The sequence below is a fragment of the Medicago truncatula genome, chromosome 7, assembly GCF_003473485.1.
Source record: "Medicago truncatula cultivar Jemalong A17 chromosome 7, MtrunA17r5.0-ANR, whole genome shotgun sequence".
In the NCBI taxonomy this organism is placed as follows: domain Eukaryota; kingdom Viridiplantae; phylum Streptophyta; class Magnoliopsida; order Fabales; family Fabaceae; genus Medicago; species Medicago truncatula.
The window spans coordinates 2,516,016-2,576,963 of NC_053048.1; the positions used below are offsets into that span (position 1 = coordinate 2,516,016).

At 31.4% G+C, this 60,948-nt stretch overlaps 7 protein-coding genes across 7 annotated transcripts; 5 read left to right on the forward strand and 2 right to left on the reverse strand.

Annotated features, from left to right (window-relative positions):
• Positions 1-10,942: 10,942 nt before the first annotated feature.
• Positions 10,943-16,026, forward strand: LOC11427981 (galactose mutarotase). The gene is made up of 5 exons (XM_003621114.4): positions 10,943-11,369; positions 11,473-11,522; positions 14,267-14,390; positions 14,482-14,589; positions 15,081-16,026. The coding sequence occupies exons 1-5, from the start codon at positions 11,195-11,197 to the stop codon at positions 15,710-15,712; spliced, it is 1,089 nt and encodes a 362-aa protein (XP_003621162.1). The 5' UTR covers positions 10,943-11,194; the 3' UTR covers positions 15,713-16,026.
• A 1,220-nt stretch (positions 16,027-17,246) lies between these two features.
• On the reverse strand, positions 17,247-20,570 carry LOC11427982 (MDIS1-interacting receptor like kinase 2). Its single transcript, XM_003621116.4, has 2 exons — positions 18,419-20,570; positions 17,247-17,807 (listed from the first exon to the last, which is right to left on the reverse strand). Exons 1-2 carry the CDS (start codon positions 20,508-20,510, stop codon positions 17,458-17,460), a joined length of 2,442 nt encoding a protein of 813 aa, XP_003621164.4. The 5' UTR covers positions 20,511-20,570; the 3' UTR covers positions 17,247-17,457.
• A 5,406-nt stretch (positions 20,571-25,976) lies between these two features.
• Positions 25,977-30,213, forward strand: LOC11417816 (O-acyltransferase WSD1). Its single transcript, XM_003621117.4, has 5 exons — positions 25,977-26,325; positions 27,172-27,744; positions 28,548-28,904; positions 29,397-29,534; positions 29,914-30,213. The coding sequence occupies exons 1-5, from the start codon at positions 26,137-26,139 to the stop codon at positions 30,070-30,072; spliced, it is 1,416 nt and encodes a 471-aa protein (XP_003621165.1). The 5' UTR covers positions 25,977-26,136; the 3' UTR covers positions 30,073-30,213.
• Positions 30,214-35,640: 5,427 nt separating this feature from the next.
• Positions 35,641-38,452, forward strand: LOC11418403 (probable leucine-rich repeat receptor-like protein kinase At1g35710). The gene is made up of 2 exons (XM_003621118.3): positions 35,641-37,585; positions 37,903-38,452. The coding sequence occupies exons 1-2, from the start codon at positions 35,641-35,643 to the stop codon at positions 38,286-38,288; spliced, it is 2,331 nt and encodes a 776-aa protein (XP_003621166.2). The 3' UTR covers positions 38,289-38,452.
• A 5,323-nt stretch (positions 38,453-43,775) lies between these two features.
• Positions 43,776-47,020, forward strand: LOC11422970 (MDIS1-interacting receptor like kinase 2). Its single transcript, XM_003621120.3, has 2 exons — positions 43,776-46,083; positions 46,517-47,020. The coding sequence occupies exons 1-2, from the start codon at positions 43,785-43,787 to the stop codon at positions 46,900-46,902; spliced, it is 2,685 nt and encodes an 894-aa protein (XP_003621168.2). The 5' UTR covers positions 43,776-43,784; the 3' UTR covers positions 46,903-47,020.
• A 5,947-nt stretch (positions 47,021-52,967) lies between these two features.
• LOC11406979 (MDIS1-interacting receptor like kinase 2) lies at positions 52,968-54,758 on the forward strand. The gene is given in 2 exon segments (XM_024770295.2): positions 52,968-53,982; positions 54,373-54,758. Coding segments are annotated over 2 exon segments (1,401 nt in total).
• Positions 54,759-56,769: 2,011 nt separating this feature from the next.
• LOC11408511 (homeobox-leucine zipper protein ATHB-20) lies at positions 56,770-59,856 on the reverse strand. Its single transcript, XM_003621122.4, has 3 exons — positions 59,512-59,856; positions 58,687-59,075; positions 56,770-57,369 (listed from the first exon to the last, which is right to left on the reverse strand). The coding sequence occupies exons 1-3, from the start codon at positions 59,624-59,626 to the stop codon at positions 57,055-57,057; spliced, it is 819 nt and encodes a 272-aa protein (XP_003621170.1). The 5' UTR covers positions 59,627-59,856; the 3' UTR covers positions 56,770-57,054.
• Positions 59,857-60,948: the final 1,092 nt, after the last annotated feature.

Consider the following 60,948-nt stretch of genomic DNA (forward strand, 5'->3'; position numbering starts at 1 on the left):
ACTTTGTTAACACCAATCTCATCCACTTTATTTTGGATGAACAAAGGCTTGAGGTGACTCTTCATCAAAGCATCAGGTTGTTCAAATATGGATTTCCGATTATCTTCAGAGCCATTATTCACAAAATAGCACATGGGTTTGTACTCCCTTGTGTATTTGGGATCGAACTCTTCCTCTAAATCATCAACTTCCGATATCATATCATACTTAGCTGGTAAAATGGAAACCAAATTCTATATGACATAGAAGTCTGGTTCAGAATTTGTAAACCCTGATCCTAACTCATTATCCCCATTAGGATCTTCTTCAGCAGGAAAAGACAACCTCTTTTTTGCTGGTCTTCTTTTTTATTCTATCATTCTCTGATCACCCTTTGGATCAACAGTCCCATCTTCAAGGCTTGTAGGAACTCCTTTCTTAGACCTCTGGAACCTTCTCCGTTATGTTCTTGTCATTGGATACTTTCCCATGTAGTTGTTGCTATAAGCAAACTTCTTCAACTCAAAGGTAGTACGATTTTTATTGTTATCCACAACACTGGTGTTTCTTTTCACCACATTGTTCTTCCCATGTTGCACATACTTATGGGTTGACTGAACCCAATTTTGGTTGGGTGCATAAGGGACTAAAACTTTTCCTTGACCACTTTGATTAACATAGTTGGTGGTGGAAGAGTTATTGATCAAAGGAATATAACTCTTTGTAAAGGAAAACTTAGGTCTATGATCACCATACCATTTCCCTCTTTTCTTAGGTTTTGGGATAGAACCTTCGAGACCTTTAGTTGCTTCTTTATCAAACACAACACTACATTTGTGGCAGAGCATTACCTCAGAATTCTTCAGCTTGCATCAATTGAAGAAATCAATCAATTAACGAGTTAAAATGGTAGAAGAGATGTGATCTGCAATGCTCTTTCAAATGTCATTTATATAGACATTTTTGCAAGGGTATCTTAGTATTTTTATTTTTTTTATACCAAGCACATCCAAAAAGGTGTCTTTATAACAAAATCCTTACAAATCTTTTTATTTAATTTGTAACCTCTCATTGTGCTAATTCCACCATGCCTTTACTTTTTTTTTTTAAGGAACCATCATGGCTTTAAATTGAATATCATCCATGACCCTTTTTAATAAACTTCTAAAGCAAACAATTTTTTTCTTCTCTATTTTGTTTTTTTTTTAAATTACAAAAAAAATTGAAATATAAGGATTCATATTTTTATAAGAAATGTATAGTAAAACAAATTCAGTAATTATTGTGTGTATATATACTTAATATCAAAAGGGTTAAGTAAGTTTTTAGTCCCTATAAATATTCACAGTTTTGTTTTTAGTCCCTACAAAATAAAATCACACTTTTTAGTCTCTGTGACATTTTCCTCAAGCATTTTAGTGATAAAAAATGTTGATGGAAATTTTTGACAGGGACTAAAATGCTGATGGAAAAATTTTATAGGGACTAAAAATGCTGATGGAAAATTTTATAGGGACTAAAAATTGTGATTTTATTTTTTAGGGACTAAAAACAAAACTGTGAATATTTATAGGGACTAAAAACTTAATTAACCCATATCAAAATAATGTTTATAACGATAAATCATACTTATTATTATTATTATTATTATTATTATTATTATTATTATTATTATTATTATTATTATTATTATTATTATTATTATTTCTATTCAAAATTACAAAAATAATATCAATGTCATACCTTAAAACAATTTAAATGAAATTAATTTTTTTTAATGGCATTGGAATTTCTCATTACCTATTTCACTAAGCATTGGAATTTGAATTTCAAATGGAATATCAAGTTGAAATTTGAATTTTGACTTGAAGTTCAAAATTAAATTTGAATTGTTTCCATTTTAAAAGAAGGGTTCAATACATCTAAACACATTTGAAGTTTGAAATTTGAATGTTTTTTTTATAATTTTTTAAATGATGTAATAGCTATTACTGAATATCTTGAATCATTCAAATTTGAATGACTTTGATTTTTTTTTTTTGGTAGATAGACGGAATGACAAAGTCATTATAAACTCACACACATAAGTGGAGGTAGCGGGGTTCGAACTCTGGTCATGGCATCCGGCCTAACAATTTTGGCATTTTGTCAGTTGAGCTAGGACTTTTGGATGATTTTGATTATAATATAAAAATAATTTTTTTTACTTTAAATAATTTTAATTCTAGCATATAATTATTATTCCCTAAAAAAAAAATCATTTTTAATGTTAAAGAATTTTTATAAATCTTATTTTTTTATTTTTTTTAATTTGAAATGTTATAATTTCAAAATTAGGCATCTATTAATTTAAAATTGAAAAACTACCATTTATAAATTTTTCTGTGTATTGTAGGAATATAAATATGAGTAGTGATACATGCACACCTATTGGTGGCATACACACTTAAACCTCCACACAAACATGTGACATGTGGCCTAGACCCCACAAACACTTTGTCTCTCTTCCTTTTCATCCATCTCTCTCCTCTCAAATATATGAGGGTGTATGGGTGGTATGAAATTATGAGTGGTCTACCAATCATTTTCCTATAAATATTCACATGTATTAGAGCATTAATGAGGATTAGCAAATTAGAGTGTGAAGTGTACTTTTAAAGTTTAGGAAGTCAAATGTTTATAATAGAGATGGAGATTATAACTGAGATAGAAATAGAAATAGAAATTTTCTTAAAGACTACAGTCACTTTCAACAACAAAATAAATGGAACAATACAGAAAGTAATAAAGTAAATTTAGTTTATTATTTAGTTTTATTTCATTCTCCTCTACCACGTGATTTTTGGCTCATTAGTTCCTTCCCTGTGTCATTTGATTGTGCTTCTGCTTTCATTGCCGCTTCCATTGCCCTAATTACAAAGACAAATTATATCATATTCTTTCAGAATGGAACAAGATTAATCAAGATGAATAAATATATAAATAAATAATATAGATGATAATATAACAATAGAAAAGTTATAGAAAGTACAAATGAACGTGAATATTGATCTCGGTTGTGATGTTTTCAGGATTGGGTACATAGGACTTGAAAGCAATTTGACGAGCCATCTCAGCTTGTGCTTTGAGGTAATCATCAAACTCACCAATACGACCCTCAAGGCATGGAATAGTTATGGCCAAAACCAACAAAATAAAGCTAATCTTCATTGCAATTGCAGCCATTATTATTCAAATAGCTGAATATATCTTGATAATGAAGGTTTTGTATAGGCTTCAACAACTTTTTTTTTTTTTTTTTTGTTCTTGGTTTGTAAGACAAGGATGGGTAAGGTCTAGAGATCTCAATAGAAAAATTACTTGACCTTAGCACCAATGCCAAATATTAAACCAAGATTGTTTTTATTGTGTTGAAGTCATATTGCTGGGTATATGAGTTATGGTAAACTCTCATGCTTTATATAATGTTAGAAATGAAAGTTTTAGTTCTATATTTAGAAGCTTATGTAGTGGATAACCGTTCTTTTTTCTTAGGCTACTCTTGATATCCATTGAAACTTGCTTAAGAAAGGGTCCTCATACGAATAATATTTGCTTGAAATAATCACTATGAATCTATCCACTTGGCCAACAAGATCCAAGGGTGCACAAGCTTCGTGAAATGATCGGGACATTTTTTGTCGCTGGAAATAGCACTACTCTTGATTAATTCGACTATGAGCCTCACCTCGGCTATTAATTCGACTATGAGCCTCACCTCGGCTATGAACGAGAAAATGTATGTTATCAATTCTACTATAAAAAATGGCCTCGTTACCTCCTTTGTTACAAATAAAGTGTATCTCAAAATTCACTCTCAAGAGTAAATCATAAATTTAATAATATTTATCCAATACAAATAAGAAGGAAATAACATTATTTAGAATCGACGCAAAAATACTTTATCAATTTATAAATTTTTTATTACATCCTTAAGGAGAAAATTTAAGAAAAATGTTTTTTCTCAGGACAAACTTTAGACGTTGCTGCAATCATTTGCTCTTTAGAAATTCCAACGTTGTACATGTTAGCAAAAGCTCTTGAGTATTTCAATCCATATGTTGATAAGATACCACATCGACGTTCATAAATATTTACCTACATAAAATTTAGTGCAAACAAAATGACTTAAAATGAAAATGTATATCACCAACCAACATTCATGCTAAAAAATATGCACATTTAAAAGTTAAATGATTTTTTTTTCTTACAAGCATTTTAAGACAATCCCAATCATCCACAAGAGCTTTAAAAATGAAATACGTTATATTTATAGGGACTATAAACATATTTAATCATAAATTATATAGGTAGAAATATGTAATTTTGACGCTCATTATTTTTTTATAATTTTTTTAATCTTTTCCTTTTGATTAATACTACAAGTTATCGATAGTGTAAGAGTGTAACTTGAATTTAGGAACAAGAGAAAAATACTATAACCGATAATTAACAAAGGGGAGTGACATAATTCTAGACATAATTCCTTTTCCATATTATACTTGTAAAATCTAAACATCAAATTAATACTAAATTTGATGTTGAGATTTTACAAGCATGGTAGAGAACTGGAATTATGATATATCCTTATAATTTGTTAATTGCCAATTTTAATTTCTTCTCTTTCTGTATTCGTATTTACACGGCCACAGCCACCATAACTTGCATTGTTGATTTAAGGAAACAATAACAATCGTATGAAAAAACAAGAGTAAATCGTTTTTGTGCGCAAAACAGGGATATATTGAAATTTAGAGAGGTTTAAAAGTGGGTGCATGAAGGCAAAATGTATAAAGAAAATGGGAACCAACCAAGAGATATAGGGAGAAAGCGAATGCAGAAGAAAAATAAAGGAATGCAGAGGGAGCATATAGGCAAGCGTAGTGCCATGGTCTCCCCATTGAAACTAGGTGAAGAATGTAAGTTAGGATTTTGTTTTCATTCTCTCTCTCTTGATATGTTATTCTGAATCAGTTTAATTTATTCAAATTTTCCTGAATTCTCATTACTGATTTTTGAATTTTGTAAGTGTATGTTGATTTAGTTTCTCTTTTCTCTCATTTTCAATATAAATTCTTCTACTTTATTTTCATTCACATTGTTCTAATTTTTTGGATTTCATAAAATTTCTTTTCACCTCTAAATTTTTTTTGATAATTTCTTTTCTACCGTTCATGTCTGCTGGGTTAAGACTATTATTCAATAATGGATTCAATAAAATAGTATTTTTTTAACAAGATTCAACGAAACTGTCCCCCTTCTCTTTTATATTTGCATTTCTCTTACTATTCAAGTTTCTTCATTTGAATTTCTCTTAGTGTTAAATTTTCTTGAGTTGCTATCTTTATATGGATATTAAACCGTTTAATTTATTTTATCACTTATTATTTTTTATGTTGGTTTGTATCATGTTTGCCATTACAGATTGATCTGCACAAACAATTGTGGTCATTTTACAATGACTATTAAATGTGAATTTGCATTTTTCTAACTACATTATCATTTTCTTCTCAATCATTGTATTAGGTGTCTCAAAAAATAATTAAACGCAACAATCAATCTAACAATTGTTGCGGTTTTTTGTTTTTCTTCTTGTTACATTTAGTTATTTCCTAAATTTTTATACGTTATAGTAATAGAAAAATCGGATGGTCGCATTAGTTATTACTACCTCCGTCCGTAATTATAGGACCCTTTTAAAAAAATAACGGGAATTAAGATAGTGGATATTTGTATTAAATATGTTTGTAATTACTATTATATTTACAATTTTATCTTTTAAGAGAGAGAGTTCGTTTATGTTTTCAACATGTTATTTATTGTTGATTGAATAAAAAGATGTATAATAAATAGGGGCATGTATGTAAAGAAATAATTAATGTAGTTGGAAATAGCAAAAGGGTCTTAGAAAAAGGGACAAAAAAAATTCTCAAAAGGGTCTTATAATTAGGGACGGAGGTAGTATAAAATTAACAAATGAAAAGAAAAAAAAAACAATGAGTAAATCAGAAAGTATAATTTTTTAGTCTAGTTGAAATGAGAAAAAGGAGAATTGTTGTTGTTGCATAAAGAGAAATGCAAAGGGAAAAAAATGAAAGAGAAGAAAGAAAGGAACCTACAATGGAGAAGCCTTGACTGATGCGCACGAAGAATCACGATTTGTGCGCACTGGCGACGGTGGTGGTTGCGATAGCATTTTGCAATTGCGGGAGTCGCTCGAGGTGGGTTTTAGGCGGTGGTAATAGGGTTTGCTGATTTTCTTCATTCTCATTTATTCTTCCTATATGGTTTCTTATAATCTCTCTTAAAAAACTATGTATTTCTGTATTGTGATGTGTGATGTAGTTTTAGACTGAAAATTGAAGACCTTAGCTTTCTAAAATATTTTCCCCTTCTCTTTTGCTCTAGTTTATTGCTCATATTTATACTCCTAAGTTAGGTTAAAGTGTGAGTGAAGATGCCAAAACTTAGAGTAAGGAGCAAGAGAAATTGTAGTACTATTTTGTTGCTCCTTGTGCATGGCTGTTGGGGATGATGCCAAAATGGTAAGGCTGGAGTTGGAAGAAAATGCAGAGATGCATGTGGTCTATGTATGTCTTGAGAGCACCAAAATGGAAAAATGTAAAAAAGCAAATGAGAAAGCATTAATTGGATGATGCTTGAAAACGGAAATAAAATAACCGTTTTATGTAAATTATATGGCCAATTCTATGGTACACCCAACATATTTGAGTGTACCGGTACACCAAACACTTAAATTTATAGTTAAATGAGTTGTTTTTTGAAGAAAAATATTATTTTTTTATCATTTATAATTATAACTATAAACTCTTATTCACCAAAAGCGTCAACGAAATAAAATTGAATTTTTATCGATTATAATAGAGAACTTTGATTATTTTATACGATAATATGTAAAAAATTTACTATGATTCTTATAAACAATGATTAATGTATTTTTCTTATGAAATAATATTTTCTAAAATATAAATACCGACAAATAACTATTTATTTCATAAAATTGATCATTAATTTATAAATTTGGGATGAAAGAGTACCGGTACACCTCATTTTACGAGTGTACCGTAGAAGCTCCCAAATTATATAGTATGAAATGTTTTGATAAGAAAAAAAGAATTAAACGAGTGTCAAATGTGTACAAATCAACATGATACTTCCATTGGTATCTATGCAAACCAATTTTTCGAAATGCAGCAACCAATAATCAATACATAACCTGCTGGACAAAAATTACAATCAAAAGAATAAAGTAGTCTATGTTTTTTTATTTGTTCTATTACTTCCCATTAGTTGTTGCAACCAATTTTTGATTTGTTATACTTGACCATTGGTATCGGTTGATTTTATTATAGTCTATTTTTATTTTTTGGTCAAGTAATCTAGTGGCTAAAGCTCACATAATGTAATTGTGGAGAAGTGGAGTGTCCAGTGTTCGAACCCCGACCCCTGCATATAATATGTAATATCCCTAATTTAAATACAGATCAGTAGAACCTACACAAAAAATTTGTCAAAAAATTCTGAAAATGCAACAGCTGAAAGAGAAGAATTAATTAATTAGCCTTCTTGAGGGCCTTTGAAAGAGAAGAGTTAAATAATGAAAAATTATGTCACTAAGTTATTTCTATTTCAATTTTTTTTTTCTTTCATTAGTGTATATATGCACGCATATTTTTCATTTGGGGTTATGACCAAATAAGATTTCTTCCTATATAGAAATGACATGTTAATAATTCATGGGAAGAGGAATGCTAGCAATACTCTCTCAAAAAAAAAAAAAAATGTTGACAACACTCTCTCTAGCAACCAATAAGAGAGTCAGTATCGGAGAGAGTGTTCAAAAGAGAATGTTTTTAGCATAACTCTCGTGAGAAAGCATAAATATCAAAACTTAATTGCTTCAAGGAAAAAAAAGTTCAAAAATGATTTCGACAACAAGGTCAATTGTGTATTCACCTTTAAAAAAGGTTCAAATGTGAACATTTACTGCTTTTAAGAAGTCAATTAGTCCATTAAAATTGACATAAGGAAGAATCGAATATAAAATTTTGAAAGGGACACAATAAAGATTTAAAATCAAAATCATCAAATCAATCCAAATAAGTTATTTCTTTTCTATTTTTATTATTAATTTTTATATTTTTACTAAAAATAGTGAGACTTTTAAGCCTTTTGTAAGAGGTCCACAAATAGAATTTTGTTGAGAAGCCCATATTATATGAACTCCGATCATTTCATAAAAAAATAAGATATTAATTTTCCAGTGTGACATAAATCAAAGAGTGCAACTAGCAATTTAAAGATGTAATTCAATGCAAGTCCAACGAAGTCAATGCTAGCAACTATAGATGAAAATTGTTATTTAGGTACCTATGATTGCTCACAATTCCCTCAAAATTACGAAAATACCTTCAACAGTAGTTAAATATAGTTCGTTGTTGAACAAGAATTACAAGTCATTCCAAAGTTATCATATATTTGACAAACCTCAGTTTTGTTACCTTTATCTATCGCCACCCTACTACCCTATAATTTCACCCATTCATCCAAAATTTCAAAACTTTTTTCCAAAACGTGTGTCAAAATCAGCACATATGGACTGCTAAGGGGTTTTACACCCATTTAACCTTAAGAAACAGCATAATAATATTCAATAACGTATCGAAAAAGTAGATTAGAAAATGAAACTACATATCAAGGAGGAAATGTGTCAAGTAGCATTTTCACAAACGACAACATTGACTCCTCCTCTTTAAATAGTGCACTGACAATTTATGAGGATAATATTATGTAGTCAGAGAATCTACACTTCATTTTATCATTTCTTTCATTTCATTGTTTTATGATATCTTCTCTTGTATTTACCTCTCTCAAGTGAATCATGTTTCATATGGATAAAGTAGAAGATCATGTCAAATGCTAAACTTTGAAGAAGACCGACAACTTTGATGAGTTGAAGACTCAAGAAAATATATTATTTCATCATGTTGGTGAAAATTTTACCACATCTGGTGTTGATGCTCATTTACCACACAGATCTACATATGATAATTTCAAATGAACTATTGTTTACCATCCTAAGATTCTTATGGATGAAAGTGATGTAAAATTCAAGTTTTTCCGATGTCTTATCCCGATGACATGCCATATCTTTTGGTTCGTTCGAACTACAAGTGTACACATATCAGTAGAGATTTGACGTAATTTTAAATTGTGGCAAACATTTTTTCGTAATGTTTAATTATTGTCGATTTTTAATCTTTGGTGTATTGTTGTTGAATTTTAAGTTAGGGTGTATTAGTGTTGAGTTATGAATGATGATGTACTGTTGAATTATGGCAAATTAATTGTTGTTGGAAAATTTATTAGTTGATTGTATCTAGATAGGTCGTTTTGTGTCTTGGTTTTGTATTATGATTTTATAATACTGCATATCTTTCAGCAATAACATTCTAACTACCGTTCTTAAGAATGATTTTAAAGTATTGTTCTTGGGGACGGATGGCTTCGAATTTTCATTTGGCGGTGAATGACAACTAACTATCGTTGAAGGTGTTTTTGAAAATTCAAGATGCTTTTGAGCAATTCTAGAGGCTTAAAGAGCAATTTTCCTACATATTTGAATGCATTTCTTAATCAAACTGGGCCCAACATCTCTCCGCCCCCCACCACAAGTCACAATATAAGTTTGATTGCTTTGTAGTTTTTCGTTGATTTTTTTTATAAGTATATACCCCACAAATTTATTTTATTTTCAAATTAGCATTATCATTCACTATCCCATTTTCATCGGTTACCTACAATACACTTTCATTTCTTCACCTGAATACATAGTTTACGATTTACATGTTTTTTTAATAAAAATTATAAACTACACTTTGTGGTTAACATTGGTTGTCACTTTGTTCAATGTGTATATTTAAAAAGTGGGGAATTTTTAAGTTTAATGCCAATTAAATTTTAAAGGTAATTAGTACTCGATAATATTGTAATTTGTAAGCTAATTCATATTATAATTTTTTTTCTTCAGAAATAGAATAATTTTGGTCCTCAAATAGTCCCTATAGAATACAAGTAGAAACTGCATAAATTTGAAACTTTGTGATTTTATAGAGAATTTTTTGAAGCAGAAGGGAGCAAATGGTAAACCATCTGTTAACAAACCACTGCCGAAAGGACAGGGATGAGAGGGTAAAGGTGTTAGGGTAGAGCACTCCTAAAAAATTTAAACCAACATTTTTAAGATGAGTATTGATATCAAAATTTTAATGTGTCCTTTGATTATATAATATAATTTTGAAATACGTATAAGTTGTAAAAGCAAAAGAGAAATAGAGATAATATATATGATATTACATACAAATGTCTTGATTTTTTGAGGTTTGAGTAGCTCAACTTATTAAACTTAAAAGATAAGGAGTTGAAGGTTATAAATTCTAACTCAAATGATTGATTAAATATTAATTTAATAACTAACTACTAATATTTGACATTAAAAAAAGTGTATGGGTTTTAATGTTGAAATTAAACAACTCTTTTAATATTATTTTTTTATAAGAAAAAGTTTAGGTGAATTGAACTCCTTGGATTCACCAGACTTAGAACAAACCGACTTAAAGAACTTTTACCAATATACTTATAGACTAAACAGATGATGATATTGACAATAGAATTTAAATTCAAGACTTTACAAATGAATTAACTGTGTATCAATATTTTTTAATATTATTAATCAAGACAAGATTTGCTAACTCCTATAATTAAATTCCTGCGCAGGAACCACGTGATGATGATAATGTCAATGAGCAGATTTTAGATATCTATAAATATCATATGTTAGTCAAAATTTTAATATAAAATTAAACCCTTGAAAATGGAAATTAATTCATTGATTTAGGAGTAAGACCATGAGGGACCACATAAAGACAATTAAGAATCACCACCTAATATGCCGAGTCCGTTTTTGGCCAGCTAAGTACCTAGTCACAATATCATATAAACATTGACAATAAGCTCAAAATATAGAAGATAAATCATACATTTTTTTCCCACTGTTTCTCTCAATTTCCCTTTTTTATGATCCATCAACATATATTAATATACTATAACCCCTTCTTTATTTGATTCCAAATTACTACTACACACAAGAAAAAAAATGACCAAGATCTTTGTGCTTCTTCTATGTCTACTCATAGTAGCTTTTGGATTTGTCAATGGCTCTGATGAAAAAGAAAAGGTAGGAATATTTGAGCTGAAGAAAGGTGGTCTTTCTTTGAAAGTCACCAATTGGGGTGCATCAATTGTGTCTCTTGTTCTTCCTGATAAAAATGGTATGACCAATATTTTTTCTCTTCAAATTAATCTTCCTCAAATGTTGCTTCATTTATGATATGTTTCTAAATTTGTTTGGTTTTCTATTTTATTTGTGTTTAGGAAAATTGGCTGATATTGTTCTTGGATATGACTCAATTAAGGAATACACTGTGAGTGATCTAATCTAGTAGTGTTTTCCAAACCATTCTCTTGCATAGATGTATTGTGTTTTCAAACCTTGCTACTTTCTCTACTTTCTTTTCTTGTGCAAAGATTAACTTATGTGGAAATCTCCTAACAATTTAATTAGTATTACTTAGATTAAACAAACATGTCATAACTTTTGTATTTAGGTTTTTTTAATTTGTAAATGAAATCTCAAGGCTCATAGAATACTGACAAATATACGTAAGTTAATATCCGCCTATTAATATTAACTATTTACGTATTATCCATAAACAAAGTTTTTTTCTGACAACGAAAATTAAACTCACACTCTTAAAAGTATGAGTAAGCTCTTTGCAACTCTATTGGCTAAAAGCCAGAATCTAGGAGAATATAGTTTGTTGCTTGTGGACAAATTTCCTTCACATGTACTAACTCTTCCAAAAGTCCAGTCCTCCTATACCCCACAGGCATGAAATATCCATCAAATATTAGGCAAATGTAAACAAATTTTCTTAGGATATTTATTAGAATCAAATACAAAATACTATATAAAAATTAGTGTATTCAATTTTTTTAAAGTTCAAAAAGGGTTTATGTTGACTCAAAAATTATACTATAATTATTTTTTTATTTACTTTGATAGTTACATTTTGTATATTTGATTAGGATAGGTTTTATATTTATCTTGAAAAAAGGGTCCCCATTAGGTTCTGGTTTGAATATAAATAGATACTTTAGCGTATCCTAATTTTCATTTATCACAACTTCTTTCCAGTTTGACTTCCTATTCGTCATGCTTGGTTGGCTACATAGAAAATTCAATACTTTCCATTATTCTTTCTTTGCAACCAAAAACTACATTAAATGATTGAAAAAGAAACTCCAACCAATTACATCAATCAATATATTGTAATTTTGCCAAACTCCCTACTCTAAAAGTAAAACCAACGATATGACAATATCCCAACTTAAGCATTCACTACGTTATAATATGTCACACTCATTTATAAACTGATTTTATATCCAAACAAAAAGGTAATATTTTTCATGATTTAAATGTTAATACATATTTAAAATTATTAATTCATTTTCTAGATTTCAAACAAGTATTGATTTATCCAACTTTTTTATTATGAACAAAAGAGAAAAAGGTCCATTGTCTAGAAATAGCCTTGTGAATACCTTGGTATAGTATATCCCATTTTTTATTTCACTTATAAAAATATAATTAACAAACAATGAAATTTAATATATTTTTCCTCTAAAAAAACTTTTAAATTTAATATTATTTTTCATAATAATTTGAGTACAATTTTTTCTTTTATAAAAAAAAATAACTAGTATTATTTTTAAATAATTAAGTAAAATTTCTTTTGATTATCTATGATTAGATAGTATTTTACTCCTCCGTTTCAAAATGAGTGTCGCTTTAGCCAAAAAAAATTGTTTCAAAATGAATGTCACTTTCAGTTTTCAATGCAATAATATCTTTTTCTTTTAATTTCAACTGTACCATCCAATTAATACTCTGCACACTACTTCCAAAATATTATTTTTAAAACTAACCAATAGTTAATAAAGATAATTTGGTAAAATAATCATTCTCTTTCTTTTAATCATTGCATTTCTTAATATGTGTGTAAACACCTAAAACGACAATAATTTTGAAACAGAGGGAGTATAATTTTAACTAAGGAGACAACTAATTATAGCTAATAGCTAATTAATATATATACACCCTCCGGTCACTAATATAAGCAAAAATTTGATTTTTAGATTCATTCATTAAATGACGTATGCAGTCTTTATTATAGACTATATACATCGCTTAATGAATGAATCTAAAAATCAAACTTTTGTTTATATTAGTAACCGGAGAATATAGGTAAGATGAGTGGAGGTTTCCTAAAAAGAACATGAGTGTAGGTTGTAATTGGGTAACACACTATCCTGCAGAAAGAAAAAAGACTTGTGCGATCCCCGGGAATATTGGGGTTGCAATGATCTCGATAGTATAATGATGTCCATAGTATAACATTAGTGTAGTTGCATCATTCATTTTATGCATGTTTCATTTTTATATATATTTTTGGTTGAGGCCATGTTTCACATAATTATGAGACTGAAGAATGGAAAAGAAACTTTTGATTTTAGCTAGCTCACATGTAAAAGACTTGTAGACATATTGGGTGTTTGATGACATATGATTTTAGCACACTTATTCAAACATTTATAAAAAAAAAAAAGAAAAAAGAAAGAAAAATACTAGCAAATGCTTGGGAACATTAGTTAAAAAGATTAACATAGTAAAATAATTTTGGAATTTGTATAGTCAATCTTAAAAATATAAAGAATACTATTTAAAGTTAAAAACTCAACATGTATAAATGGAATATTTACATTCATATCTAAATTAAAATACTTGAACATGCATCCATTTTGTCATATCAAATTTCTTTTTAAGGTAGAACAAAAAAGAACAAGTTCATTCTTTAACAAAACCCACATAAATACACTCATTAGAGTTTTTTTTTTGAGGAAGTACTCTCATTAGAGATGTTGCAAGGACACATAAAATATCTTATTGCCCGTAAAATGGATTCAAGTATTTTCATGCATTCAAGTATTTTCATTTTGAAGATAACACTTTTAATTTCATAAAATTAATTCATTTCTTTCAAAATCAATTTTGCAAATATATATGAAACAATTCTTTCAACAACAATTATGCTCATTTTATATGCAGAATGATTCAACATACTTTGGAGCTACTGTTGGACGGGTTGCTAACAGAATAGGAGGAGCTCAATTTAATCTAAATGGAAAGCATTACAAATTAGTTGCTAATGAAGGAAACAATACACTTCATGGTATGTTTAATATTTACTTTGTGGTTATGGAAATAATTTGTTTATACCATAATTATAATGTCCATAAAAAAATTTCTCATTTGCTAATTAGGTGGGTCAAGAGGATTCAGTGATGTTATCTGGAAAGTTAAAAGGTATCAAAAAGAAGGTCCTAGTCCCAGTGTTACCTTCACTTACCATAGTTTTGATGGTGAAGAAGGTAAATGTTATGCTTCTATCTTTTTTTGGGGGTCAAATGTATGCTATTAATTTTTTTCACTCAATCACACTTAACTTAGAGAAGTGGAAAAATGTGGATTCAAACTCACACTCTAACATATATACTGTCTCTCTCTGGCATCACTAATAATTTGATCATATGTGTCGGTGTCGAACACCGACGCGTATCCAATACCAGAACACGTCTAATTCGAGGAGTGTATGTACTTTATTGCTCTACTTCCATTTACCATCTTAATTGTGCTTAAATGGACATTTGCATGTGTCAAAATGTATGCTTCAATTTTTTTTGGGGTTAAATTGTATGTTTTTAATTTTTCACTCACACACACTTGATGCAGAGAAGTGGAGAATTGTGGATTCAAATCCGTTCTCTAACGTATTAAATGTTTCTGCATCCTTTTATCATCTTAGTTGTACTTATACGGACATTTCCATGAGACTGCACGCCTTAATCCATTTGAATTTCAGGATTCCCTGGTGATCTCCTAGCAACAGTGAGCTACATTCTAACTGGAAAAAATCAATTGGTCATAATTATGAAAGCAAAAGCACTAAACAAGCCTACACCAGTGAATTTAGCAAACCATGCTTATTGGAACATTGGAGGCCAAAATAGTGGCAACATTCTAAATGAAGTGATACAAATATTTGGTTCCAAAACAACAATTGTTGATGACAAATTAATTCCTACAGGAAAATTTGCTTCTGTCAAAGGAACTGCTTATGATTTTCTCAAGCCACAAATTATAGGAAGCAGAATAAGCCAATTAGCTCAACATAAGGGTTATGACATTAATTATGTGTTGGATGGTGAAAAAGGAAAAAAGATTAAACTTGCAGCAAAAGTTCATGATAAGAAATCTGGTAGAATTTTGGAGCTTTACACAAATGCCCCAGGTTTGCAGTTTTATACTGGTAATTATATTAAGGATGTGAAGGGTAAAAGTGGATATGTATATAAAGCTCATGCAGGGCTGTGTTTGGAAAGTCAAGCTTTTCCTGATTCAGTTAATCATCCTAATTTTCCTTCAACAATCGTGACTCCAGAAAAACCTTATAAGCATTATATGCTTTTTAAGTTTTCAACAAAATCTCAGTAGCTATCGGTTATCTAACACCTACACTTCAGAATAAAGGCGTGTCTGATATCTCATAAGTGTTGATGTATTATGATATCAACTACATATATAGTTACATTTAATTACTAATGTTTTCTTCAACTTATTATTGAGTTTCTATCTCTCCGTATTGGTAGCGCGTTTGGTATCCGTGTGGACCGAGTCTGAGTCTATGTAAGGAAGGATAGCGGGGTTTCCCCAATTTACAATAGGATAATGTTCATTGTACCTCCAAATCATATTTGACACCTTGAAAAAGATAAGGAAATAATAAAAGACAAATGATATTTGAACAACTATTTTATGACAATTTTTGTTACAACTTTCTATCTCATACATACTCATATTGTGTTTTTATTTTCTCTCTCTATTGTTTTGAATTTTGTGTGAATACCTATATTTCTTTCTATATTTTAGTTGTCCCACAAATTATCAACAAAAGTGGTTGTTGACATAAGATTCCTTCTAAATTTACTAATCAGTGCATTTTTGCAAGATCATATTTTATAGACTAGTTATAATCTATGAATTCCAACATACATCCGAACACTAGATAAGACAATTATACATAGACATCATTGATAATTTAAATAAGGGTATCGCTAATAAGTGCCTTAAGTTCTCTTAGGGCACTTGTTAAGGAGTCAAAAATAGAATTTTGGGCACTTGTTTTTTTATGTTACAATGTGTTGATTAAACAAATTTTAAGATAAAATTTTCGCTTTAATTTTCTTATCAAGTGCTCTAAGGACTTTTGTTAGCATTTCTATTTAAATAAACGGAAGTGCTCAAATACAACCACGTGTATTTGTGTCGCAAGGTTTTGAAAACGGGTCCCATATCGAGAAAACAGCCCCGACATAAAGACATAGGTGGTGGTCGTTACTATTTTTCTTTATTTGAACATAATAAACAGAAATCACGGAAATGGATGCGACAAAACACCGTTACCACCGCGATAAAATGCCGTTATGGATGTGGCAAATATGGGGAACAAATGTATTGTATCATTTTTTTTTGGGTTAATAGTGTTCTACCCCCTGTAATATAGGTCATTTCCGGTTTTCCCCCTTGTAAAATTTTCTTTTTGGATTCCGTCCTTGTAATTTGAAGATTCTTGATTTTGGACCTTCATGAATTTTGACTGTACAAAATCGATGATATGGCGGGGGGGTTAAACCGAAATTTTCTTAAATTGACAGGGACTAAACCGAAATTTGCTCAAATTGCAGGGGGTAAATCGAAATTTCCTGAAATTACAGGGGGGCAAGTTTTTTCATAAAGGTCTAAAACCAAAAAACCTTTAAATTACTAGGACGGAATCAAAAAAAAAATATTTTACAGGGGGAAAACCGGAAATGACCTACATTACAGGGGGTAAAGCACTATTAATTTGATTTTTATAAGAAACAGATTCATTAAATTATGAACTAAATTTATTTTTATTAGAAACAGATTCATTAAATTATGAACATAAATACATTATGGAATTATGAAGAGTCAATGAGAAATTAAGTTATATCATATTATCAAATAGTATAAATGATTTTAACAAGATTTGTGCTATGTTACGATTAATTTACACCGCGACAATCACAATCCTTAACGTATAACCACCAAAATCTAGAAATCCTTAACGCGACCTCGACCGTGACCATTATTTAATAGAAGTCGAAAAACAAACACACTTTCAATATTATGTATTGGTACTACATAAGTTATAACTCCTAATTTAACATCATCCTTATTGAAACTTCTTCAAAAGGTTTAGTTAGTGAGGGCTTTCCTGTGACAAGTTTGTCACACACTATTTGCATTGTTGGTCTACACCTTGGCTGAGAATGAACACATTCAAAGGCTAGTGTTGCTATAAGGCTTAAACTCTGAGCAGATTGTTGATTTATAGTTGCTATTAGTCTCTTGTCTATTAAATCTTTAAGGAGAATGTTCCTAGTGGATGAAAATCTTAATGATGAAACAAGTTCTCCAGGATGCTTTCCCATTATAATTTCAAGAGCAACCACTCCAAAGCTGTATACATCACATTTCTCTGTGACACTGTCAGTATAAGCAAGTTCTGCATAAAAAACTGAATCAAGTTAGAAAACCAACACCATTTAATTAAGAATTATTGAAGTTGAACTTTATTCAACTGGTCTTAGAATTTAGAAAATTCTGTGTACAAAACCAAATTACAAAATCACGACTGATGAATTCATTTTTGGTGTGAATCGGGTATCATCTGCACGTAACTGCAGAGACCAATCCTTTGTAAGCACTATTTAGATTACACCATTTGTTCAACTAAAAGTGCTAATGCTTTCAATTTGTGATTAGGACAACCAAATGATAATCTACGACCAAATAGAACATTAGGACTATTTAAGAAACCAAAAACGGAAATGAACTGCACCGAAAAGAATTGAACACTACGAATATTTTAACGAACTGAACTGAATTGAACTAGTTTAGTTCAGTTGCTGAACTGTAAGTCACAATTTCATATTTTTAGTTCGACTCAATATAACAGTCCGACTTATGCTTTTCTTATCGGTCCTACTCTCAGTCCAACTCCAATGTGTTAAAGGTTTCGGAGGCTACAACAAAAGGCAGCCCTAATTTCCTGCAATCAAAGGCAGACTACATTTAAGAAGGAATTTCCAACAATTAACATATAAAAAAGATCACCTGGTGCAATATATCCATATGTGCCTGCAAGGACTGTCCGGTTCGACGAACTAGAATTTCGAAGTCTAGCTATGCCAAAATCAGAAAGACAAGCTTCCATTTCTGAGTTCAAGAGAACATTTTTGGTAGTCACATCTCTGTGAATAATTGCTGGCTCGCAATCATAATGAAGGTAAGATAAGCTATTTGCAATTCCTTTCACAATCTCAACCCTTTTACACCAATCCAATTCCACTGCTTCAACATCATTGCGTAGAACACAATACAAGCTTCCCTTTTCCATATATTCCAAAACCAAGAACATGCATCTATTGTGCAAGCAAAAACCATAAAGCTTCAAAATATTTCTATGCCTTATCTTTGTCAACATTCTCACCTCATTCTTGAAAATCTTTCTAATCAATGGTTCATTAGCTTCTAAATTGTGGAGTTTCTTCAATGCCACTACTCTACCACTAGGTAGATTTGCTTTATAAACACTACCATAACCACCAACGCCTATGCAATATTTGATGTCAAAATTCTCTGTTGCTTCAATTATATCTTCATAAGCAATTTTACCATCATAGTTCCATATTGAAAAAAAGTCACCATTCTTCGTAGTTTGTGTTCTTGAAATGAAACTACAAGCCTTACACCAACATAGGAACACATACAAAGAGCATAGAAGAGCAAGAAAAGATATGAGTGGAATGAAAATCTTCATATGAGTCTTGAGTCTAGTGTTTGTTTTGGTAGGAGAGGAGTAACAAGTAGTTGAATATCTAAATTGGTTGCACAAAAACTCATTTCCAATAAACGCGTTCGGCGCGACAGTATCTTGGAGACTAGAAGGAATCTTACCCTCAAGAGAATTATAGGACAAGTCAATGTTCCTCAACAATACTAATGAACTTGGAATGGTACCAATGAGGTGATTATGACTAAGATCCAATACTCTTGTGTATTTCACATTCCCAAGTTGATAAGGTATTTCACCACTTAATAAGTTATGACTTAGATCAATTAAATCAAGGTTAACAAGCTCACCAATATGAGAGGGAATGCTTCCTGTTATATTGTTATGGCTCAAATTTAACACTTTCAAGTTAGAGCAATTTGAAAGACTAGTTGGAATATCTCCATAAAACATGTTTCTAGAAAAGTCTAGAACCAACAGTTTGGACAATTTTCTTATCTCAGAAGGTATTACACCAAAAAATTTGTTGTCTGAAATTTTCATATGCTCCAATTGTGTCCATTTTACAAGCTCATGTGACATGATAGAAGAAATATTATTTCTGGACAAATTTAGCTCAATCAAATTTATCAAATTGTACAAAAAAGAAAGTGATTCACCACCAAGATTGTTATCACTAAGATCAAGATATAGAAGGTTGTTCAAATTCCCTATTTCTAATGGTATAGAGCCACTCAAATTGTTTATACTAAGAGATAAATACTTCAAACTTTTCAATGAACCAATCTCAATAGGTATTAGACCAAAAAAACTATTATGACTCAAATCCAAATGGATCAAATTTTGCAACCTTCCTATCTCTAGAGGAATAGACCCACTAAACATATTAGCATCAAGATGTAAAAAAGTCAACTTAGTCAACTGACCTATAGAAGATGGAATTGAACCATTAAGCTTGTTTCTAGAAAGGTTAAGGGTTATCAAATTTTTTAGACTCCAAATATTTGATGGTATATGACCCTCAATATCATTAGAAGAAACGTCAAGAAAAATGAGTTTGGAAAGAGTAGCTAGTTCAAATGGAATGTTACCAATGATTCCATGTGAAGCTAAATTAAGGTGAACAAGGTTTGTGAAAGATGAGAAATGGAATTTACCAAACTTGTCTCCTAATTGAATTTCAGGTGGCAATGAAATGTTTGTAATGCTTCCTTCATTGTTGCATGTTATACCTGGCCATTGACAACGAGTTGGAGCATGGTTGGTGAAGTCATTCCACCAACCACTGTTAACAAGAGCTTGTGCTTCTTTCTCTAGTTGTAGTGGTGATGATTTTGATGCTGCAACTGACATAATTGCAATGAAGAAATATGTCCATGCTCCTATCACCAAAGCCATTAAAGACAGAACCATAGAAGATTTTGTTTTTGTGTGGACATGTCACATATTTAACGTTTATCTTTAATATGAGTATTTCTTTTAACCAGAATTTAAACTTTAGCCAGCTTTAGTTTACCATGCTGTTGGAGTATGTTAGGAGTTCCACATCGGATAAATAAAAGTGGAATCATGCTATATAAAGCGAAAAAATACATCACGAGATTCCACGAATAGTGTATTTGAGTTAAACATGATTCCATTTTATTTCCGGTTTTTCTGGCATTCATGTAGGTAGTGGTGTGTGTGCAGTTAAACTAACGGTCCGGATGAATTCGTGGAAAAAAAAAATTCGCTATACAAAGCATTTGCCATAAAAGTGTTTGATGTGATATTTAAGTCATGAGGCTCTCCCACCAAATGGATCAGTCTTTTGGGTCGGTCTCCTCATGGGTAAAGTCCTAACAGTGTCTGACATCTTCCACTATATACGTCTTTGATGATTGATCTATGAAACGTGAACTCTTTTAAGATTAAGCGTGTCAAGGTGTTTGACCCATGTCGTTGTCCAACACTCATAAATGTGCAGAAGTGAAGAGTTTAGAGTTCGAATTTCGACCCTTACATACTATTATTTCTCTCTTTGCAATAACTATTTTTAATATTTTCTTTACGGTAAATATTTAAGGGTATCATTGTCAAAATACTAATAAATAGTGTATTAAATTTAAAAATTACAAAGTAAATAACAAGATATTTTTCCTTAAACAACAAGTATATAGGAAAGGAGAGTATAATCTAAGAAAATGTTTGTTAATCAAATGTTAAACTAATCTAAGACAAGATTGCTGTTATCTTTGACTACTCAAGTCCCATGATGCACACATGGTGCTATCTAGAGTATAGCACATCCATGTGCCTTCGTCTACCTTAGTAAATGATTTATTTATTTATTTATTTTTTATTCAATCAAAACGCTACTTGTGTTAGAAAAATAAATTTAAATCTAACCAAAACCTAGTCCAAAAAAAATACACCAACAGTTTACCCAGTAAAGAAACATTTTTCCTGCCATTTGTAAAAAAAGAAAAACCTTTTCCTCCCACATAGAAGAGAATAAGTTTTTTCAAAAAATAAAACAATGATTCTACTATCACCTATGAACCAAAAGAAATTATGCTTGGGAATCAATTATGACATATTAAAAATAAGAGTTGTGTTATTTGAACAACCATTTCAATAATAACTTATGCGACAATCATAATTTACGAAAAAAATGTGGTATTAACATAAGAACCATAGCAATAGAGAGAGAAAGTAAAAACATAATATTAATATTAGCGAAAAAATTGTTACAAAAATTGTTAAAAATAGTCTTATAGATATCATTTCTCAATTTAGTAACTATATTAAGGATGTACTGGGAAAAAGTGGTTAGGTATATAAGGCTCATGTAGGACAGTGCTTGCAGAGTTAGTTTTTTCCTTACTCCGTTGATCACACCCTAATTATGCTTCAAACATTTTTGACTCTATGACTTAATTAAATGGACCTAATCAAGGATATTTGGAAAACTCCCAAACCTGGATTCATTCCAATGAACAATCAACACACATGATTCATCTCATAAGAATATAAGGGAATAATTTTGTAGTAATACAGGGTACACAGTAAAGAATTCTTTAGTTAGAATATTTACTGCTTTACAAATTTAAATTTGATACTATATTTGGTCTTAAATATAAGAGAATTTTTTTTTTAAATTAATAAAATAAATGATGTATTTAGTTTATATTATACTGTATTATCTCTCTGATTTTTTATATAGCAAAGCAATAAATCTTTTTTACAAGATCAAGTATTGGGGTGTTTTTTGATTAGTTTTTCTTAGATTTAATTTATTATTTTAACATTAGATCTATTTGAAAAATGTGAACAACAAATATCTTTTTTAAAAGAAAAAACAATTTACCAAGTTGGACTAAGGCACATGGATGTGCGATAGCCTATATCTATAGACCAATCACAATATTGGAAAGATAGCACCATGTGCAATGATCAAACAAGAGGGAATTAAGTCAAACAAGAGAGAAATTATTGGCATTTGGTCTAATAGGACAACAATTTTGTCTTTGAATAGCTTTTACTCTTTTAAACTAGGACTAGGATTTAGCGGAATTTCTATTTTTTACCCTAATATGAAACAAAACTACCTGTCAAACTTAGTATGAGATTTATTTACATAAATAATTTATTTTAAGAGGCAAAAATGAAATTATATATAACAACGAGATCGCATCCTCAGCATAAGGTATGTGTACAGAAGCAATCAGAGTTTACAAACTGACAACACCAAACAAAAACAACATTATATGCCCAGATAATCAAGAGGGCAAGCAAGCCAACTATGAACACCTAACACATAAACCGCATTTGCTGCCTTCATCCACAAGTACGAGTGCATTTTTACTTTTTCTACCAACTGGTGGATGCTATTAACCTTGTTTTTAAGCAACCTATTATTTCTTTCGGACCACACAACCCAAACGCATAATAACCACAATAGCTGCATAAAGGAACGCCTTTTTGGCGACCCGCCTAATAGATAAATAAACTGTTGAAAACGGTCAGATAAAGCAATAGGATCAGCCACAGATACTCCAAGCCAATCACGAACATGTGAAATTAGACAAGGATTGCGAAACATGAGAATAGTCTAGCAAACCTTGAGACATATAAAGTTTCGTTCTTCAAGGATTCTAATAGCAATCAACCATGAGAATAGGCTTGATTGCTAGAGGAACACAGTCACTGAAACCGAAAGAAGATGTGATAGGCTTAAGATAAACTTTTCTTAGAAAGTAAATCCAATATAAAATTATGGTTTAGGGATTGTTTGTGAAGGGCTTGTTATTTAGATGAACCGGTAAATCCCAAAGCGCTTTTTATTAATTGTTATTTTAAATCTCTAAAAATCCAAACTTTGCAATTGAACTTTTCTCTAATCACCCATAAAATTTGATTGAGTTGAACAACTCTCTATCGAAACTATACTCTTTTTATTACTACTTCGATAAACCGTACACTTGTATTTACATTTCTTACATAATAATATTACTTTTTGTAAACGTTTTTTTATTTTTATCTTTGAGGAAGATTTTCATCGGCCTACTAATCCAATTCATCTGATTCTTGAGTTGGTTAGAGCCATTGAGAGGAACAAGCGTCCTCACCTAATAGGAGAGTCGAGAAATCTTAACACCGTCTACATTGGCTGGAAGAAACCACATGAAGATTGGGTCAAACTTAATTGTGATGGAGCTTATAAGGAGTCGTTAGACCTTGTAACTTGTGGAGGCCTTATTCGAGATTCCAATGGTCAAGGGCTAATTGGTTATGCTAGGAAGATTGGTACTTGTGATGATTTGAACAAAAAAAGAATTAAATTATCGTCCGAAATATTGCTAGAAATATGTTGTGTTATAACTTTTTAATTCGATTTTAATGTTGCAAACAAAAAATTGTATTGTTTTGAAAAAAAACTGAACTAACCGATCCAACTCAAACCACATTATTGGTTTGATTTGGTGTGGTTCAAATTTTATTTTAAAAATCAACCGAACCAAACCAAACCAAACCGCATAATTTTTATCTTCCGGTTCATATGACTTTTGGATTCAAGATTGAATTAAACTACATCGTGAACAGCTCTAATGGATACGATAACTCTGAATACTTATTTTTAATGGGTAAATACCTATAACAATATTTCTTTTTCTTGCACATCGCCTTTCCCCATTTTTTTTCACCTTCACGTACACATACATATTTGATGAATGTTATTCGGTATATCATCATATTGATATATATATATATATACACACACTTATTATTCATCCTGGATTTTAAAAATTGGTTTAACATTCTAAAAAGAATGTAGATCCAATGGAACTAACCATCCCGATGATTTTTGAATTCTTTATTTGAAGATATAATATCGTTACAATGAGACTACTTGCTTTGAAGATATAATATCTTTATTTGAAGATATATATATATATATATATATATATATATATATATATATATATATATATATATATATATATATATATATATATATATATATATATATATATATATATATCCTCCCTAAGAGAGAGTAATAAATTTGATTGATAATTCTGATTATTTGTAAATCTGCATGCTGAGAGTTATCATTTGTTTGTAACATGAACAGAATGTAAAATGTCCCGTACGTAGTGGTATGTCTATGAGTCTTAGAGAAAGAATACAAAAAGTCTAAGAGGATTAGAGAATACTTTTCGAAAAAATGTGAAAAATTTCTTTATTTTTTAGTTTTCACCGTCTAAAGTCCTCATCTTCCATCCTCTCTAAACTAGCAAACAAAACCTAGATAAAATGCTTAATTTAAGTGTCAACTAGGCACGCCAAACATGATGAGCCTTATCCATAATTTTCAACATCAAGAATTATTTTTCCTTCAAAAAACACATCTTTATTGAAGCCGACTCTATCATTCATCTTTATTGAATCTAGTATGAAATCATTTATTTATTTTTTTAATCTGAAAAGGAAAAAACGACCAATGAAATCGTTGAATTTATAAGTGCAAAATATGTCGTTTTTATATGATGTCTGCAGGGTACAAACAAAAATCATGTAAAATCTACGTATATACTAAGGTCAGCTTTCTCTAATTAATTTTCGGTGTTGTATAGTTAGCCAGCAATAATATAACTTCGGTGGAGATAGTTGAACCAATCATAACAGTTGTTTAGACCATAGCATGTTTCAATATGAATTGAAGCACTTTTGGAAATATACATCTTTAGTATTCGTTACATATGAAATGACTAAGTCTATACGAAATGTGTGAAAAGCAAGAGCTTATTTTGACTTTTTTTTTTTATTTAAAAAATTATTTTCCTCGTAACTTTAAAGATTTTATTTTAAATTATTGTCAATTAAAATAAGACTAATGTTTATTTTATAATGGACACATTAAAGATTAAATTCTAAACTATATGAAACTCAAGTTAGCAGTAACATTTTTCTAAGATTAATATCTAATGTTTGTATCGATTTTGTGACCATTCTAAACCGCTCACTATATACTACATTTTTGTCACTAAATATATACTTTTTTTAATATGATGGTTGTCATATGAAACACAACATTTAAAATTTTGGCTTTGCAAATATTATTAATTATTTGGAAGTACATAAAATTATTTTTTACTAAAAAAATGAAAAAGTCACATCCAACTAACTTGTTTGCATGCTCAAAATTATTTGACAGCCACCTAATTAATTAATTTATATTTTTTTCGTGATTCCTGTATAGTTGATCCGCCACTTTTGCTCGATCTTATCGAAGTAAAACTAGCTATAGGTTTTAAATATTTAAGGTAATTAAATTACACCATAGTTGTTACAATTTATTGCTAACACAGTATTTGGTTTTTTGGTCTCTTGCTAATGTATCTATCATGATCATTTGTGTTTTCGTCCACACTATCGTTTTTCCAAATTGTCTACATTTGATTTACCTATATATATACTTCAAATTCAATAATTCAATTTCATTCTCCCACCAACTATCATATCCTAAAGTTTGATTGATATTTTTCTTTGCAAAATGGAATACGAAAAAGAGGAGCAGTTACAAGAACCAGTTAGTCCTATTGGACAATATTTCAATAGCTCATCCCTATGTTTATATATTATTGCAGTTTTAGAATTTGAAGTTTCCATTGATGATTTACAAGCTTTTACTCTTCTTAGAGATGTTTTCCTTCCCATTAGTCCTCGTTTCTCTTCCATCATGGTTAGTTTCTCTCTCTAATTTCCATTTATCATTTTTTATAGATATGTTTATATAGATTATAGAGCATATGTTTTGCATTGATATGCGCTTTCTTTTGTTTTCAATAAGCCTAATAGTAAAACTAACATAAATTGTTGCGCAATTACAACTTGATGTTAAAAGATTGTAGAAATATTTGATATAGTAGTGAGGCATGGTTTCAAACTTGTAATTCCCACTTCAATATACCATGGCATGGTTTCGAACTTATAATTCCCACTTCTTGGTATTTAATGTGAGTTTCAACGATAAAAACTTGCATGTGCGCGAGCACACTAAGTTCTCCAACTTATATGAGTTATACTTACAAGAATCATGTAATTTATCGACAAATTATAAAAATTTCAGAGAAAAGTTATTAATGAAAAAAAATGTCTATAATTCGCTCATTTCAAACATCTATATACGAAATTGGATACATATTTAAATATTTTTCTGTTTCTATATATTTGTCACTTTCAAATTTCTTAGTAGATTTTTTTTAGGAAAGAGGAAATTTTGTCGGTAGTTGTATTTTTATTGCATCCATTTTTCTAATACTGAACTTAGCATCCAAATCGGTGAGATCTTTGAGTCATTTTTCATAATGCTTTAAACCACTTGAATGAAAAGAAAATGAAATCTAAATATTGCTCAAACCGAACCACAAACCGTTTCGGTTCACACATCAAACGGTTGAAATGTCCGATTCGGTTTAGTTTTTTAAATATCGATCACATCTTATTTTACTCTTGTTAAAATATATTAAACACCATCATTTATATGGTTTTTTTTCTTGACTAGCATTGTTCAAATATGTGTGAACAGGTACAAGATAAAAATGAAGATAAAAGATGGAAGCAAGTTGATGTGAACTTAAAAGACCATGTGAAAAAACCAATATTTTCAAAAGGAAAAAAAGTGGAATTCTATGACAAATCTTTTCAAGATTATTTGTCAACCATAGCAATTGAGCCATTACCTCAAGGGAAACCATTATGGGAAGTTCACATAGTAAACTACCCTACAAAAAATTCATTAGGCACAATAATATTCAAACTTCACCATGCACTTGGAGATGGTTATTCTCTAATGGGTGCACTTCTTTCTTGTCTACAACGTGCTGATGATCCATCTCTTCCTTTGTCTTTTCCTTCTCTTAAACCATCAAAATTAGAACCTTATAATAAAAGTTTTTGGAGAAAATTTTCTTGGACTATGTCTTCTGTTTTTAATACTGCCTCTGATTTTGGATGGAGTGTATTGAAGAGTAGCATTATTGTTGATGATAAAACTCCTATAAGATCTGGAGATGAAGGAGCTGATTTTCAACCTATTTCTATTTCAAATATTGCATTCTCTATTGATCATATCAAAGACATCAAATCCAAGCTTGGAGTGGTATGATATCCCCTCTTTTCCTTTTGATTAGCCACTTATTATATTATTTTTTTCTTCCTTATTTACTTTGTTTTTAAAATTTAGTGAAACATTTGTTATTATTTTATCAATAATACTCTTAAGTATTTATTGCAGATATAAACAAGTTGAATACAATAATAAATAGTTAAAAATATTATATGAATAAACAAATAATTCTATTAAAAATAAAAAAATCAATTAATTTTTTAGATGTATAAATTATAAACAACCCTTAAAACGAAAACTAAAAAAAAAATAAAAAATGGAATAATATTTTTGGATAATGAAAATTTGTTTTTGATTTTCATCTTTTAAATCAACCATAAGAATGTCTTATCTTTTTGTCACGATACATGTGTGAACATAGGTAAGAAACAATGAGACTATTTTTTTTTTTGGGGGTTGTGGGGTAGGGTCAACTACACATACATACTTTTTGGGTAGGATATGTCTAAACTACGACACGTACATACTTTTTGGGTTAATATTTTAAATTTTTAAAAAAATATATAAAAATTTGTGGTGAAATCTACACCATTCAATTTTGTGGTTAATAACTCTTTAAAAAAAAAAAATTGTGGTTAATAAGGTTCCCCTATAAACTAAGATAAGAAGTTTTGTTAATTTCAAGAAGGTAATTGACGAAACTTATAATTTCAGAGGAGAAATTGACTATTTACTCCTTACTTACGTAAAAATCTAAGTGGTATTCTTAATTATTCAGTGACATCATATATATTAACTTGATTTCCTTACATGAAATTCTATGTAATTAATTGCAGACTATGAACGATGTTGTGACTGGAATTGTGTTCTATGGAACAAGACTTTACATGCAAGAAATGGATTCAAAATCAAAGACATCAAATTCAACAGCATTAGTATTACTAAATACAAGAAATGTTGAAGGTTACCAATCAATTGATGACATGCTCAATACTAAAAAATCAAAGGGTCCTTGGGGGAATAAACTTTCCTTTTTGCATGTACCAATACCAAAATTGAATGAGAACAGAATTTCAAACCCTCTAGAATTTATTTATGATACACATAACATAATCAATAGGAAAAAACAATCCTTAGCTGTGGCTCTTACAGGGACACTTTTGGACATTGAAGGCAAACTCAGAGGACAAGAGGTTAGACACATACATTTTCCAAATTGCATTTGATAATCACTTTTTTTTTTTAATTAAGTGCGTAAATTCATTTATGAAAAAGAAAACAGAAGATTAAAAGGACATAAACCTAACCAAATTCATTTGATAATCATGTATATTGTAACCTTTTTTGACAAGCAATTGTGGTCCCCTCTTTAAAATCTTATTTTTCGGTACTTCACTCCGAATTTTAGATAAATAAAGATATGGTATGTTTTTTATTTATTTGATGTGGCCTTAAACTTTCGTGCACTGTTTTAAGCCACATCATTAAAAGTTTGTCATGTCATCATTTTTTTATTCTTGATTGAGAAACTCGAGTGAAGGGCCAAAACTATGGATTTTAAAAATGAGGAAAAATTTCAAGAGCGAGTAAAATAGCGGATCAAAACTGTAATTAAATATTTTTGATTAGAATGTTATAATCCAACTACAAAGATTATTGAAGTTAGTTATTGTTGTTGTATGCAGGCAGTAGCTCAACATATTAGGAGGACAATAACAATGTCAAGTACAGTAGTTACCAATTTGGTTGGACCAGTTCAACAAATGTCTTTGGCTAATCATCCTGTGAAAGGCTTGTACTTCACCTTAGCTGGTGGTCCTGAGGTATCATGAATTGTTATACTCATCCATTTTCATTAATCATTCTACATAAAATTTATTTTGTTTTGTATAAACTTAATATCTCTGCGTGTAACTTATTTGACTTATCTTTATATGTATCTCTGCGTGTAACTTCTTTGACTAATCTCAAATGATTTGCCGGCCCTAAGCCATAGGTCAGGAGTGCGACAGCCTAAGACCCATGTTGGTAGGGGGCTCAATTTTTTTTTTTTAATGTGCGGGGGTGTGTATAGAAATATTTGGGTTTTTGGGGGTATATGTAGCTACATGGAATATATATACCACTATAAGTTGAGTTCGAACTTACTTGTTATCTCTCTAACCTTGATATTCTTACATTGATTTATTTTATGTTTTGCAGAGTCTTGTCATTTCAATAATGAGCTACATGGGAGTTCTAAGAGTTACCTTCAAAACAGAAAAAGGCTTCATAGATGAACAAAGATTGGAGTCATGTATGCAAAGTGCATTTGAAATGATATACCAATCAGCCATGAAAATTCCTCATGAAACCAATTAATATTCTCACCAAACTAAAATGTTTAAAGTGTTGTATACCATTTGGTTAATTCGAAGTGCATTTTACTATTTGATTTTTTAAAATTATCTTTATCATTATAGTAAGGATTTATAAAGGCTTGATTGTTTGATTAATTTGTTATGTGTATAGTGTATTATCTATGCTTCGAAATTTACTAAAACAAGCCTAGTCAACTATTATAATTTGTCCATTTTGTTGTGTATATCATTTACGAAAGCTAGTTTGGTTGATAAGTTAAAAAATGCCATGTGAGTATTCCGAAACAACATACTCAAATTTCAATCGAAACGGATAACATTTTCCGAACACTTTTATCACGAGAACCCAAATCTTCTTCTATGTGCTTGCATCTAAAATCTGTTTTCACACCCTGCACTTTCAGAATTCAAAAGGGCGCGTGAAAAAATAGTAGAATGAAAAAAGAAACCGTCTGTATATATTATCACACAAATATTACACACATGAGTCAAAGGCAAACAACATATGAGCCTAATTGAGGACCGGAGGGACCACCCAACAATTAAAATTTTGAAACATAACTAGTATAAATTCAAGACCATGTACTCTAATCAAATCAATCAATACAATTTAATCCTTATTTACTAATCGTAGGATGATATTCTAGTAATAGTGTATGAAGAACTAATCTATGATTGATATAATTGACAGTGACATATTATTGTTGGACATTAGACACACCTTTAATCTAAAATGTAGTTGTTGTCTATGAGAAGAAATGTTCCCCGGTTAGTTAATTTTGGTGTGATTATCTTTTCTTGACTTCTAGCCCTTTGTAATAAACAAAAAAGTGTATGTCCAAGAAAAAGTTATCTATGAATCTTCATTTAATATTTATCATTGTTGTACATCAAACACACCTTCAATTGAAACGCCTTCAATTGAATGTGTTTTTCTAGCATAATGTTGAAATTTTGGGGCGTAACTCATCCTTACAAAATCGGCTTATGAGGTGAAGATTGCCTCGGCTTATGAGGTGAAAATTGCCCCCACTTCTAAACACATTGTCAGACATCAGCTATTCAATGTGGGAATCTTAATACACCCCCTCACGACCAACACTATTGGGCTTGGTTCGTGGACATAAATGGTGGGTGGTCCGATTGCGGAAATCTGATAGCAGGTGGCCCAATGGACCTTGGAGAAGCTATAATACCATTTTAGAAATATTAGAAATCGTGATTGAGTCTAAGACAACCCCACAAAACCGGCTTATGAGGTGAGAATTGCCTCCACATATAAATACATAGTCAGACCATCACATATTCGATGTGGGATTCTTAGCACAGGACCCCTTACGACCAGCATTATTGGACTCTTAACACATAAGTTATCTATGAATCGTGATTTAACATCTCCCTAATTGGGATTTCATCAAAAGGTTTGGCTAATGGGTGCTTTCCGTGCCTGATAATGAACACGTGCAAAGGCAAGTGTTGCAACATCGCATTGATGGCTGCCATTAGCCTTGGATCTAAAATCTTTAAGGATGATGTTTCTAGTGTGGTTGAAAATCATATTTATGTAACAAGTTTTATTTATCAAAGTACTAAAATATAGAAGATATGAGATGGTTGAACTGATACATCAGAGTATCAAAATGGATAACATGTGAAAATAAAATCCTAATCTATCCGTATTATGGAAAGGTCCTAAGAAAAGAGGTGGCTAAGTCAACCATTGATAAAACAAGTTTTCCCTTATGTTTACCCTTATAATACAAGAGAAACCACTCAAACGTTGTACACAACGCATTTCTTTGTAACACTATAAGAAAGTTCTGTATCAAAAAATGAACAAGATAAAAAGACACCATTTTAATTAAAGACTAGCAACCCTATTAGAAATAGGCAAATGCGGAATGGTGCAAAATACTTTCGCACAAATCACACGAAAGGCACAATTAAAAGTCTGTTTTTTACAAATTCACAATTTATCCCGTCAAAAATTATTGTTAATGTTATTATAATAATTAGGATTATTTTTTAGTCTTTAAAAAATTACAAGTTTTTAAACTAAAATTTTAATGATAATTTTAGTCCTCCATAATATTGCAATTTTAAGAATAGTTCCTATTTTAAAAACATTTTTTTTAAATGGATACTTTTAGTCCTCAATCAATATGGTCCCCCGTAAACTATAAATAGGGACTTAAAAATGAATAATTTTGTAAGGATATAACACCAAGTTACCATTATATTTTAGTTCTTTTCCCATTCCAAAGACACGAGCCAGCCCTTACTCCATTAATAGACTAAGAATGTTTTTCCAAAGTATTAAGTAATTGGCTTTTAATTGTGCTTTTTGGTGTGGTTTGTGTAAAAAAATTTTGCACCATTTAGCAATACTCTTAGAAATATTGAAATTTATTTTTATGTCATTTTCAATATCTTTTCTTCTTCAACCAAACAAAATATAAGTATGGTAGGAACTAAGTTGTTCCCGTTTATTTTTCTCAAAGACTAAAATGAATTTTTCAATTATTCTCAAGGACTAAAATGAATTTCTCTCTAAAGAAAAATATTCACCTTCAAAAAAAGTTATATTTTATTTGTTTAATTTTATGTGTAGGAACGTAAAAGACGGTGAGTTCATCGACTACTGACAGTACTATTAAGATATTATAAAAAAACTCATAATCTTTCTTATATTTACGACTAAAATAGTGAACTGATTAATGACGGTTCAATATAAATTACTTATTTATTTTTATGTTGTTTTAATCAAATTGATATATATCAATTAAGTCTTTGTTTGAATTGAAAAAGTGAAGAGGGCTATTAATGTCTATTACTAAGAAACAATGTCACTTATAGAAATTTTAGAAATAGAGAAAAAGAAGAACAACATCAAGATTCGGTTAAGTGATTGAAGGTAAAGTGATGATGTTGTGGAGTATATTAATAGTTTTGGTAATTTAGATGGCAATTTTGTTACTGTCCAAGGTGAAACATAAATTAGGCCACCGAATTCGTCGTTGTAGGAATGAAATTTTTTGGATTCCATGCTTTGTAGTGATAATCGGATAAAGAAATTGAAGCTTTTGTTGGCTAAAATTGGATTTGTACTATATGAATCATGTTTGTGAATTCATATGGTTATTGTGTTTCCATGCGGTTTAATGACATTTGAAGCACTTGATTTGAACAATGTTGATAAATTTAAACTTGAATAAAACAAGCTATTAAGGTTCAGAGAGGCCGTCGTTTTGTTTTGTTGTTAATTTTTTTTTATTTTTTTGGTTTCTAATGGAATGATGTTTTTTTTTTTTTTTTAACAAATAAAAATGGATTATATTAACACTACCATAGCAGTCTTCGCAGCACAAGGTGTACCGAAAAGACTACTAGAAAAGATACAAGCAGTTCTCAAGAATTACAAGAAGTGGCTAACCAATGCCTAAACACGACAAGAGACTCGACCACCACAATTGATCACCAAACATAAAAACAACCTTATGGGCTTTCATCCACCATAATGAATAATACTTTAATCAATAGAATTTTCTTTTTGCTGAAAAAAGTCGATGATTTCTTTCATTCCAGATAACCCACGTCGTGAGTAACCAAATAAGCTGAAGAAAGTTTTTTTATGGATTCAAAGTTTTTTTATGAACCGGTTCAAAATTGAAAGAAAGGAATTTTCCTGGAGTGGAGTTAGCAATGGATGATGAAGACATGGTTAGAATAAATAATGATATGGATAGAAGAATAGAGGAAGGTGTGAGATGAAGATGAAGATGGAAGAAGAGAGAAGAAGACGAAGATTTTGTCGATTTCAATTTTTTTTTGGAATTGGTCTCTTGTCAATTTCATTTTGTAGGTTATAGTCCCTCTCACTTATTGAATCATCATCTCTTTTGTCACTTGTCCTTCGCTTACCACGTCACCTAATGCCACGTCAACCTCCATTTGTTACATGTAATTTTTTAACGAACATTGATTTTAGGGACCAAAACCAAAAACATTTGATCTTTTAGTGTTTGTTTTCAAACAAAACAAAAAAGATACAAAGACAAAAACTAAAATTTGGCTAAATTACATGGACTAATTATATATGAAAATGTTACATAGACACACTTTATTTCCATACACCTTTGTACACTCCATGCATTAGAGAGAGAGAGAAGATGAGATGAAAGAGAAAGTATGCTTATGTCGGGTCCACGTGACCACACGTCAGATTTTTGTGTGGGTGTCAAGAGGTGTCTTGCCACCTATGGTTGTTAATGTATCATCACTAAATTATATATTTAAACCAAAGATTTTTTAAATACTAGTACATGATGCATCACTTATAGAAATGGTCTATATTAGACTTTCTCCGTAAAAGACACTGAAGTTGACCCGTTGGGGAAGAATTACTCACACACCAACGGAAGCTGATGCACAAGACTTCATAATTGATTCCGTCATAGTACGTAGTTATTGACTAGGAGCTGTTTATAGTTTTTGTTTTGTGCCTTAAACTGCAACTTTCTTCTCTGCATAATTTCATGAATTTGATTATGTAATTTCAATCTCAAGACCATCTTGTCATTGGGAATGCTATAATAAATTGTTTAAAAAATAAATGCTACAAAGTCTTATGCTCTCCATCCATATGCATATGATTTGGATCCATGAATCCTCTCATTACTATTAGGAGACATTAGATGCTGAGCAGTTGGTATCGAGCCACAGGCGCTGCTGTGTGGTTCGTTTCAACCATGTGGTTGCTGGAGCAGCCATATTTTGGTGGCAGTTCGGCAGCAAAAGCGAGAGAGGAATGCGGCTGTATCTCCTGCATATTTTAAGTTGCATTTTTTCTTAAAAATCGGTAGTAAATTTGCGATGTTTTTCTAAAATTACTATTCTCTTTATTTTATTTATAATTTCTTTAATATGTTTGAAATAATTTAATATGATGCTTATACTAAGATGAAAGGATGGTTAATGCATGATTGACAAAATTTTATACATGAAAGTTTTGAATTCAATGGATTTACACATTTATCTAATTTTTATTTTTAGAAATAAACAGACATAGAATCAATATACGTGTAGACTCTGGTGACAGTGGTGAGGCAGAGGTTGGATTTTGAAAAACTAAATTTGATAACGGAAAAATTTCCCCATAAAAACTTAATTACCCATGTGGAAAAAATGCTTTCTTTCTTCCTTAGGGCCAGCACATACCCAGTAGTACTACAAAGGGAATGAGAAAACTGTTGTGATTTTGCCTTCAAAGAATGATGCAAAGGAGAAAAACTTGTCTCCTTCATAAATGATGCTATTAAATATTTTCCATGTTCACACAAGACTTTTATATCTAATGTCATGATACATGTGTAGTACTATCAATGAGTCTAATCATTCAATCGTACCGAATATTGGTCTGTGAGAACTGAGAATGAGAGTGGCCGACGAACATGCTAGTCACACAACATTATAAATTTTTTAGGTATCATAGAATAATGTAAGCAATTCATTAGATCTAAAAAAAATGAACTTGATAAAATACTTAGTTTCCAATTTCTATGGTCAGAAAATGTGGATGGTCTTTCTTCTTATTTGGCCTTTCATTGTGGGTACTCAATCTGCCTCAGTGACATCTCAACCTCATATGGAAGCAAATGCGATATTAAATAGTGGATGGTGGAATACCTCTGATGCATATTTTAACATCACATTTCTTTGTACTTGGAAGGAGATAGTTTGCAACAAGGCTGGAAGCATAAAAAGAATCTTCATAGATTCTGCAACCACATCTGAGATTCACTTTGAAACGCTTAACTTGTCTGTTTTCCACAATTTAGAAATCCTTTTTGTCTATGGCATTGGACTACAAGGAACTATCCCAGAAGAAATTGGTCTTCTCACCAAGCTCACTGACATCGATCTATCCCATAATTCTCTTGAAGGTAAGATACCTCCTTCAATAGGAAATCTTAGACAGTTGAAGAACTTAGACATCTCATACAACAACCTTCAAGTTTCCATTCCTCACGAGTTGGGATTCATTAAAAATCTCACTTCATTAGATTTATCCCACAATAGAATCAAAGGTCAAATACCTTCTTCACTGGGAAATCTCAAACAATTAGACTACCTAGACATCTCTTGTAATAACATTCAAGGATCCATTCCACATGAGTTGGGTTTCCTGAAAAATATAACGACATTACATCTATCTGACAACAGACTCAATGGAAACTTTCCTATTTCTCTTACTGATCTCACCCAATTACTATACCTTGACATCTCAAACAATTTTCTCACTGGTGGTCTCCCATCTAACTTCGGTAAATTAAGTAACTTGAAAATCTTCCGGTTAAATAATAACTCCATTGGGGGGACCTTTCCGATTTCATTGAATTCTATCTCTCAATTAGGTTTCCTTAACATTTCAAACAATTTACTCCAAGGTAAGCTACCTTCAGATTTTTTCCCAATGATAAATTATGCAATTTCCATTGATCTCAGTGACAATCTCATAACTGGTGTAATCCCTACTCAGTTTGGAAACATTGAACAATTATTTTTAAGAAATAATAAAATCAGTGGAACGATTCCCCAATCTATTTGTAATGCCCGTTTTTTGGATTACGACATTTCCTACAATTATTTAAGGGGTCCCATTCCATTTTGTATAGATGATCCTTCTCCATTAATAGGGAATAACAATATATGTACTAACAAACTCTATGACAAAATCGAATTCCAACCTTGCCCGTCTCGCTATAATACAAAAATAGGGAAAAGTAATAAAGTAGAGCTTCACGTTGCCATTGTTCTTCCTATACTCATTATTCTAATCTTAACCTTCTCACTTATCATCTGCTTGAAACTTAATCATAATTCTATCAAGAACAAGCAAGCAGATAAATCAACAAAAAAGAATGGGGATTTCTTTTCTATATGGAATTACGATGGACAAATAGCATATGATGACATCATTAGAGCAACGGAAGATTTTGACATTAGATATTGCATTGGAACAGGAGCATATGGAAGTGTTTACAAGGCACAATTACCATGTGGAAAAGTTGTTGCCTTGAAGAAACTTCACGGCTATGAAGCAGAGCTGCCAGCTTTTGATGAAAGTTTTAGAAATGAAGTGAGAATATTATCAGAAATAAAGCACCGAAATATTGTGAAGCTTTATGGATTTTGCTTGCACAAAAGAATCATGTTTTTGATCTACCATTACATGGAGAGAGGAAGTTTGTTCTCCGTCTTGTATGATGATGCAGAGGCCATGGAATTCAATTGGAGAAAAAGGCTTAATGTTGTTAAAGGGGTTGCCTTTGGCCTATCATATCTTCATCATGATTGTACCCCTCCAATAGTGCACAGAGATGTATCTACCAGCAATATCTTGCTAAACTCTGAGTGGCATCCTAGTGTTTCTGACTTTGGAACAGCTCGACTCCTTCAATATGATTCATCAAACCGAACTATAGTTGCTGGAACCATTGGATATATAGCTCCTGGTAAATTTTTCATTGCTCTCTGTGTTCTTTTTATTCTTGTATTTATCCATTTATGTATGATGTATAGCATGAATATTTATCATCCACACAAACAAAAGATTTTATTACAAAGTTACTAATTAAAATTACTACTAACTTTATCACTAAACATGAGTTCTTGTTACGAAAAAAAAAATTATCCTTAAATATAAGCCTTATATTATATTCAGCCTTGAGATGCGAGATAAGAGTTGGAAAAATTTATAAATAAGGGTATAATACTTTTTTCAATTATTTTAGTTGCATCCTCTACTAATGGTGATTTGATCAATATGCAGAACTTGCCTATACTATGGTTGTGAGTGAAAAGTGCGATGTATATAGCTTTGGAGTTGTGGCACTTGAAACTTTAATGGGAAGACACCCTGGTGATATACTGTCATCACTTCAGTTAGCATCAACTCAAGGCATTAAGTTATGTGAAGTATTAGACCAACGTCTTCTACTTCCGAATAATGTGATGGTTTTACTTGACATAATTCGTGTTGCCACAATAGCATTTGCTTGCTTAAATCTCAATCCTTTCTCTCGACCAACAATGAAATGTGCGTCACAGAGTTTTTCCACTGAACTTACACCATTAAGCATTCCTTTGAGTGAAATTTCTGTGCAGCAACTGATGAGTCAAGAATTAAAAGCATTATTTCATATCGGGAACCTTTGAAGTAAACAATTGGGAATCAAGTTTGGTGACTTTCAAATTTGAATTCAATAAAGACATTGCAAAACTTTATTTTCATAAGTTGTTAGAAAATGTTGTAGAATTTTTTTGGTACGTTATCTCATAAGTTTGTAATGCAACTTTTCCATATCGATAATGTTCACAGTTTCCACCACCGTCCTACCTCCGTCTTTTTATTTTACTTTAATTTGCTTATTATATTTTTTTAAGACGGTTTTTATTATGAAATTAATCATACTATATGCAGTTGCAATTGTGAAATTGATGATGCTAAGTATTGAAGTTAAAATTGCCTGGACAACTTTTTTGCTAAATGTCTGCCGGAGGAAATTATTCTTTGTGGTGAATTAAGATTTTTAAATAAGTTTTTGGTCCCCAAATTAAATATTTTTTTCCTTTTTAGCCCTGGCTTGTTGGTGTTTTTGAAGCTAGATTTATTATTTAGGTTATCACTTAATGAGGTGAGATATAGATTAAGCTTTTTTTTGTTCCAAATTGTTTTTCCATTTTGTGGGAGTTATTTACTTGGAACAGTTTAGACTGGACATGGCTAGGATACCTCTTTCCCCTTTCAAGGTAATTATTGATATTTGAGGAGAATGAATTGTAAACATTTTTTTCCTAATAAACTAAAGAAATAGAGTTTAAGCTAGGATTCCTTTTTCTTTTTTTTTTGTTATCTATATAAATTTTAATTATCAAGAATTTGAATTACGACGCTATAGAATTTACTCAAAGTAAAAAAGGTTAGCTGGCCCTGTTCAACTTTAATTATTGATCAGTTATTGAATAATGCAAATATTATAAAATTACAATGCTACCTTCGGAGGACATGACGGGAAGTCATAGTTGTTCATTCACTAGGAGCTGTTTATAGTTTTTGCTTTGTGCCTTAAACTGCAACTTTCTGCTCTGCATAATTTGAATTTGACTATGTAATTCCAATCTCAAGCCCATCTTGTCATTGGGAATGTTCTAATAAATTGTTTAGATAACGGTTAAAAAAAGAGAAATGATATTTGTACAACAATTTTATGACAACTTTCTCTCTCATACTCACATGATGTACTTATCATCTCTCTTCATTTTTCTCTCTCTATTGTTTTTGACCAATGAAAAGAAAGAAAAATAAAATTCTCACAAATGTTGTCATTAAATGGTTGTCAAAATATCATACTCCTTAAAAAAAATGGTACATTCAAAGTCTTATGTTCTCCATCCATATGCATATCATTTGGATCCATGAATCCTCTCTATATTTTTCCTCTCACTCTCAACAAGCTCTAATCTTATTGTTGTGTTACTACTTGATGGGATGAGATGAGATGTGATGGGATAATGAAATTGTGAAAATGAGCTTGTTATTTATAAGAGAGGTAAGTCTTAGTTCCTTACATGCAACAACCACTTGTTTTCCATCCAAACTCCAAATGTGCAACTTGTTGCTTGCATCTCATGCATCTTGCAACATGTCAATGTATGCAACCATCCACTTTGCCACCATGCATTACGTCAGAAATGCAACTTGTCTTACATGCACCATGGACATTTGTCTTGCTACAAAAGTGGCTTTACTAATCACAATAGTGGGCTTGGATCATCACTTGGGCCAATTCCATTTATAGTCTTGGGCTTGGATAATAACTTGAGCCCATATCATTCACAATCTCCCACTTAAAGCCACTTTTGTGAGCTTCCAAAATCTCTCTACCTTGCCCATTCATGTTGCTACGTTTCCAATAGTCCATACGATGATCGACACCATATAAACTTGGTAGCATTGATTGGCTTTGTCATCACATCTGCTAGGGTATCATTGGTGTGGATCTTCTGCATATCCACACTTCCCTCCTTTACTACTTCTCGAACAAAATGATATGAACGTCAATGTTCTTTGTCTTTGAATGAAAAGATGGATTCCTTGCAATGTCCACCTGACTGCCACAATACAAAGTGATTTTCTCCTGCTTGTGCCCGAGTTCCTCCATTAACCTTTGCATCCAAATAGCTTCCTTGCATGCTTGGGTAGCTGCCATGTACTTAGCTTCTGTCGTTGACAAAGCTACAACAGTTTGTAACTTGGATAACTAACTTACAACTCCTCCTGCAAGTGTGAACACATAACTAGTAGTAGATTTTCTTTTATCATGATCACCTGCAAAATCTGACTCAAGAAATCCCCCAACGGTTAACTCTGATCCTCCGAAACATATTGCAACACCTGAGGTTCCTTTTATATACATCATGATTCTCTTAACAGCATTCCAATGCTCTTTACCAAGATCCGCCATAAACCGACCAACCATGGTCTTGTGCATACCATGACATACAAAAGGCTTCCCACCACCTATGCATACGGTACTCGAGATATTTCCATCCTCTCTGCTTCATTACTAGGACTCATACTTGAGGATAATTTAAAATTCAAAGGAAGTGGGGTAGAGGCTGGCTTACAGTCTTGCATGTTGAAGCGTTAGAAGACTTTCCTTAGATAAGTCTGACAACCGGAAAAATATCTCATCAAAGTCAATACCTTCTTTCTGAGTATATCCTTTTACCATCAATCTTGAACGATACCGTTCCACTTGATCATTTCCATCACGTTTGATCTTGTCTATCCATTTGTTTCCAATGGCTTTCCGTCCCTTTGGAAGTTCAACAAGTTCCCCTATCTTGTTTCTATGTAAGGCCTCCATTTCTTCAAGCATTGTTGTCATCCATTGAGAAACATCTGAACCGTTCAACGCCTCTTGAAAAGTTAAAGGTTCACCTTCTTCAGTTATAAGACCATATGCATCGAGGCTCGTCATAACATAGTCGGATTACCAAGATGGCGATGAGACAAAACCGCAAGTGCACGTTTTATCGAAGTAATAAAAATAGAGTATCGTTCTGACAGGGAGTTGTTCAATTTAATTAACTTTAGTTGATGATTAGAAGATAATCAAGTTGCAAAGTTAGGGTTTTCAATTGGTTGGAACAAAATATAATAATAAAAAGAGCCTCGGGATTATTGGTTCATCCTAATGACAAGTCCTTCACAAACCAAAACCTTAAACCTAGAACTTTATGTTAGACCTAATTTCTAAAGACCGATTTCCCTTTTGCCCCTCACTTTTCCTACCCAGTCTAGTGAGAGTTTTCTTCTAGCAATCAAACCTATTTCGCTGATTTGATTCCTAGAGGAAGCTTTTAAGGTTTGAAACATCCAATGTCTCAAGAATTGCAAAGACTATTTTACTGCCTTTGCAATCCTTGTCTAAATTCACTTGTTCGAATATCAAGACCCCACTTTCGTTTTATGAATTGATATTTGAGATGATGGATTAACAATTATCAAACCCTCCACTTTCGTTTCCACAATTTGATAATGGTTAATTCATGTTAAAACGGTGAATTTAGATTAGAAATTAGGGTTACATAAGATTAGGGTTAAAGCTTGGTTTGATTAGGATTATGTCGTTAGACTTATCCAACAATCCTAAGACAAGAGAAGTCTACTCACTCATGCTCATCGTAGACATAGAGAAGAAGAAGAACATAAATAAAATAACAAGAAAGTAAAAGAAAGAATTTTTATTAAGAAAGACAATTGTCACTTATTGAATTCCAAGAACAAAAGATGATTTATTGTGATGGCTAGCTACTCTATTTATATATAAATAGAGTAGCTAGCCATCACAACAAATCATCTTTATATTTGAAAAACAAAAATAAATTTGAAAAACTAAATTTGATAAAGGAAAGATTTCCCCATAATAACTTACTCATGTGGAATAAATGCTTTCTTCCTTAGGACCAGCACATTCCCCGTAGACACTACTACAAAGGAACGGGAAAATTGTTGTCATTTCCCTTTCAAAGAATGATGCATAGGAGAAATACATGTATCCTTCGTAAATGATGCTTTTACATTTTTTTCTATGTTCACATAAGACTTTTATTTCTAAATGTCGTGACACATGTGTAGCACCATCAATTAGTCTAATCATTATATCGTACAGAATATTGGTCTTTGAAGTTATGTGAAGTATTAGACCAACGTCTCCCACTTCTGAATAATATGATGGTTTTACTTGACATATAATTCGTGTTGCCTTAGTAGCATTTGCATACTTAAATCTCAATCCTTTCTCTCGACCAACAATGAAATGTGTGTCACAGAGTTTTGCCATTGAACCTACACCATCAAGTATTCTTTCGAGTGAAATTTCAGTGCAGCAACTCATGAGTCAAGAACTAAAAATATTATTTCATGTCGGGAACCGTTGAATGAAAACCATCACAATGAAGTTCAGTGTCTTTGATATTTGAATTCCATAAAGAGATTGTAAAAGTTTATTTTCCTTTCCTTGAATAAAATTGAATTACTTCTAGTTCCAATACTTACTAATATTTTAATTGAATTAAAATGAATATAGATGGTTATAATGCCTCTCTGCAAATACAATGCTTAAAACTTCACCAAAAAAAAAACACAATGCTTAAATTAATACAGTGCTTATAATGTCATAGCTGTTGAGTGATATTAGGCCCAATTTATTTTTAATCCTTATATGATATATAGAATTAAAAATCTAATTTAAGTCCTAATACTGAGCAACTCCAGAGATGTTTATTTCTCAAAAAAAAAATCCACAGTTGTTCATCCTTACGTATAACTTTTGGAGTTTGATCTTTTCCCTCTATTCTCAATTTTTAAATTATGATATGACGACTTTGTCAAATGCACAAATATAAATTAGTGGACACACTTCTATGGGTATTAATAACAAAATGTGTTAAATCTTTCTTTTAATGTATGCCATGATTATACTTTTTGTTGATGTTTGAGGCTGAAATCTATTTAGTTTATGTATTCATGAGTTGAGTTATTTATTTAACTTGGACCCTAAAAGGGACACTTATGCACAAGACTTTGTAATTGACTAAATCTATAGACGTAACCAATGGGGCAAAGCCTTTACATAAAAACAAACTAGACTTGGCTATATAGAAAAAGCAAAACAAGATGTTGAACTCAAACCGATAATTTTTTAGTTAAAATCAAATTTTTGAACTCCATATTAATCCAAGCTCCACCAAGGATTATCAAAATTTATTTTCCTTGAAACCGGAGGATTAACATCAATGAAATAATTTAATTCATCCTCCTTATTAATAAATTTGAATGATATACAAATTGTTAACGAAATATTCATGGAGGGGTCCCCTGCATAACCAATAATACCAGAAAGTCTTTGGAATTTTTTTTTTATCATGTCTCCATCAAAGCTTGCTGCTAAGGAATGTTACTTTCATTTTTTCATGTCCACACATACTAGGCTTATCTTATGCAGTGACTTATACGTAGCACAATACATGAATCAAAATATCAATTTAATTTGTAGTGAATTTTGGCGTGTGAGAATGAGTGAACAAACGAGCATGCTAGTCACATAGCATTATAAAGTTTCTTCATGCATCTTAGAACATTATATGCAACTCATTAAATCTCAACAACAACAAAAAATGAACTTGACAAAATATTTATTTCCTAATTTCAATATTCCAAAAATGTGGGTGGTCTTTCTTCTTACTTGGGGTTTGATCATGGGGACTCGATCTGGGGCAATGACATCTCAACTTCAAATGGAAGCAGATGTTATACAAAATAATGGATGGTGGTACACTTATGGTGGAGGCTTCAATATATCCAATCGTTGCAATTGGCCTGCCATATCTTGCAACAAGGTTGGAAGTATAAAAGCAATCAACATATCATTTGCATTGACATGGCAGACTCAATTTTCAACACTCAACATATCTGTTTTTCATAATTTAGAAAGTATTGTTTTCGCGTCAATTGAATTACAAGGGACTATCCCAAAAGAAATTGGTCTTCTCTCCAAGCTCACTCATCTCGATTTGTCCAATAATTTTCTTGGCGGTGAGTTACCTCCTTCACTGGGAAATCTCTCCAAGCTCATTCATCTCGATTTGTCCAATAATCGTCTTGGCGGTGAGGTACCTCCTTCACTGGGAAATCTCTCCAACCTCACTCATCTCGATTTGTCCAATAATTTTCTTGGCGGTGAGATACCTCCTTCAATAGGAAATCTTAAACAATTAGAGTACCTACACATCTCAGAAACCTACATTCAAGGTTCCATTCCACTTGAATTAGGGTTCCTGAAAAATCTCACTAGATTAGATTTATCTAAGAATAGAATCAAAGGTGAGATACCTCCTTCCCTAGGAAACCTCAAAAAATTAGAGTACCTAGACATCTCTTATAATAACATTCAAGGATCCATTCCTCACGAGTTGGGGATCATTAAGAATCTGGTTGGTTTATATCTATCCGACAATAGGCTGAATGGAAGTTTGCCTACTTCCATTACAAATCTTACACAGTTAGAAGAACTTGACATATCTGACAATTTTCTTACTGGTTCTCTCCCATATAACTTCCATCAATTAACCAAATTGCATGTGCTTCTATTAAGTAACAACTCCATTGGTGGGACCTTTCCAATTTCTTTAACAAATCTCTCTCAGTTACAAGTCCTTGACATATCTGACAATTTTCTTACTGGTTCTCTCCCATATAACTTCCATCAATTAACCAAATTGCATGTGCTTCTATTAAGTAACAACTCCATTGGTGGGACCTTTCCAATTTCTTTAACAAATCTCTCTCAGTTACAAGCCCTTGACATTTCCGACAATTTACTCCTTGGTACCCTTCCTTCTAAAATGGCCCTTTCTTCTACTAAAATGGCCCTTTCTTCTAAACAATTTTTATGGCCATATTATTATGATGAAAATTTCGTTGACCTCAGTTACAACCTCATTGGTGGTGAAATCCCTTCTCAACTTAGATATCTTTCGATCCTTAATTTAAGGAATAATAATCTTACAGGAGTGTTTCCCCAATCTCTTTGTAATGTCAATTATGTGGACATTTCCTTCAATCATTTAAAGGGTCCTCTTCCAAACTGTATTCATAATGGTTATAACACAATAATATGGAACGACGATCCATATATCAACAACAGAAGTAATAATATAAACTATGATGTTGTCATTGTTCTTCCTATCCTTTTGATTCTGATCTTAGCCTTCTCACTTCTAATATGCTTCAAACTTCGTCAAAATTCTACTAAGATCAAGCTTGCAAACACAACAATATCAACAAAGAATGGGGATTTGTTTTGTATATGGAATTTTGATGGAAAAATAGCACACGATGACATCATTAAAGCAACAGAAGACTTTGACATTAGATATTGTATTGGAACAGGAGCATATGGAAGTGTTTACAAGGCACAATTACCATGTGGAAAAGTTGTTGCAATAAAGAAACTTCACGGCTATGAAGCAGAGGTTCCATCTTTTGATGAGAGTTTCAGAAATGAAGTGAGAATATTATCAGATATAAAGCACCGGCATATCGTGAAGCTTTATGGATTCTGTCTCCACAGAAGAATCATGTTTTTGATCTACGAGTACATGGAGAAAGGTAGCTTGTTCTCTGTCTTGTATGATGAAGGTGAAGCCGTGGAATTCAATTGGAGAAAAAGGGTTAATGTTATTAAAGGTGTTGCATTTGGTCTATCATATCTTCATCATGATTGCACCCCTGCCATTGTGCATAGAGATGTATCTACGGGCAATATCTTGCTAAACTCTGAGTGGAAGCCTAGTGTTTCTGACTTTGGCACATCTCGACTCCTTCAATATGATTCATCGAATCGAACTATAGTTGTTGGAACAATTGGATATATAGCTCCAGGTAAATTTTTCATTGTTCTTTATTATCTTATTATTGCATTTTTCCATCAAATATGATACATAACATGAGCATTCATCATCTACCCAAATAACATACATGTTCATCAGTTTTTACTACGAATTTCTGAAAACTGTACTACTAACTTTGTCCCTTAATATAAATCTCATTTTAAATTATTAATTAAATATATTCACTTATTTTAGAGTTAAATTTTCTAATAATAAATTTAATCCGTTTCTCTTTCAAAGGTATTTTTAGAATATTTAGAACATTTATCACAAATTAGAATATTTATCGCAAAATAGACACATTAAATACATTGTTAGTATTTCTTTATATATGTGGAAATATAGTTATTGAGCAGCAAATTTCAATTATTATTTTTTTTTTTTGCATCATTTAATCTACATATGGTGACTTGATAAATTTGCAGAACTTGCATACACCATGGTTGTGAGTGAAAAGTGCGATGTATATAGTTTTGGAGTTGTGGCACTTGAAACTTTAATGGGAAGACACCCTGGTGATATACTGTCATCACTTCAGTTAGCATCGACTCAAGGGATGAAATTATGTGAAGTATTAGACCAACGTCTCCCACTTCCAAATAATGTAAAGGTTTTACTGGACATAATTCGTGTTGCCGTAGTAGCATTTGGATGCTTAAATCTCAACCCTTGCGCTCGACCATCAATGAAAAGTGTGTCACAGAGTTTTGTCATAGAGCTTGCACCACTAAACATTCCGTTGAGTGAAATTTCAGTGCAGCAACTCATGAGTCATGAACTCAAAGCATTATTGCATATTGTGAACCCTTGAAACTGTAACATTTGCATATGTGATAAAAAATGTTGTTGCTAATGTATTTCAAATGTATGTGTGTCTGTTTGCAAGTCTTCTGTATTTTGAATAAACTGTAACACGTTGATAGTAAAAACAATGCTAAACTTCACTTTTCGTCCTCTAAGTTTTAAAATGTTGCAATTTTGGCCCCTTATTAAAAAAATGGCAAAAGTGACCCCCTATGTTTAGGGAAATATGCTCTTTTGACCTCCTAACATAAGGGAAATATGCTTTTTGACTCCTTATCTTTACAAAAAGTTGCGATTATGGCCTATTTTTTGGGACAAGTGGCGTCTTCTCAGCAATTTTTGGATGAAAGGGGCCAAATTGCTATTTTTTTTAATAGGGGGCCAAAACCAAAATTGCAACATTTTAAAACATAGGGGGCGAAAAGTGCAGTTTAGCCTGAAAACAATTATATGTCACCAAAGCCGGTAAAACCAAAGAGTAAAGCAGATAGACAATAAAGGTAAAAGATAACACCCTATGCCTTAGTGATAATTACTTATCTTCAGAAGCAGTTACTCATCAAACAATTTTCTTCACATGAGGGGGAAATTCAATAATTAGTATTTTCCTCTCATTTGATGCAATTTCTATATCAGAACTATACCAAAAAGCTAAATTCAAAATAGCCAAAATGAAAACTACAAACAATACAATTTGAAGCAATAAGATTACAATTGAAAAATAGCCAGAATGATTACTACTCATCCTTTGAGATGCATTGTCAATAATATTAAGGGTTTCACCATAATATATATATATATATGCCTCTAAGTAGGTCTTTTTGAACACCAAAATTTATTTAATAACTATATTTCTGCTCAAGACGGACAGAGACTGGTGATTAAGAGGCTACAAACTCAAGATACCGTATATAGACGGAACATCCAAAATAAACACCATAAAAAACTCCTAACACGGCACCCCACACCTAACCAAGCCCTATCCTTTAAAACCAATGAGAACAACACCCACGAAAAAAACTTCACCACCTAATTCTGCCTCTAAGTAGGTTGCGTGATAATATAAAAAATTCAAGTTAGTAAGGCATATATATTATCAACTCCATCGATAATTGCATTGGTAAATATTATCGGGTTTTTTCTAAATTATCTTTGAAAAATGGTGAGTAATTTACCCACCAACCAATGAATATGAGCAATTTATTGGTGGGATCAAGATAGTTCATGAATATGTGCTTATGTGGTTACTGTGTATTGGTTGGGGTAAATTATCCACCATTTTTCCATGGGTACCCAAGTTGTCACCATATTATCCACACAAATAAGATAGAGACCAAATTATTTATATTTTCTTTCCAAGAACTTAAAGTTGTTTTTCCTTCTCGAGAACCAAATTAAATCACGCAACTTATTTCGGGGACTAAAATGTATTTCACTTAAAGAAAAATGTTTGTATTTTATTTGTTTAATTGAATGTTTAGGAACGTAAAAGACACTAAAGTTGACCGGTTGACGAACAAAACTTACATACACATCAAAGAAAAATAATTCCTAGACGTACCATTGGGGCAAAGGCTTTACAATTATATTATATTATATTAATTACAATAATTTGCTGTATATAAATAATTGTGAAAGTTTATGTCAACAATAATATGAAAATCGTGTATTTAAAAAGCAAAGAAGGTTGACAAAAAAAAAAAACAAGTTATTCACATATCCTAGCTCGACACATAAAAATGTCGAAATGGTTATGTCAAATGTCATAATCAGGATTTGAATCTAAAATTTTTCATTTGAGTGAGTTTCTGATGAAAAAAAAAGAAAGATGGTTGAATATTCACAATTGTTCTTGAACTCCGTATTAGTTCAAGCTCCTTTCTTAGGAATTGCGATGATAGAATTAATCTCGTTGAAATATATTTTTTTTTGGTACACAATCTCGTTGGAATATACTTTACTAAGCTTTTATTCTGATAGAATTAATCTCGTTGGATTTTTCTCATAACTTTAGTATGACTTCTTTCAAATTAAATTAAATTTGATAACTATCAATAAATATTACGAGATAAATTAATTCATCATCCCAATTGATAAATTAAAAATAAGGCATTCAAATTGATAACAAATTTGATAATATAATTAACTTTCTTATGTAAATAAATATATTCTCATGTGTCCTTCAAAGCTTGCTAATAAAGACATAAACTTTCATTCACTAGGAATGTTTCTTTCAATTTTTCATGTCCACACATACTATAGGCTTATCTTATGCAGTAACATATACGTAGCACAATAATGAAAGAAAATATTAAATTGTGCTGAATTGGCGCGTGAGAATGTGAGTGGCCAACGAGCATGTTAGTCTCATCCGTTTGGTGTGCATGATATGATAGAAATAGGATAGAATAACATACTGGATAAGGATAGGATACGATAGTAACAAGATAAACATTATCATATCATGTGTTTGGTGCAACACATGATAAGAAATAACATTATTTTTTAAACATTTTCCATTAATTCATGCATTACTCAAATCAAACCAGAAAAATTACAAAATTACAAACCACTGTTCGTGCATAAATGGAAATTGGAGAATCAATTGTTGTGTTCCATAAGAACAATTCTTGTATATGTAGAAATTACGAACCAAACGAATTACAAGAAGAAGGGTCAAATGTTTTTAGTGGAATTGAATCCTCCATGTGATTTAACGGAAAAATAAAATTGTGGTGAAAGCTTGAAAGTAATAGAATTGATATCGATTTGAAACAAGAAGCATGCCCATCTTTTTTAATCGATTTAAAACTGATATAATTGATATCCATTTGAAACAAGAAGCAGTTTCCTCCATGTGATAACGTTGAAACTGCTATTGATTAGGGAGATAATTGACATCGATTGGATATAATTAAATCAACGGATCGAAAAACTGGAATTGGAATTTAATTGAAGAAACAAGAAGTAGTGGAATTGGAATATAATCGATATTGATTGGGAAAATAATCGAAAAAAAATGAAAAAAGAAAAAAAACTAGAAGCAATGAGAGTCGAAGGAAGTTTTTGAGGAATATAGAATACGCGTGTTTGATAGTTATGCTATCGGTTGCTAACCAACCAAAAACCAGAGATAAAAATAACAAAAGGTGAATAGGATAGGATTAAAAATAGGTTTAAGTTATCCAATCCTATTGGTGCACCAAACACCGGATTGAATATTCAGGATATGATAGTGTTATCATATCATGTCTCCTTATCATGCGCATCAAACGGATCCTAAAGGTTATTCATACACCTTAGAACATTATCTGCAATTTATGAAGCACGGATACAGACACGGACACGTCCCCTGACACGGCGACAAAGTTAATAATTTGAAAAAAAATCACATAATTTAGTGTAATTACAAGTGTCGGTGTCGTGTCGTGTCGGACACGACACATGTCCGACACTGAAACACGTCTAATCCGAGGAGTGTCCGTGTTTCATAGTCTGCAATTCATTAGTTAAAAAAAAAAAAAAAAACACATGAACTTGCCAAAATATATAGTTTCTAATTTCTCTGGTCCAATAATGTGGAAGATCTTTCTTAATGACATCTCAAATTCAAATGGAAGCAAATGGTATGTAGTAGACACACTTCTATGGGTATTTATAGCAAAATGTGTTAAATCATTCGGTTAATGTCTGCCATGATTACACTTTTTGTTGGTGTTCTACTGTTCTTGAAGCTTGAGTTATTTGAGGCTAAAATCTATTTAGTTTATATCTTTACGAGTTGAGATATTAATTCAATTTTTTTTTATTCCATATTGTTTTTACTATATTAGTGATGCTGTGGGCTGAATTTGGCTTATTTGGAACAGGATTCCTCCTTCCCCTTTCAACGCAATTGATTTTGGAAATAAATAGACTAAATTGATATATAGACTCCGGTATATTAGAAAGAAACAGGTTAACCCTAGACGTAACCAATGTGGCAAAGCCTTTACATAGAAAGAAACGGGTTAACTCTAGACTTGTGGTATATTAATTAAAACAACCCCGCAATACTATTTTTCTTTGAAGTGTGTTAGATTAGTTTTATTTTTTAAATTATTAAAAAATTATTAAGGGAAAAAGTATAGATTTTAACATAAGAATGGACGGGAATATAATTCAAGTTTCTCTAAGTGGAGGAGAGGGAAATGTTTCCTAGTATAGTGTAGATATTTGGTTAGTCATGGTGATTTGATCAATATGTAAAACTTGGGATATATTGTCATCACTTCAATTTGCATCAACTCTCGGCATGAAATTATTATGTGAAGTATTAGAACAACATCCCCTATTTCCAAATAATGTGATGGTTTTACTTGACATAATTCGTGTTGTCATTGTAGCATTTGCATGCTTAAATCTCAATCCTTGCTCTTGACCAACAATGAAATGCGCGTCATGAGAGTTTTTCCATTGAACGTACACCATTAAGTATTCCTTTGAGTGATATTTCAATGTAGCAACTAATTAGTGAAGAACTAAAAGCATTATTTCACCCTTGCAAGAAACACTTCAGAAGCTTGAATTAATATTTAGTTTATCCATTCTAATAGGTTTTTTCTTAGGAATTTTTCGGGGATGTCCTGAGCTGACCTAGCTGTCTTTTTTTCTTTTTTTTTTTTTTTACTATTTCTAAGTTCTCGTAGGTGTTTTTCGTAGGAATTTGTCTTTGAAAATCATTGTATTTTAGAGATACCTGTTTTTCTCGGAAATCGTAGGAAATATCAAGATTTCTAATGTAAGTTTGGCAATAGCGTGTGGAAAGAATCTTACTTCTTTTGGTCCAGCATGTACCAAAAGAATGATGCAAAAGAGAAAAACATGTATCCTTCATAAATAATGCTATTAAATTTTTCCATCTTCACACTAGACTTTTATATCTAATTTCGTCAAACATGTGTAGCACAATCAATGAGTCTAATCATTAAATCGTACTGAATATTGGTCTGTGAGAATGACACCATTATAAATGTTCTATATACATATTAGAACAATGTATGAAATTCATTAGATCTCAAAAAATGAACTTAACAAAATATTTAGTTTCCAATTCCTATGGTCCAAAAATGAGGATGGTCTTTCTTCTTATCTGGATTTTCATTGTAGGTACTCAATCTGCCACAATGAAATCTCAACTTCAAATGGAAGCAAATGCTATAATGAATAGTGGATGGTGGAACACGTCTGATGCATATTTCAACATCTCCAATCTTTGTAAATGGCTTGAGATAATTTGCAACAAGGCTGGAAGCATAAAAGAAATCTACAAATATTCTGCAACGACGTCTGAGATTCACTTTACAACGCTCAACTTGTCTGTTTTCCAAAATTTGGAAAGGTTAGTTGTCCAGGGAGTTGGACTACAAGGGATTATCCCGAAAGAAATTGGTCTACTCTCGAAACTCACTTATATTGATATGTCTTATAATGATCTTGAAGGTGAGATACCTCATTCGCTTGGAAATCTTACAGTTAAAGAAACTATACATCTTTAACAACATAATCAGTGGTGAGATACCTTCTTCAATAGGAAGTCTAGAGCAATTAGAGTACCTAGACATGTCTTATAATAACATTCAAGGATCCATTCCTTATGGTTTGGGGTTCCTAAAAAATCTCACTAGATTATATCTATCTAAAAATAGAATCAAAGGTGAGATACCTCCTTTGATAGGAAATCTCAAACAATTAAAGTACCTAGACATCTCATATAATAAAATTCAAGGATCCATTCCTCATGGTTTGGGGCTCCTGCAAAATCTCAAAAGATTATATCTATCTCACAATAGGCTGAATGGAAGTTTGCCTACTTCCATTACAAATCTTACACAGTTAGAAGAACTTGACATATCTGACAATTTTCTTACTGGTTCTCTCCCATATAACTTCCATCAATTAACCAAATTGCATGTGCTTCTATTAAGTAACAACTCCATTGGTGGGACCTATCCAATTTCTTTAACAAATCTCTCTCAATTACAAACCCTTGACATTTCCCACAATTTACTTCTTGGTACCCTTCCATCTAAAATGGTCCTTTCTTCTGAACAATCATGGGCATATTATAATTATGAAAATTCCGTTGACCTTAGTTACAACCTCATTGGTGGTGAAATCCCTTCTCAACTTGAATATCTTTCACACCTTAATTTAAGGAATAATAATCTTACAGGAGTGTTTCCCCAATCTCTTTGTAATGTCAATTATGTGGACATTTCCTTCAATCATTTAAAGGGTCCTCTTCCAAACTGTATTCATAATGGTTATAACATAATAATATGGAACGACAATGCATATATCAACAAAAGAAGTAATAATATAAACTATGATGTTGTCATTGTTCTTCCTATCCTTTTGATTCTGATCTTAGCCTTCTCACTTCTAATATGCTTCAAACTTCGTCAAAATTCTACTAAGATCAAGCTTGCAAACACAACAATATCAACAAAGAATGGGGATTTGTTTTGTATATGGAATTTTGATGGAAAAATAGCACACGATGACATTATTAAAGCAACAGAAGACTTTGACATTAGATATTGCATTGGGACAGGAGCATATGGAAGTGTTTATAAGGCACAATTACCATGTGGAAAAGTTGTTGCAATAAAGAAACTTCACGGCTATGAAGCAGAGGTTCCATCTTTTGATGAGAGTTTCAGAAATGAAGTGAAAATATTATCAGATATAAAGCACCGACATATCGTGAAGCTTTATGGATTCTGTCTCCACAGAAGAATCATGTTTTTGATCTACGAGTACATGGAGAAAGGTAGCTTGTTCTCTGGCTTGTATGATGAAGTTGAAGCCGTGGAATTCAATTGGAGAAAAAGGGTTAATGTTATTAAAGGTGTTGCATTTGGTCTATCATATCTTCATCATGATTGCACCCCTGCCATTGTGCATAGAGATGTATCTACTGGCAATATCTTGCTAAACTCGGAGTGGAAGCCTAGTGTTTCTGACTTTGGCACATCTCGAATCCTTCAATATGATTCATCAAATCGAACTATAGTTGTTGGAACAATTGGATATATAGCTCCAGGTAAATTTTTCATTGTTCTTTATTATCTTATTATTGAATTTTTCCATTAAATATGATACATAACATGAGCATTCATCATCTACCCAAATAACATACATGTTCATTAGTTTTACTACGAATTTCTGAAAACTGTACTACTAACTTTGTCCCTTAATATAAGTCTCATTTTAAATTACTAATTAAATATATTCACTTATTTTAGAGTTAAATTTTTTAGAATATTTAGAACATTTATCACAAATTAGAATATTTATCGCAAAATAGACACATTAAATACATTGTTAGTATTTCTTTATATATGTGGAAATATAGTTATTGAGTAGTAAATTTCAATTTTTTTTTTTTTTTTGCATCCTTTAATCTACTTATGGTGACTTGATAAATTTGCAGAACTTGCATACACCATGGTTGTGAGTGAAAAGTGCGATGTATATAGTTTTGGAGTAGTGGCACTTGAAACTTTAATGGGAAGACACCCTGGTGATATACTATCATAGCTTCAGTTAGCATCGACTCAAGGCATGAAATTATGTGAAGTATTAGACCAGCGTCTCCCACTTCCAAATAATGTGAAGGTTTTACTTGACATAATTCGTGTTGCCGTAGTAGCATTTGGATGCTTAAATCTCAACCCTTGCGCTCGACCATCAATGAAAAGTGTGTCACAGAGTTTTGTCCCAGAGATTGCACCATTAAACTTTCTGTTGGGTGAAATTTCAGTGCAGCAACTCATGAGTCAAGAATTCAAAGCATTATTCCATATTGTGAACCCTTGAAACTGTAACATTTGCATATGTGATAAAATGTTGTTGGTAATGTATTTCAAATGTATGGGTGTCTGTTTGCAAGTCTTCTGTATTTTGAATAAACTATAACACGTTGATAGTAAAAAAAATGATATGTCACCAAAGCCGGTAAAACCAAAGAGTAAAGCAGATAGACAATAAAGGTAAAAGATAACGCCCTATGCCTTTGTGATAATTACTTATCTTCAGAAGCAGTTACTCATCAAACAATTTTCTTCACATGAGGGGGAAATTCAATAATTAGTATTTTCCTCTCGTTTGATGCAATTTCTATATCAGAACTATACCAAAAAGCTAAATTGAAAATAGCTTAAATGAAAACTACAAACAATACAATTTGAAGCAATAAGATTACAATTGAAAATAGCCAGAATGATTACTACTCATCCTTTAAGATGCATTGTCAATAATATTAAGGGTTTCACCATAATATATATATATCTGCCTCTAAGTAGGTTTTTTTGAACACCAAAATTTAATTAATAACCATATTTCTGCTAAAGATGAATAGAGACTGGTGATTAAGAGGCTACAAACTCAAGACGCCGTATATAGACGGAACATCCAAAATAAACACCATAAAAAACCCTAACATCCCACACCTAACCAAACCCTATCCTTTAAAACCAATGAGAACAACACCCACAAAAAAACTTCACCACCTAATTCTGCCTCTAAGTAGGTTGCATGATAATATAAAAAATTCAAGTTAGTAAGGCATATATATTATCAACTCCATCGATAATTGCATTGGTAAATATTATCCACACAAATAAGATAGAGACCTTTTGTCAAAAAAAAAAAAAAAAAAAAGATAGAGACAAAATTATTTATATTTTCTTTCCCAAGAACTAAAAGTTGTTTTTCCTTCACGAGAACCAAATTAAATCACGCAACTTGTTTCGGGGACTAAAATGTATATTACCTTAAAGAAAAATGTTTGTATTTTATTTGTTTAATTGAATGTTTAGGAACGTAAAAGACACTAAAGTTGACCGGTTGACGAACAAAACTTACACTTAATGAAAAATAATTCCTAGATGTACCATTGGGGCAAAGGCTTTACAAACATAAACAATTCCTAGATGTATTTCAAATGTATGGGTGTCTGTTTTCCAGCTCCCTTTAAAAGTGGCGTTGTATTAGACCGGAAATGTTGTAGTGGAAAATAAATAACACTTCTATGTATTGACCTCAACCATGAGTTTAAATAATAGTTACCATAACACTTGCAGTCGTTTCATTATCATCAAATTGTGGTGACATATATTTATCTTAAACAATGATCTCTATTTAAGAATGTTAATTTTTTTGTACACATGCATCAAAATCTTGACCCCACCTTCTTTGCTGTTGGCCGGTAGTGGTACTGCTTTATAAACTATCAGCCAAATTTTGCTCATTTTCAGCCAATAATCGAGATGCATGACTCATATCACACTTTATTTCTCATCATACCCCCTCAATCTAAACTTTCTATCAATGATTTTGCATGAAATTGTCCCTGTCATGATCAATATTCTCATGATTCCAAAGTATACTATATTATGAATTGAAATTAATGATTAAAGAAAGAATGCAAACGAAAAATCCCATTTTTATTCATGGCCCATACAACATGCCAGAGCTGGCAATCCACTGAGGGAGCACATGTACCTTAACTAAAATTTGTAATTTTTTATTTCAACATCACAAAAACATTATTTTATATTTTGCATCACAATAAAGTATGGAAAAGAAAAAGCTAGCACTACTCTATGTGACCCAATTATGATTTAATTCTAGATCTTACGTAGATCTGTTTCAACTTTACCTACAACATAAACAAATCCAAAAACTAATTAATAGAAAAATAAAGTTATTATTATAGTGTGTGTTTAATATGAGTTAGGATTCTCTCTATTTCAAATTGATAAATGAATTTTTCGAGGGTGAACCCTTAGCATTTCTAATAATAAATGAATTTTGTCGTAATAAAAAATGAAGTTTTATTGTATTATTCGTAATTTTCTTGCTTCTCATTTTGACCCTTAAAAAAACAACATAACTTCAAATATCTGCAACTATAATTGTGATCAATATATAAATATTTTAGAGGTCTCTATAATGCCATTGTAAGTTTGTAACTGCAATTGTCTCCACATTAGTCACATTCTTCTGTATTTTTCCGCAATAATAAGGTTTGCAGCATAACTCTAATCGCAATTTTGAACCATTTGATCAATGATATCCAAAATTAATAATAAGGCCAATGAAAATGATGCATCTATGCCCAAGGCCAGAGGTTCTGATGCTCATCAATGTTGTGAAACATGCTGCTGAAGTTTTCATCTTGAATATCTGGTCTTGATGTGAATTGAAGAAGTTGGGGTATGTTGTTTGGATTTAATGAAGTTGGTAGAAGGCTAATTAGGTTTCTACCATTCTGTGAAGAAACAGAACTGTTCAAAGCTTGTGTTCTTGAGAGATCTAAATTAATGTTTAAGCTATTATCACTTCCATTGCTCCAAGAACCCTCAGTTTCTTTCATTAGGTATTTTGTTCCACCTTCGCACCAATCCTTGCTTTTTAATGCTTCTAACTGCAATGCAACACCATTAGGTTAAAACATAAAAGTGTAACAAAGTATATCTAGTTACATTAATTTTTAAACTATATGATGATTGAAACCGTGTTCGAGTCTAACACCGATACATTAGGTTACATTCTATCGATGCACAAACACGGCAACATTTATAATAATTTGGATAAATGCAATTGTTGAATGTAACTTTATATGTTGGTATAGTGTTGGTATTGAACACATGTCAGACACTAAATATATCTCAAATATGAAGTGTCTGAAAATCAAAATTACATTCGATTATCTATATTTATATAAAGGTGACAACTAGGGTACCCATGGAAGAATGGTGGGTAATTTACCCCAACCAATACACATTAGTCACATAAGCACATTTTTAAGTTGTATCCATGAACTATCTTGACCCCACCAACAAATTGCTCATTTTCATTGGTTGGTGGGTAAATTACCCACCATTCTTCAAAGGTAATCTAGAAAAAACCTTATATAAAATCCACCAATTTCAATACAATTTTACTATTTTAAATTTTTTAACATGTGCAAATTTATACATGATAGAAAAACTTTTTAAATATTATCAGCCTCTTCATGTCAATTTCAGCATTGTTTTCTCCATGTGTTAAAGCATATTAGTTGGATCTGATGTAACTATGTCTTGTGCTTAGAAACATGGAATGGAACTAAAACACATATAATGAATACAAAAAGAAAAACATTAATTTGAAGCTATGGGATCTGAGTCTGACAATGATACTGACTCTTAACAAGAATGGCCAACAATTAATCAAGCAGAGAAAGTTAATATGTGGATATTGGTCACTTTATAATGTCAATAGTACCTATAGAATCATAATGCATTAAATATAAAAAAGCACAAAACTCAAACAATAAAAAGATGTTCAAATTGTAATAAAGTCAAATTTTCTTCCAGCACAAAAGTATCAATTTATCTATATCAATTACAAAGGAGAAAAAAATTGTATTTATCCAATCATACTTTCATATTCAATGTCTCAAATCACTTCTCTCTCTTGAGTAAAATTTTAGGTAAAACAATAATAGTTAATGACACGTAGGGAGTTGAATAACTCAACTGATTTAAGCTAAGGGAAGAATTTGAGCTCTTGTATTCAAATCAAGATGATAGATTAAAATATTAATCTAACAAACTAACTTTAACATTTTTCATTAAAAACAAAAAAGTTAATGATACATTGAACTTTGAAAATATCAAATAGATAGAAACACAATTTTTTTATAAAAGCACATTTAAATTAGAAAAGAGAGAGTATAAGGTAACTAATATTTCTTTACCTCTCCTTGTAGTTTCTGATTATGAACTTTAAGTGCATCATTTTCATCCTTGACAGCTTCAAATTTCTTCTTGAGGACTTCATATTCATTCTCAAGTTGCTTTGTTTTGCATCTTGCTCTTCTATTCTGAAACCATATAGCAATTTGTCTAGGCTGCAACCCTAAAGCCTTAGCAAGTTGCACTTTTCTTTCTGGATCAAGCTTGTTCCCAAATTCAAAGCTCTTCTCAAGGGCCTGCACTTGATCCAAATTCAGTCTGATCTTCTTCTTCTCTCCACTTTGGAATCCATCATCAGATAACTCATCATCTCCATGCACTTCATGATGATCATGACACTTGTTCTCAATGCCCGAAAATGACATTGATTTCTTCAACAAAAAAGGCGCACCTAAGACAAAACAAAAAAGTGCTCGTGTTGTAATAGTTCTGAATTATGGTCCACAAATGAAAGTATAGTCCAATTACGGTTTTAAATTGCTATACAGCCGCAGATGTAGTTATGCTACGAAAGTTTATGTTGCGGAAAAATGTGACCAATGCGGTTGTAATAGTGGTTGTGATACCGTTGCAGAGACCTCAAAATATGTTGTGATGTGACCACAATTATGTTTACAGACTACAATTTAAAACCATGACTCCAATAATAAAGTTTTAAAGGACTCTGTGATGACATTGCAACCACAATCACAGTCGCATGGGTTCTAATTGTGAGTATTTTGTCACAATAAAGTTTGTAGCACGACCGCAACTGCAATTTAAAACACGAATAAAATCGATTAACTTTTTATGATATAAAGAGATAAAAGAGAGTATGAGAGATTTACCTTGTTGAAAGTGTTGAGGTGGAAAAGAAGGGAAGGTGTTGAGAGAAGTTGAAGGGAGTTGATCATGATCTTCATGAGGGTTAAACATGAAACTATGAGGTGGTGGGAATGCCATATTGAATGCTAGTGATATGATACATTCATGCAAATATGTGACTTGTTTTTGTTTTTCTTGTGTCTCTCTCTAGATCTCTAGTTAAATTTATGTAGCTATACTATATTCATCTGTCACATGATATAATATATGTTCAGAGGGGTTTGGCACTCACTTTCATGGTGACAAAAGTATTGGAAAGGGAGATGATGATGACGAATATAATGATGGGTGCAGAGACTCAAAGGAAAGTGATGTTAAGGCATAGAGAAAAAACAAATCTGATAGTATCTGTACCGTATTTTACTTTATATTTAAACTATTTTATTTATTATTTTAGCTTTTAATAATATTATTTTAAATTTTAATTAAAAAAATTAAATATCATTAAAATAAGAAATATCCTAATATAATATGAAGAATATTCTCTATACTATACCAGCGAAAAGACAGACACTCAGTCTTTGCACTTTTTTTGTTACGCTAACATTTGAAAATTATGAACTCTATTTTTTTATCAAATTTTGATTTTGATTAAAACTAAAAATATAAATGTTTGTTGCAACTTGGGTTTTTTAGGTTTGTTACAACTTGAAAGTCACAAATATTGTACATATAATTTTAATCAAAATTAAAACTTTATATAAAAATTATCGCTCATAATTTGCATGTGTTGACGAAATAAAAATAGTAGAAAGACAACCCATTTGGGGTTGGCCTAGTGGTTGGCTTGGGATCTTGGAGTTTGCTCCTCCAAAGCTCTCAGATTCGATTCCTTCTGGTGCCAATTTTGGTGGGCTAAGTCCATACAGAGCTTTTTTTGGCTTTAAACGGGACCCCCGCAAGTGAGCGGTGGGATTGGTCCCCTCGGATTAGTCGGTCCTTGGATCGGATACCGAGTTTTCAAAAAAAACAAAATAATAGTAGAAAGACAGACACTTGTGTACCCGTCTTTTCAACCATAATTTATATTTTTTCTAAAAAAAAATCTATAGAAAAATACTCTTTTAATTTAAGAGAAATGTTATAAACACTCTATAATATTTTTTCTAACACACACTTTTTTATTAGGTAAAACTCGTTAGGTCTCTCCATTTTAAGTGGAATTCATTTTCAAATTGTATATCTACATAAGTTTCACCCAACAAGAGGTGGTATTAGTAAGAAAGTTTTCATAGTAGCTCATATTACTCCGCCATCTCAAATTATATGATGTTTTGATCATTTTACACAAATTAAGAAGTGTAAATAATGTTGTATGAAAAAGAGAAATTATAAGTAGTTTTACAAAATTCTTCTTCATTAATGTTATAGGAAAGATAAATCAAAGAATTAAAAGAATA

What these genes read in the sequence shown, in the direction of transcription:
- LOC11427981 (XM_003621114.4), top strand. Translation starts at nt 11,195, where the DNA reads ATGACCAAGATCTTTGTGCTTCTTCTATGTCTACTCATAGTAGCTTTT. An exon ending in TGTTCTTCCTGATAAAAATG is followed by an intron (nt 11,370 to 11,472) that starts GTATGACCAATA and finishes ATTTGTGTTTAG; the next exon opens with GAAAATTGGCTGATATTGTT. An exon ending in AGGAAACAATACACTTCATG is followed by an intron (nt 14,391 to 14,481) that starts GTATGTTTAATA and finishes TTTGCTAATTAG; the next exon opens with GTGGGTCAAGAGGATTCAGT.
- LOC11427982 (XM_003621116.4), bottom strand. Translation starts at nt 20,510, where the DNA reads ATGGTTCTGTCTTTAATGGCTTTGGTGATAGGAGCATGGACATATTTC. An exon ending in ATATGGATATATTGCACCAG is followed by an intron (nt 17,808 to 18,418) that starts GTGATCTTTTTT and finishes TTTTTTATGCAG; the next exon opens with AACTTGCTTATACTGACAGT.
- LOC11417816 (XM_003621117.4), top strand. Translation starts at nt 26,137, where the DNA reads ATGGAATACGAAAAAGAGGAGCAGTTACAAGAACCAGTTAGTCCTATT. An exon ending in TCAAATCCAAGCTTGGAGTG is followed by an intron (nt 27,745 to 28,547) that starts GTATGATATCCC and finishes AATTAATTGCAG; the next exon opens with ACTATGAACGATGTTGTGAC. An exon ending in CCTTAGCTGGTGGTCCTGAG is followed by an intron (nt 29,535 to 29,913) that starts GTATCATGAATT and finishes TATGTTTTGCAG; the next exon opens with AGTCTTGTCATTTCAATAAT.
- LOC11418403 (XM_003621118.3), top strand. Translation starts at nt 35,641, where the DNA reads ATGTGGATGGTCTTTCTTCTTATTTGGCCTTTCATTGTGGGTACTCAA. An exon ending in CATTGGATATATAGCTCCTG is followed by an intron (nt 37,586 to 37,902) that starts GTAAATTTTTCA and finishes ATCAATATGCAG; the next exon opens with AACTTGCCTATACTATGGTT.
- LOC11422970 (XM_003621120.3), top strand. Translation starts at nt 43,785, where the DNA reads ATGCAACTCATTAAATCTCAACAACAACAAAAAATGAACTTGACAAAA. An exon ending in AATTGGATATATAGCTCCAG is followed by an intron (nt 46,084 to 46,516) that starts GTAAATTTTTCA and finishes ATAAATTTGCAG; the next exon opens with AACTTGCATACACCATGGTT.
- LOC11408511 (XM_003621122.4), bottom strand. Translation starts at nt 59,626, where the DNA reads ATGGCATTCCCACCACCTCATAGTTTCATGTTTAACCCTCATGAAGAT. An exon ending in ACCTCAACACTTTCAACAAG is followed by an intron (nt 59,076 to 59,511) that starts GTAAATCTCTCA and finishes GTTTTGTCTTAG; the next exon opens with GTGCGCCTTTTTTGTTGAAG. An exon ending in ATCAGAAACTACAAGGAGAG is followed by an intron (nt 57,370 to 58,686) that starts GTAAAGAAATAT and finishes GTTGCATTGCAG; the next exon opens with TTAGAAGCATTAAAAAGCAA.